General features: G+C 58.7%; 5 protein-coding genes and 1 long non-coding RNA gene across 16 annotated transcripts; 4 read left to right on the forward strand and 2 right to left on the reverse strand.

Annotated features, from left to right (window-relative positions):
* Window positions 1-3,057: 3,057 nt before the first annotated feature.
* On the reverse strand, window positions 3,058-32,695 carry COL11A2 (collagen type XI alpha 2 chain). 9 transcript variants are annotated; one of them, XM_061397871.1, is made up of 66 exons: window positions 32,390-32,695; window positions 29,510-29,659; window positions 29,182-29,392; window positions 28,238-28,400; window positions 26,608-26,799; window positions 24,991-25,242; window positions 24,688-24,750; window positions 23,848-24,027; window positions 21,694-21,753; window positions 21,553-21,594; window positions 21,259-21,321; window positions 20,871-20,945; window positions 20,364-20,450; window positions 20,044-20,100; window positions 19,828-19,881; window positions 19,664-19,717; window positions 19,521-19,574; window positions 19,338-19,391; window positions 19,082-19,135; window positions 18,947-18,991; window positions 18,781-18,834; window positions 18,401-18,445; window positions 18,151-18,204; window positions 17,912-17,956; window positions 17,757-17,810; window positions 17,474-17,518; window positions 17,202-17,255; window positions 17,034-17,078; window positions 16,645-16,698; window positions 16,192-16,299; window positions 15,173-15,226; window positions 14,823-14,876; window positions 14,691-14,735; window positions 14,550-14,603; window positions 14,384-14,428; window positions 14,201-14,254; window positions 14,053-14,106; window positions 13,789-13,842; window positions 13,276-13,383; window positions 13,042-13,131; window positions 12,812-12,865; window positions 12,496-12,603; window positions 12,274-12,381; window positions 12,090-12,143; window positions 11,934-11,987; window positions 11,679-11,786; window positions 11,425-11,478; window positions 11,173-11,226; window positions 10,951-11,004; window positions 10,642-10,695; window positions 10,221-10,328; window positions 9,808-9,861; window positions 9,577-9,630; window positions 9,429-9,482; window positions 8,692-8,745; window positions 8,342-8,449; window positions 8,197-8,250; window positions 8,025-8,078; window positions 7,695-7,802; window positions 7,508-7,561; window positions 7,172-7,207; window positions 6,936-6,989; window positions 6,574-6,841; window positions 5,338-5,450; window positions 4,838-5,044; window positions 3,058-4,159 (listed from the first exon to the last, which is right to left on the reverse strand). In XM_061397871.1, exons 1-66 carry the CDS (start codon window positions 32,469-32,471, stop codon window positions 4,019-4,021), a joined length of 5,385 nt encoding a protein of 1,794 aa, XP_061253855.1. In that variant the 5' UTR covers window positions 32,472-32,695; the 3' UTR covers window positions 3,058-4,018. The 9 variants fall into 9 exon arrangements, with proteins under 9 accessions (XP_061253855.1, XP_061253856.1, XP_061253859.1 ...); XM_061397872.1 differs by lacking the exon at window positions 24,991-25,242 and adding an exon at window positions 25,399-25,476 and having other exon boundaries at window positions 32,390-32,694; XM_061397875.1 differs by lacking the exon at window positions 24,991-25,242 and having other exon boundaries at window positions 32,390-32,694.
* Window positions 25,867-27,415, forward strand: LOC133236085 (uncharacterized). Its single transcript, XR_009732725.1, has 2 exons — window positions 25,867-26,409; window positions 26,731-27,415. It is a non-coding gene; the product is annotated as an uncharacterized LOC133236085 (long non-coding RNA).
* A 1,139-nt stretch (window positions 32,696-33,834) lies between the features above and the next one.
* On the reverse strand, window positions 33,835-40,387 carry RXRB (retinoid X receptor beta). 2 transcript variants are annotated; one of them, XM_061397881.1, is made up of 10 exons: window positions 40,153-40,387; window positions 39,255-39,502; window positions 38,599-38,755; window positions 38,076-38,255; window positions 36,783-36,955; window positions 36,108-36,237; window positions 35,763-35,895; window positions 35,556-35,647; window positions 35,133-35,238; window positions 33,835-35,022 (listed from the first exon to the last, which is right to left on the reverse strand). In XM_061397881.1, exons 1-10 carry the CDS (start codon window positions 40,385-40,387, stop codon window positions 34,875-34,877), a joined length of 1,602 nt encoding a protein of 533 aa, XP_061253865.1. In that variant the 3' UTR covers window positions 33,835-34,874. The 2 variants fall into 2 exon arrangements, with proteins under 2 accessions (XP_061253865.1, XP_061253864.1); XM_061397880.1 differs by having other exon boundaries at window positions 35,556-35,659.
* A 367-nt stretch (window positions 40,388-40,754) lies between these two features.
* On the forward strand, window positions 40,755-45,332 carry SLC39A7 (solute carrier family 39 member 7). The gene is made up of 8 exons (XM_061397882.1): window positions 40,755-40,850; window positions 41,159-41,573; window positions 41,663-41,831; window positions 41,989-42,042; window positions 42,176-42,340; window positions 42,489-42,629; window positions 42,836-43,032; window positions 44,471-45,332. The coding sequence occupies exons 2-8, from the start codon at window positions 41,163-41,165 to the stop codon at window positions 44,741-44,743; spliced, it is 1,410 nt and encodes a 469-aa protein (XP_061253866.1). The 5' UTR covers window positions 40,755-40,850; window positions 41,159-41,162; the 3' UTR covers window positions 44,744-45,332.
* A 96-nt stretch (window positions 45,333-45,428) lies between these two features.
* On the forward strand, window positions 45,429-47,664 carry HSD17B8 (hydroxysteroid 17-beta dehydrogenase 8). 2 transcript variants are annotated; one of them, XM_061397884.1, is made up of 9 exons: window positions 45,429-45,591; window positions 45,748-45,965; window positions 46,073-46,189; window positions 46,305-46,418; window positions 46,500-46,585; window positions 46,678-46,762; window positions 46,977-47,019; window positions 47,174-47,248; window positions 47,472-47,664. In XM_061397884.1, exons 1-9 carry the CDS (start codon window positions 45,546-45,548, stop codon window positions 47,486-47,488), a joined length of 801 nt encoding a protein of 266 aa, XP_061253868.1. In that variant the 5' UTR covers window positions 45,429-45,545; the 3' UTR covers window positions 47,489-47,664. The 2 variants fall into 2 exon arrangements, with proteins under 2 accessions (XP_061253868.1, XP_061253869.1); XM_061397885.1 differs by having other exon boundaries at window positions 46,305-46,397.
* A 1,740-nt stretch (window positions 47,665-49,404) lies between these two features.
* Window positions 49,405-53,298, forward strand: RING1 (ring finger protein 1). Its single transcript, XM_061397883.1, has 7 exons — window positions 49,405-49,561; window positions 49,656-49,778; window positions 50,483-50,643; window positions 50,743-50,958; window positions 51,805-52,194; window positions 52,371-52,647; window positions 52,881-53,298. The coding sequence occupies exons 2-7, from the start codon at window positions 49,701-49,703 to the stop codon at window positions 52,980-52,982; spliced, it is 1,224 nt and encodes a 407-aa protein (XP_061253867.1). The 5' UTR covers window positions 49,405-49,561; window positions 49,656-49,700; the 3' UTR covers window positions 52,983-53,298.
* Window positions 53,299-60,948: the final 7,650 nt, after the last annotated feature.

Below are 60,948 nucleotides of genomic sequence, written 5' to 3' on the forward strand. Positions count from 1 at the left end.
AGTTGTGGGGCATGGGCTTAGCTGCTCCACAGCATGTGGGATCTTCCTGGGGCAGAGATCCAACTGGTGTCCCTTGCATTGGAAGGCAGATTCTTAACTCTGGACCACCAGGGAAGCGCTAATGCAGCTTTTCTTTTTTGCCCAATGTCATGTTTGACGGTGATATTAACAAAAGCACGACAGCTATAACCAAAACATATGTTATACTCTAGCCAAAGAAATTCACCCAGTGATGCCATCTCTCGCTGACTTGATGACCAAGCAGAAGCAGAGTTAGGGAGTCCACAACCTTCTGGGATATGTAGTGCTCCCAATACAGTTATCTAAGTGGTCCAAATTTTACAGATTGTTCTTTGACCATAAGCCCCTGGTAGCTCAGTTAGTAAAGAATCTGCCTGCAATGCAGGAGACCCCAGTTCAATTCCTGGCTCGGGAAGATCCCCTAGAGAAGGGATAGGCTACCCACTCCAGTGTTCTTGGGCTTCCCTGTGGATCAGCTGGTAGTAAAGAATCTGCCTGCAATGTGTGACACCTGGGTTCGATCCCTGGGTTGGGAAGATCCCCTGGAGAAGGGAAAGGCTGCCCACTCCAGTATTCTGGCCTGGAGAATTCCATGGACTGTATAGTCCATGGGGTCACAGAGTTGGACACAACTGAGCGACTTTCACTTTCACAGATGCCACAAATATCAGCTTAAGGCTAAGAAGCAGTCCAAAGTGTGGCAGACTAGAGGACCCATCCCCAGCATTCATACTATATAGTCTTACTGACTTCCCTACTCCAAGTCCCCCCTTCCTAAGCCTGCCAACCTGCTGTTGGCTGTGTGCCTGTGTCTGGAACCCTCACACCCTCCTCCAACCTGGGGGATGAGGGGAGTTGCCTGCAGACAACTCCATCAAAGCACGTACAGTTCCAAATGCCATCAGTAACTCCCTCTTCCTTATTAGGTTCAAGTTAAACCCTTTTGAGAGGCAGCCAAGACATTTCAGAACCCAGGCCCTCCTACAAGAATTTAGGTTCTGACTCAACCAAACCCAAATTCACTCCCCAGGTTTCTGTTTCCCCGTATATATCTCCTCATCACCCCATCTAGAAGCCTCCACTGCCCACAAGCCACTGAAGGTGCCGCCAGCACCCACGTGTCCAGATGCCGGAACACTTGCCCCACCCATGCCCAGCCCCACCCCGAAACTTCCACCTCTGAGCCCTGCCCTTGAACTCCCCTCATCCTTCCTTAGAGCCAGGCCCCAGCTTGCTGCAGGGGAACGAGAATCCCCACCGCAGGCAGAGAACTGTGGTCCTGGCGTCCTCGCCTGCAGCTTGGCACGGAATCGCTCATAAAACTGTTATACGGGGTTGCTTGGCATACTAGTTAAAATAGGCTTTTGTGGATTGGCCTGGGGACCTAACCGCCGTGTATAAATGTTATTGGAGTAAATACATGGCTTTGTTTCCTCGGAGAAAAGCCCTCTGAGCTCAGAGCATCTGACCAAAAGTGACCTTTGGGGACACTCCCCTTTGTGCTCCGAGGGCGACCTCTGCGGTTTGGCTCCAGCTGCAGAGAAAGCTCTGGAGAAACCTCGGCTCTGGCCCCGGCTTGGCTGGGAGTGGGTGCGGGCGGGCAGCGTGGGGAGTGTCTATTTAGGTCTAATCGTCTCTTCAGCCGAGGCCTGGGGTTCGGGGGGGCGGGGAGAGAAGGACGTCTGAAGCCGTTGAGATGGAGACGAGAGCGTGGGTGATCCCAGAAACCACATCCATCGCCTGACCCCAAACAGACGGCGTTCAAGGGCTTCCGCCCTTGTGCTGTGGGAGTGAGAGCTCTGCTGGTGACTCCGGAGGGGCGGCGGGCAGGGGTGTTTTGGGGGCTCGGAATCGCTGCGCTTGCGCGCGGGGGCGCCCTGGGCGCTGGCACCAGGGGGCAGCAGAAGCAGAGACGCGCGCCTCCCGGGCGCCCGCGCCGAAAGGGGTCTACACCTGAGCCCGGTTTTCCCGCGCGCCCGCCGCCGCGGCGAGGCTGGGCTTCTGCATGGCGGGGCGCCCTGGGGCTGAGACCGAGCCAGCTCCGGCACTGCAGGGTTTCAGGGATCCGGGCTCTGTCCTCGGGGGCGGGGACGCGGTCCAGGCGGCGTCGTCGGGGATCCCCGGGAGGAGGAGCGAGGGCGCTGCCTCCCGGAGCTCCGGCTCGGGGGTGCAAGGCAGCCCCTCTCCCGCCGGCTCCCTGGGGTCTGCGGACTGGAAGCCAAGACGCGCACACACGTGCAGAGGCTCGTACACGCGTGCCCCTCCCGCGCCTGCAGCCGGACATCGGGCGAGGAAAGTGGCCTCGCGACCCGGAGGTCCCGGAAGAAGCGTTCGTCTCCTGCCCAGACGGGCGGGAGGCGGGATGCGCAGCCCGGGAGCCTCCAGGGATGCCCAGCGATGCGGCCAGCCCTGAGCAGAGGGGACACCTGGCCCGGAAGGCTCGGAGGTGCTGAACAAGCCCCGGGATGGTGGGGGTAGGGCGCCGGCGCTGGGGGGCGGCCCGGAGTCGGAGGAGACTCCAGCCGAGCCCTGTGCGTCTTGCCATGGCAGGAAGCCTGGAGGAACGTGAACGCTGATACCCACGAGCCTGGGGAGCCCCGGCCGCAGCCCTGGCTATTAATGACGGGGCAGGCAAGCCTGCACCAAAGGCAGGGGCAGTAAACGCCATCGTGAAAGTCAGCCTCGGTCTCCTCATTCGCAAGGAGCTCAGACCAGGCATCTAAGGCCCCTTCCAGCCTCGAGGGCCCTAAAGGTCTGGAAGGGGTGTCAGTTAAAATCAGGGAGGGTCAGGCGCCCTCACTCTGAACCGCTCAGGCGCCAGGGTCACACAGAACCCTGGGCTCCCACCTGATGTCGCTGGGTGGTCTGTTATCAACTCTCTCTGCATCCTAGCACCTCAACAGGACAAGTCCTCCAGGAAACGGATTAAGCCATCCATTTCTGATAACAGCTCAGCCAGGAGTAAGGGGCGTGGTGGGAGAGGGGGTCCGGTGAGGATTGAAATAACAACACAAGCAGCAGGCACATACACCCCAGGAGGAGACAATCACATTTTTTAACCACCAGTCAGAGTGGACGCAGATCATAGTGCTGGACGAGGTCCTGGGAGTCCCTTCCATCCAGATCGCATGATAACTGAAGGATCAGGGAGGGTGGGGGTATCCAGGGCAAGGATGGGGCTGGCCAGGATGTTGGTGGGATGCTCAAGGGACTCAGGGCCACCGTGGTTTCCCAACTAATGTGGAAGAATCTCAGTATTTCAAGCATCTGCTGACCACTGGCCCTGCACACACCCCTCACTATTCCACGTCTCCCCTGGGGGAGTAGCCGGGTCCCCAAGTAACAGGCGTTCCTGCAAGACCCCAGACTGAGAGAAAGACAGCAGGCAGGCAGGTCAGGGAGCCAGACACCCAGTAGGTAGAGATGAGCGAGCCCCAGCTGGGCAGAGAGAGGCAGAGCCCTGAGACAAAGGAGACCGTGTATTCCAGCGTTCACAGTGGGTGCTGCAGGTGGGTGTGAGGGAGGCGGGGGTCAGCCCCCAGCCCCCCACAGTCACTGAGGAAAGCCCTGAGGCAAGGAGGAGGGTGCTGGGGCTCGCCCCTGGAGAGCCCCATCTCCAAAGTCCGCTGATTTTTGTTGGCATTTCTCTCTTTATCTTTTTTGTCATTTTGTTTTCCACGCTTTAAATAATTAATATAATTACTTTTAAATACAAAATACACAGTGTCCTTTCTCTTCTCTTCCACGTGTTTGGGGTGACTGGGAGGTAAATTTTAAATAAGGGTCTCGGCTGTCGAGCAGGGCCCAGGCTCCAGGGGGGAGGGCCGCGAGGCCCGGGGCGCCCCTCCCCTGCTTTGCCCCTGATGGGGGACTCTCAGTGCCCTGGCTGGAGGCCCCCAGATGGCGAGAAGCCCTCCTGCGAGGTGGCACAGTCCCACGCTGTGGGACTCCAGGTGGGCCTGGTGTCGGCGGACAGGGTCAGATGGAGGAGAAGGTCCTAGCCCATGAAGCAGACAGGCCCCAGCAGCACCCCGCCCCGCCTCGGAGGGGCCCCCAGTTCTGAGAAGGAGGCGTCCAGCACCGGCAGCTGCTCCAGTACAGGCGTGCGAACCTCCAGCACCGTCCGGCCTTGCTGGGTCTTGAGGAGGGGGAGAGACACAAGAGCAAGAGGAGTGAGCGTGGGAAAGGCAAGCGGGAGCCTGGGCCACCCAACCGCAGTCCCAGGCCCCTGCTCCTTTGAGCGCCGTGATCCCCTCATCTGCATCACGAGTTCAAACTGTGCTACATTTCCTTTCTAAAGTTTCTTCCAGAGAGTCAGGACTGGGAAAGCTGGGAAAGTTGGGTGTGTGTGTGTGTGTGTGTGTGTGTGTGTGTACACACATGTGCGTGCACTCTTGAGCCAATCTGGACAGCTGTGGGTTTGTTTTTGAGATTATCCGTCTGTAGTGGTTGTGCGAGCTCGTGTGACTCCACAGGGATGTGTGTACCTGTGTTTGCCGCTGTGTGTGATGACAGCCAACATGATTCCGCACGTGTGTGTACCTGTGTGACCCTCTCCAGGCAACTCTGGAGACGCGTGTACAGATTGGGGGTGTCCTCCCTGGGGAGTGAGCAGTGTTAACAGCCCCATGTGTGCAAAGGGGAAAACATGTAAATATGCTTAGGAGCCTGCATGCTGGGCTTTGAGTGAACCCGTCCTCCACTGCCCAGCCTTCCTGCCCTTCCCGACACCAGAAGCAGGCTTCCTCCTGCTCAGCCCAGCGCCCCTGCCCCTCCAGCCTGAGTCCGGGCCCACCCCCACCCAGCTGGTGCCCACCTGGCAGCCGTCCCGGATCTCCTTGATGTAGGGGCTGGTCTCCGGGCTCAGCTCGTCCTCGTTGGCCCCCCGGAGCTTCAGGGGGCTGTCCTGGGCCTCCCCAGAGCACGGGTAGGAGATGTTCTGGCGGGCTGAGACGCTGAGCAGGCGCAGGAAGGTGAGCTGCACCACGCCTACCGGGGCGCCCTCGGAGTCCACGTAGGAGAACTGGGGGAGAGGGGGGCTGCGGTCACAGGCAGGGCCGGGGCCGGGGTCACGAGAGCGGAGTGAACGGGGAAGGGCCGGGGGAGAAATAGGGGGCAGGGGTCAAACAGAGGGCAAAGTTTTGCTGCAGGTGGTCAGGGGCAGGAGACGAAGTTAGCAGCAGGAGACTGCCGAGAAGGAACAGAAGCCTCAGCCGGCTCCACGGGGTCAAAGGCCAGGGGACATCAGAAATCCGGGAGCCTCTAGGCCCAGAGGGGGACTGCACAGGGTCAGGGTGGCCAGGGGCCAGCTCTCACCTGAGTGACATCGTCCCTGGGCGTCACACAGGTTTCCCCTCCAGCCGTAAAGTTGCAGAAAACCCGGAAGGCATCCCGAGCACATCCCTGGTTGGGGTCGACCCAGTACTCTCCTGTCAAGTGGGGGGGGGTGGTCAGGGCGCCTGGGCCTTGTACCCAAGAGGCTCTCTGCCCCACACGTCCATCTGCGGCTCCCACCGGCCGCCCCCACCCGCCCTGTCCCCCAGGCATAGCCCGCCTCACTTCAGTCTCCCTCGTCACTTTATGCCCCTTCCCGCAGCTGCCACCCCTCCCCCGGGCAGCACCCCAGGCTGGCGGCTGGAGTTGGTAGGAGCGCTGACACCCGCACCCTGGTACAATGTGTGGTCACAGGCTTGCACATGTGTCTGTGTGTGTGAATGCCAGCATGTTGTCCACGGGTGTATGTTTATCTGTTCCTGTAGACACTGGGCAGACGGTGAGCTGACGACCCTGGGAGGACCGTGTGTGTGCGTGTGTGTGTGCGCGTGTGCGTGCGCGTGTGTGTATGTGTGCGTGTGTGTGCGCGCACACGTGCGCACTCAGTCGTGTCTGACTCTGTGCGACCCCGTGGACTGTAGCCTACCAGGTTCCTCTGTCTGTGGAATTTTCCAGGCGAGAATACTGGAGTGGGCTACCATTTCCCACTACAAGGGATCCTCCCAACCCAGGAACTGAACCTGCATCTGTTGCGTCTCCTGAATTGGCAGGCAGATTCTCTATCACTACCGCCTGGGCAGCTCTTTAAAAACCCTTTCTAACAGTAGCCCACGACCGAATGAGCTATTTTGTGTGTCTGTGATCACTCAGTCCTGTCCTGCTCTTTCCCTTCCTTGGACTGCAGCCTGCCAGGCTCCTCTGTCCGTGGGATTCTTCAGGCAAGAATACTGGAGTGGGCTGCCATTTCTTCCTCCAGGGGATCTTCCTGACCCAGGGATCAAACCTGTGTCTCCTGTATCTCCTGCCTTGCAGGCAGATTCTTTACCCACTGAGCCATCACACCAGTTGCTAAATATTGAAATGCTTCTTATCTGGTTGGTAAGAGCTGCCGCCCCAAGCTGGCCCCCCACCTCATCTCCACCCCGACAGCTTCCCCAGGCCTACCCAACAGCTTCCCCAGGCCTCCCCGACAGCTTCCCCAGGCCTCCCCGACATCCATGCTCCTTGTTCACATTGGTGCTGTGGTTCACAAGCCAAGCTCCTGAGGCTGGCACTGACCGTCAGGCAGCTCTGGGTGGCAGAGCTTCAGGTCCTGGCAGGTGCGAGCAGGGCTGTCCTGGGTCCCCATGGGCCGCCTCATTTGCTCGATCTCCTCCCGCAGGGAGTCCAGGGAGCCAAAGATCTCCTCCAGGCCCCCAGGACTACCCGGGGCACCCCCAGTCGGCACAGCTTCATCTTCCTGCATCAGGCGGCTTCCGTCCACCGAGCGCCGCGTCTTCTTGGGCATCTGGATGGGCAGGGGCTGGATCACCTCTCCCGGGGGGCCCTGGGTGAGAGATGAGGTCAAGGTGAGGGAGACGCGGAGAAACACCCAGACAGAGAGGGGCCAACAGAAACGCGGGCCCTGCCTCGTGACTCACCGGGTGTCCCGGAGGGCCCTGGACTCCCTTCTCTCCCTTAGGTCCGGCCGGGCCCTGCCAAAGGAGGCAATGAGGTCATGGAGGGGTCAAGAGGTCAAGTAGGCGATTAATGTTACAGAGGATGAAATCGGTCAAGGGCTAGGGATGAGGGGATGGGTGGGATGTTTGTCCTGGAGAGACAGTGTCAAGTTCAGCTGTGTCGGGGGGGGCGGTCAGAGCTGCTGGGGGTCACTCACTGTGGCTCCTTTGGCTCCTTTGGGGCCAGCAGGTCCCTGTGAAATGAGGCACGAGAAAGAGGCGGTCACCTCAGGGGAGGGTCAGGACATGGAGAACTGCAGAGGCGAGGTCACGAGTCCACAGGACCCTGAGGCCACCCAGGAGGGGCAGGCGGGGGAGACAAGGGGACACCCGGGAGGTGCTGGAAGGACAGGTTGGAAACTCTGCAGGTGCAGGAACATATGGGGGACACGGGGGCCTCTGCGTGTTAGGCTGGCGGTTGCCGTGGAAACCAGGGGGATTATGGGGGCCTCGGGGTTTAGAGGATTGAGGGGAGGAACAGATGGGATACTCACAGGGAGGCCGGGGGGCCCTCCAGGACCAATGGGGCCAGATGCTCCCGGAATGCCCTAGAAGGGGGGGCCTGGTTCAAGTGCGTCCTCCTCCCCGCCCCGCTGCCCACCCCCACCCCGCCTGCAGCACGCCCCCTGAATCCCCACCCTTCATCTGCCCAGACCTCCCAGCACCACGCCCTGCACTCACCGTCTCTCCCTTTTGCCCGGTGGAGCCCTGAGGACCAGGAAGCCCGCGATCACCCTTCTCCCCCTGCTCCCCAGGGGGGCCGATGAGTCCGATGAGACCTGGGTGACCCTGGAAAAGCGGACAGGTGGTAAGGGGGAGGCACAGAAGACCCATGATGGGGAGAAGGAGGACCACAGGGGTTGGAGTCCAGAGGGCAGGAGGGACTCAGGTGGGGCTGCAGGAAGCCTGGGGCTGCCACAGCCCTGACTGAGGAGGGGCCCCCCGAGAACATGGGGTCCCCGGAGGCTTCAGGGAGGAGGCTGAGACCCCTGGCTGCACATGGTCACTCACCTTCTCGCCCTTGGCCCCAGTGTCGCCCCGGAGGCCAGGCAGCCCTGGGGGTCCCTGTGAGGAGACAGGAAGTCACTCTCTCCTGTGGGGACCACCACTCCAACTTCCTCCAAGGCTTGGACGTCCAGCCCCGGGGGCCCCACCCCATCCCACCCCATCCACAGTCACTCACCACAGGGCCTGGAGGCCCAGCCTGGCCTGTGGCCCCGGGACGGCCTTGCTGACCCTGCAGATTTGAAGGGACCGCAGGCATCAGGAGACGTGTCCCCAGCACCACACCCCTCCCAGCCCGGCCAAACCTCTGCATCATGACATACCACTGAGCCAGGGAGACCTCTCAGGCCGTCAGGACCAGGCTTTCCTGCTGGGCCTGCAGGACCCACAGGGCCTGTCTTCCCTGGGGCGCCCACAGCACCAGGATCCCCCTGAAACACACCAAAGGGTGAGGATGAAAGGCAGAGGATGGTATGGTAGGGGCAGCAGATCCAAGGTGGGTGGGGAGAGACAGAGGGGAGGGGCCTAGCCCCCGAGACCCCTGGGGTAGGGAGGACAGGGAACCCCGCCTGGAGGATGGGGCATGGGAGAGGCGTCTGGGGGCTGGAGGGTGAGGACTGGGAGGCGCGGGGCGGTGCAGTGGGCGTCCCAGCATCCAGGAGGCTCTCCCCACCTTGGCGCCCTTCTCTCCTTGTCGCCCTTCAGGACCAGGCGTCCCTGCAGGCCCCTGCAGGTGGAGGAGGGGAGGGGGTGCAGGCGGCCGTGAGCAGCCAGGCTCACCTCCCACCCGAGCATCCTCCTGGTACACACACACACCCCTGTGCGCACACACACCTGCACGCACACACACACACAATCACAGAGGCTGACTCATCTCCCTCCCCAAAGCAGTCCTCCTGGTACACACACAGACACCTGCGCACACACAGACACAATCACAGAGGCTCACTCACAGGTGTGAGAGCTGCTACAACGGTACCAGCTATCAAAATACTGAGAAGTCCTGTGCACTGGGAGAAGAGCCTCCTGCCCACATACCACCAGTAAACAAAGGGTTCATCCCCTGCCAGCCCTTTTCCTCCTAGCCCCCAGACCAAGGATTAAATTTGTGCCCACTGCCCCCCCCGCAGTGGGATCAAAGAGCCGCAACCACTGGACCACCAGGAAATCTGCCCCCACGTCTATTCTGATTGGTTGGCACACACACCACCACCCCTGGCAAGATCAGACAGGACATACAGGAGCAAAGATACCCAAATCTGCACGGCACACTCGCAAACACATGTGATCACACACACACACCTCCCCCAAGGACGGCTGGGACACCAGGCCTCTCCCCATCCTGCCCCCCCTCGCCCCAGTGGCCATCCAGCCTCCCCCAGGACTGCCCGCAAGGTCTGCCTCGCTTACCCTCTTTCCAAGCGGTCCAGGAGGTCCATTCTCCCCCGTAGGACCGGGGGACCCCTGTGGAGGGAGGGAGAGTGGTGGTGAGGGAGCCCTCAGGTGTGGGCACAGCAGAGGGGATTGGGCCCGCGGGTGGGGGGTCACGGGTACTCACAGGCTGTCCTGGCTCCCCGTCCTCTCCACGGTCACCCTTGGCACCATCCTGGCCCTGCAGAGACACAGCACTGTCAGAGGGAGCCCCAGGCCTGGCTGACCTCACCCCCAAACCTGCCGAGCTTCCCATTCTTCCGTCTGCCCCCCACATCCCCAGTTCCCACCCGCCACACAGAGTGCCTCCAAAGCAGACCACCCTCTTCACCCATCCCTCCCCCTGGGTAAGACTCACCCGAGGGCCAACTTCTCCAGGAGGGCCAGGGTCACCAGGAAAACCAACAGGACCCTGATCCGGAGGGAATCCAAGGGTCAGGGTCACAGCTCCTCCTAAGCCCACCCAGCGCCAACACGACCCCCATGGGTACAGGGCTCACGCTCCCTCTCTACAGGCAGTGCCCACCCGCACCGCCCTAGGAAGAGGGCCTCCAGTAGCCCTTCTCCCCACCTCATGCACGGCCTGCCCTCCAAGGCTTTCAGGTCATATTTCATTTTCTCTCTGGATCCTAAACTCCATAATCCCTCCCAGGAGACCCCGTCCCCCCCCCCAAGTCTCCCACAGTCTTGCCCCCCGACTCCAAGATCCTCACACACATTCCCAGGTCTCCATGCACAGGGCCCTCCTCCAAGCCCCCTTCCCAAACTCACAGGGTTCCCTTTGGGACCGTCGTCGCCAGTGGGGCCCTTAGGCCCCGGTGGTCCTGCCTCTCCCGCCTGCCCAGTCTCTCCTTTCTCCCCGCGCTCCCCACGTGGACCCTGAAGGATGGGCGGAGGTTACAGATGGTCCCAAAGGAGGAGGATGCAGCCCCCACTTCCAAGACACCTTCAGCCTCGCCCTCATCCCCTTCCGCCAGCTAACATCAGGGTGCACACAGAAGTCGAACCCATGGGGGGAGTCTGGGCCCCTCTTTCTTTTGAGGAAAGAGGGGTGGAGCCCACTCAGATCCAGGGACCAGGCCCCCTGAGAACGGCTGGGAGCTGCAGCTCCAGGAGGTCACAGAAAAGGTGGGGGTGGGAATGAGGGGGTGGAGGGGGGCTTGGGGAGCCAGGCCCCAGAGCAACCACTCACCTTGACCCCTGGCTCGCCCTGGACTCCCGGAGATCCTGACTCTCCTGGCTCCCCCTGCAAGGAGATGGGGGTCAAGAATCTTCATTCCCCAGCCCCCCCAAAATCCTGATATTCCCAGTCTTTCTCTCTCTTTTTTCAGTCACACTGCACAGTTCCTCAGACGACTGAGCACAGGCCACGGCAGTGAAAGCACTGACTCCAAGCACGGGACCACCGGGGTCCCCCGCCTTATCACTCTCCTTTGAGGCCCCCACCGAAACTGGCGGAAACTCACCCCCCAAGACCATCCATGTACCCTTTTCCCAGTACCTTCTCTCCAGGGGGACCCAAGTTCCCAACACCTCCTGGGGGGCCTTGTGGACCCTGAAAGAGAACCAGAAATAAAGGGGAGGGGGTGCCCCGTGGGCGCAGAGCCTGGACCGCCGTGAGACGGCAGGCCCAGCGGCGTCTCGGCATCTGTGATGAGGCCAGAGGTTACAGTCTAGGGGAAGGGAGGCAGGGCACTTGCCACACCGGGGCCAGAGGACTCACATCTGCTCCGTTGGGTCCAGCTGGGCCTCGAGGTCCTGGGGGGCCAGGTGGTCCCTGGAGAGAAGCAGACGCCCAGAGACGGGCCAGGAGGTGAGAGAAGGTGAGCCAAGGATGCCCGGAGTGGCGGGGCCAGGGGAGCGGGCGGGGAGGGAGGCAGTTAGGCCAGGGCGGGGTGGGCACTGGAAGCAGGGGGGACTAGCAGGTGAGGCTGGAGTCAGGAGGGGTTCACCCCGTCAAGGGGGCCGCACTCACCATCGGGCCCACGTCTCCTGTCTCTCCCTTCTCCCCCGAGGGGCCTGGCAAGCCCTGCGCAGGTGTACACGACACGGACCCAGGTGACCAACACACCTGGAGCACACCCTTTCCCGGCCCCTCTCCCCAGATCCCAGCCCCTGCCCCCACCCCCCTGCCCTCCTTCCTGAGCAGGGGCTGGCGAGGGTCCGGGGCAGACACCAGCCCCGCTGTGACCCCCACCTCGCAGCCCCTGCCTCCTCTCTCCAGCTCACCTGCAGACCAATGGGTCCCGGGGGCCCATTGAATCCTCTTGTTCCTTCGTCACCTTTGGCTCCGAAGTGTCCCTGGGGACCCCGAGCTCCAGGCTCCCCATCTGCCCCCTGAGGTCGGGGAGGGCAGGGACGAGGACTCAGAGATGGTCCTGGGTCTGGGGTTTTCTAGTCCCGCCCAGAACCGGGCAGCAGGCCTGGAGCCCCCTACCCCCACCCCCCAACTCCGAGGGCAGAATCGGGGCACTGGTCACTCACCGCAGCACCAGGCTGCCCCACAGGCCCGATGGGTCCGGGGGGCCCAGGGGGGCCCTGGGGGAGAAAGAAGAGTCAGAGACACCAAGACAAGGGGTGGGGCCAGGAGGGGCTGAGGTTCAGGGGCAGCGGGGAGAAGTCAGAGGGATGAACACTCACGTGCTCCCCCTTGTTGCCTTTGGCGCCCTTCTGGCCAGGGTCTCCCACCTCGCCCTAGGGGAATGTGGGGGGACGTTAGAGGACGCAGCGGGCAGGAGGGCAGAAGGAGCCACGGGCCCTGGGGCTGCCCAGCCCAGCGAGCTCACGTGCAGAAAGCTCATTCCGGGGCCTGGGGTTCTCTCACCTTGTCTCCATCCTCTCCCGCCACGCCCGGGGGCCCGGCAGGGCCAGGAAGCCCCACGGGACCCTGCACCCCATCGCGGCCAGTCGGACCAATGGGGCCCTTCTCGCCCTGTGGGAGAGGAAGGCAGGCGTCGTGACCCACAGATGCTGTCACCCTGGAGGCCCCTTGAGACCCAGCAGCTTCCAGACCGCCTACAGCGCCTCCCAAGGACCCCGCACTCACCGGGACCCCTTTCTCTCCCGCTGCTCCAGGCGGACCCTGCGGTCCCGGGCGCCCTGGGGGGCCAATGGGTCCCCCAGATCCTGCCGAACCTCGCTCACCAGGGGATCCCTGCAACAGAGGCAAGCGTCAGACCCGCTAAAGGGGAGACCACAGCCCCCGACACCAGAGCATGCCCAGCCACAGTTCCCAGGAGAAAGGCCCAGCATCAGAGGCCTTATTCCCCCAGCCTCCCTCTGCCAGGTCCCGCAGCCCTACCTGAACCCAGATGCTGCCCCGCACCCTTCCTCCCACCGCCCCCCAGGGGCCCCAGACTCACCGCAGGGCCTGGGGGACCAGCCGGGCCTTCATTCCCCTTCAGACCAGGACCGCCCTGTGAGCCAGAGATTGGGGATAACAGACGTGAGACGGAAGAGGGGGACCTCACAGGCCCGGAGCTTAGGAGACACGCGGGGAAGGGTGGGGGCTGGGATGTGGGCGCAGGGTGACGCTGGGGAGCCAGGAGGTGCGGGGCCTCTTCACAGGCATCTGGGTCGGGGTCACACTCACAGCAGTGCCAGGGAGGCCTCTCTCTCCCGGAAAGCCCCTCAGACCAGCGGGACCATCCTTCCCCGGGGCCCCAGGGGGTCCGGGATCGCCCTAAAAGGAAACCAAGGTGATGAACCACTGCCAGCCTCCCCAGTTGAGCAGAGCGACCTCTGCCCCCTCAAACCCCCAACGGGCTGTCCCTTTAGGCACCGAACCCCGTTCTCCCAAGTGCCCCCTCCCGGGCCCTCTGCTGACCTTCGTGCCTTCTTTTCCAGCTGTTCCAGTCAGTCCCTGCTCTCCAGGGGGGCCGGGGGGGCCTGGGTGACCTCTCTCCCCCATGGGCCCGGTTTCCCCTGCGGCTCCCTGGGAAAGAGGCAAACAGACTCCAGTCTCACCCCCGCCCCCGTCTCACTCTGGTCACCTCACGGTACCCCCCAGGACCCCTTCTTGTCTGCCCCAGGACTCTCCTAGGCCTCCACGCTGATCTCCCTTCCCCTGTGTGGGGTAGCCACACCACCCAGTGTCCCTGTCGGGGACCTTCCTCCGCTCCAAGACGCAAGAAGAAGAGAACTGGTCCAGGAAACAGATGGAAATCTGAGATCTCTGCTCCAAACCCAGCCCCTACCATGCACCCCAGTCCCGGGGCCCCACAGGCAAAGGAGGGTTGGGGGCCCCGGATCAGGAGAAGAGAGAAGAAAGGCAGACATTCCAACCCCCAGGGTCTAGGATGCTTTGTCTCTGTGGGGAGGGGTGGAGGGGCAAGCATACCTGGGGTCCCACCACTCCTGGGGGGCCAGGGGGGCCGGTCTTCCCTTGGAAGCCCTGAGAGAGAAAGAGAGGAGAGGGGGGTCGGAACACACAGTCTGGCATGGACACGGCATGGACCTCAGGCTCCCGGGTCACCACCGAGTCCTTGGCTGCGGTATGAGCAGCGTTGGGATAGGGGCCACTCCGAGGAGACCCTTCCTTGGGGGCCTTCCAGACAGGACGGGGGGCGGGGATGGGGTCTGCAGGCACCAGAGCACCACTCACCACTTCTCCTCTCTGGCCTGGGTGTCCTGGCAGCCCGTCCTTCCCGGGGGGACCCTGGAAGGGGTGCAGAGGTCAGGTGAGCTCTAGACCGGGCAGGGGGTGAGGAGGAGGGACACTCAGAGCCAAGGCAAGTCAGAGGGCAGCTTACCGGAGGTCCTTTGGGGCCAGGAAATCCGTTGGGGCCCTGAGGCCCAGGGAGACCCTAGAGACAGATCTGGTTGAGCCAGGAGAATGGGGAGCGGGCTGGGCAGGGGACCCGCCCCGTGGAGAGGGAGCCGGCGCCACTGGCCCCTGGACAGCGCCGGGGTGCAGGGGACTCGACCACACTCACCCTCTCTCCAGGAGGCCCATGGGGGCCGTCTCCACCTGAGGTTCCCTGTGGGGGAGATGGTCAGAGAGGAAGAGAGGTTGACTTCTAGCCAACCCCAAGGTCAGAGGAGGGGACGCAGCTGGGCGCCGGAGCAGAGGGGAGATGGAGCCCTGCTGAGACCACCAACCTTGGCTCCAGACTTCCCGGTGGCACCTCGAGGTCCCCGCTGACCACGCGGACCCTAGAGAGAGGACAAGGGAGTTGTCAGAAAGACCCCCAAAGCACCCCCTTGGGCTCCTGAGCCGCACGCCTCTTCCGCTGCACTCACCGTGGGGCCGCGCTCTCCTCGAGGCCCTGATTTCCCTGACAGGCCCTGGTGGTGGCAAAGTGAAGACAAGGCATCAGCTCTGAGGCCCCCAGAGCCACCCCTCCCCCCACAGCCCCCCATTCCCCGGCTTACCCGGGCTCCCTTCTCTCCACTGGCTCCAGGAAAACCCGGAAATCCCAGCGACCCCTGGTGAGGATGGAAAAGGGGGAAAACCGAGAAGTCGAGAAGAGGGTGGGCTGGGGAAAGGCCAAGGGGGGTCAGGAGAGGTGATGGAGGCAGGGGATGGGAGACCCAGGCTCTGCCAATAGCTTGGTGGCCTTAGACAAGCCCTGGTGCTTTCTGAGCCTCTGTTTCCCCATCTGTAGAATGGGCGTGAACTAAATTCTGTCTAGGGTCCCCCCACTGTTCTGTCCTTCTGTGCTTCCTGCAATTAGAGCTCAGGGAAGGAAAAGGAGGAGGGGCGCAGTGGGGCATCGAGTCACCTTGGGGCCCTGGCGTCCGGGGTAGCCAGGCAGACCAGGAACACCCAGCTTGCCCTGTGGACAGACAGAGGGCCATCAGGAACAAGTGGGGCCACGGATCCCACTCCATCCTGGAGACCCAGCCCCCAAACAGCAAACATCTAGCGTGCCCCCAACCCCCACCGCCCTCATCCCCCACCAACCCCACCCCAGGCTGCCTGGCTTTTGTAATCTCTCCTTCCTGAGAGTGGATTTTCCCCAAACTCCAGGGCTGGAATCTCGTCTCCCCTGTATCTTAAAATCAGCAGCTCACGCCCTGCGGGCACTGGGATCCCCTGCCTGCCCAGCACCTCTGCTCCCTCCTCCCCAGCACACACAACCGCTCCTCCAAGACCAGCCCCTTTGCAGCCCCCGCCCCGCCTTGCTGCAGGCTCAGCTTTGCAGCCCCCACCTCCAGCGCCCCACGCCCTGCCCCCTGAGGCCTCAGGACCTGTCTTGCCAAGGAGTGGATGTGGGGAGCAGGGATCCGGCCGCCTGACTCCTGGGGCTCCAACCCTGGTTCTACCCTGCACTGGCTGTGACGAACAAGCCCCCAAACCTCCTGGTGCTTCAGGACCGTAGAAGTCCCCACCCCGCGGGGCTGACAGGACACCGTCAGCCAGGTTAACCGTGAAGATGTCAGAGCTCACCGCCTCTCCAACTCTTTTCCTTCTTGGAGTACCTACTGGTCTGAGTCTGCACACACTTTCCCTCTGCCTGGCACCCCCAGGAACCCTGTGACAGCCTCTCTGCATGTCCCCACGAATGTGTTGTGAACTCTTTATAACGGGGACTTTCCTAGGCTTCTTGTGTAGCCCCTCTCAACCTGTCAGTGTCTAGGGGGTGCCAGACACAGAGAGGAGCATAATTAATGCACAGTCATCTTTGACTTTCTGACTTCAGCCATTGGCATCCCTGCACCCACTCTGACCCCAGCACCCCAAGCCTCACCCCCTCCACGTCCTAGAGCACATAGACATTGGCCCCCTCTCCCCCGTCACCTTCTCGCCCATGAGCCCCGGGGGCCCAGGGTCCCCCGTGGGTCCAGTGCGCCCCTTCGGCCCCTCAGGACCATCCTCGCCCCTGGAACCAGGGACTCCGACCTCGCCCTGGAGGAGAGGGTTAGAGAGTGAGAGATCGGGACTCGGGGTGGGAGCGGAGCCCCGAGATGGGGGGCAGGCCCTGGTGAGGCTGGTGGGGTCAGTGGGGGTCCCTGAAGTTCCTGCAAGACGAGGAGCCCCGAGGGGCAGGGAGAGGGCGGTGACCAGCCAGCCGGTGGGTCACAGAGCACAGGGCTGGGTCCTGCTTGGATCGGGCTCCAAAGGGAGGTCAGATCCTCGAGGGAGCCTGGAGATGGGCCATCCAGGGGTGTCAGGGGGAGGCTGGTAATTGGGGCTCAAAGGGGAGGGTCACCAGCGCTCGGAGTTGGGGGCAATGAGGAGGTCTCTACTCACCCTGTCGCCTTTCACACCCATGTCCCCTTTGAAGCCGGGAAAGCCATCCTCGCCCTGAAAAATATGGGGCGAGAGGACATCACGGATGATGGAAGGAGGGGTACACAGAGGTGGGCAGAAGGGGCGGAGGGTGGTGAGGGCGAGAGGACACCACGGATGATGGAAGGAGGGGTAGACAGAGGTGGGCAGGAGAAGGGGCGGAGGGTGGTGAGGGCGAGAGGACATCACGGATGATGGAAGGAGGGGTAGACAGAGGTGGGCGGCAGAAGGGGTGGAGGGTGGTGAGGGCGAGAGGACATCACGGATGATGGAAGGAGGGGTAGACAGAGGTGGGCAGGAGAAGGGGCGGAGGGTGGTGAGGGCAGCTGGGGCTGAGGGCCATTGCTCACCTTTTCACCCTTGTGACCCTTCAGACCCCGAATTCCATCCACGCCCTGGAATTGGAAGGGGAGAGACGGAGTGGTCAGGAGGGGTGGCGAGGCTGGCAGGACCAAGCTCCGGGGCCCAGCTGGCCGCCCTGACCTCAGCCTTCCTCTCCCAGCTGGCTGGTCTCTTACCTTGATGCCCCGAGGTCCTGGGTACCCCAGAGGACCCTGAGGTCCAGATGGACCCTGCAAGAGGACAGAGAGTTGTCAATAAAGGGTCTCAGGGGGTCACTGAGGACGCCCAGGGGCGGGAGAAAAGGAAGTGACCAATTGGAGTCCGGAGAGGGTTGCAGGGGGTGGACTGTTAGAGCCACGTGAAGATACAAGGAGATCCCAAGGACTTGGGTGCCCAGGTCTGGGTGGCGACCCTGCCAGGGGATGTGAGGGGCCATGGAAGAGCTTACCTGGTTTCCTTTGGTTCCGGGAGGGCCTTCCTTGCCCGGGTGACCCTGGGGGTAGGGGAAGGAGAGCGTGACCACTGGTCCCTGTCACTTCCTGCATCCCTCTCTACACTTCTTGGACCCAAATGCCCCCAGGTCCTAATGAAGCTGACTGACCATTGGCGGCATCACCAGTGACTTCCCAGGACAAGGGACACTCTGTAAGGATACTCACTGAGGTGCCTGCAAGTCACTCCCTGGGGTGGAAGGTCAAGGGGGATTTGCATGACGAGGTGGGGGCACTCACCGGGGGTCCATCTGAGCCGGGCATGCCAGGCAGGCCTGGTTTCCCTCGAGGACCCTGCAGGGAGATGAGGACACTCAGTCACAGCCAGACATTTGGGGGCTCCCTGCAACCCGCCTCAGCACACCCACCATCCCCCAGATCCCTTAGTCACTTACCTTCTCTCCATGAGGGCCAATGGCACCCTGGGGCCCGGGGAGACCCTAGACACCGGAGAGAGACATTACAGGGGCCCCCAGGGGTGGGTCCCGCTTTCTCCCCCAGCCAGCACCCCCAGTTCACAGCACAAGCAGCAAAAACTTGAGACCCTTCATTTTCAGTCCCCATGCAGGGTCTGACCCACTGTGGGAGCCCAGGGTGGGGCCCTCAGGTTGGGGGGGCAGACAGGACCACTCACCTGGGTCCCGGGGGTGCCCTGCTGTCCCGGAGGTCCTGGTTCTCCCTGGGGTCCCTGGAAACAGGCAGCCAGGCAGGGGTCAGAAGGAAATGGTGACAGAACAAACCGGGCAGGGGAGCTGAGTCCCAGGAGGGACAGACGAGGGGGCAAGTGCCAGAAGCAGGAGGGGGTCAGAGGGGCAAAGGGAGGAGACCTTGGCAGAGACACGAGGGGCGGAGGGGCGGGCAGGGTCTCCACACCCATCACTTACCAAGCTGCCTTTGGGACCGTGGGGGCCATCCATGCCTCGGACTCCCTGAAACATGAGAGGGGCGTGAGTCCGGACGGACCTGTGGTTTCCCACGCCAGGCCATCCCCGCCGGATAGGGCAGGCGCGTGGCAGCCGCCCTCTGAACCTAAGCAAACATGGCTGCCCGGATCCACAGGGCATGGGGCTCTGGTCTGTGGGTTTGTTTTGTTTTGTTTCTCTTGAGGACCTTTTTTTTGCTATGCCCAAAGTGTTTGATGCATTAGAGGATATGGCCCCGCGTGGGCACCTGCGGGTGCGGCTCAAGGGGCAGTGGGGGCGGGGCGGGGAGGCATTCAGGGAAGGTGGAGAGGGCGGGGTCAGAGTCAGGGACAGTCACTCACCGGGGGTCCAGGAATCCCAGGAGGGCCTTTGGGGCCAAGGAGACCTCGAGGTCCCTGCATTCAGGTGAGGGGAAGACAGGACCACGTAGGTGAGAGAGCGCATCCCTTTCACGCCCACGCCCCTCCTCTGGGGTCCGAGCCACACTTCCTGCCCCCCGACACTCACCGACTCCCCAGGCAGCCCCCGAGGCCCGATCTCTCCGTCGTCTCCCTGGAGGAGGACATGTGAAGCAGCCTCGCCTTCCAGAACCCCCCGCCCCCAGCCCCCACCCCACCCGCCCACGCAGGCTGCAACACTTACCCTCTCTCCATCCTCACCAGGGGGCCCAGGAAGGCCCTGGGCACCAGTATCACCCTGAAAAATGGGCCACCAGGTAAGAGGGGTACAGAGCCCCCAACACAGACAGACGCAGACCGTCTTCAGTGTCCAAGGAAGCTCCTCCTCTCAGCTCCTGCTGGGGCCGCCAGCCTCCTGCCCTGACCTCGCGATCCCTCCCTCCCTTCCCCTCCAGGGAAGATCCACCCCCATCACAGCACCCTGCGGCCCCCATACTCACTCTGTGTCCCTTCTCCCCAGGCAGCCCCGGGAGGCCATCAAATCCTCGGTCACCCTAAGGAGGAGAGGGGCAGCCCAGGTGAGGTGCCCGCCCCTTTCCCATCATGTCATGAGCGGGGCGGGGCTATCCCCAGGAAACAGATGAGTTCCGGGTGGGCACCAGAAAGGGGCCCAAGCCTGTTACCTTCACTCCAGGTTCCCCAGGCATCCCTCGGGCTCCGTCAGCACCCGCTCGGCCCTGGGGATGCAGGGGAGGTGTCAGAGCAAGCAGGGGCCCAGCCCTCCACCCCCTGCACCCTGTTTCCATCTCCCACCCCAGTCACTCACCCTTCGCCCCGCCTTGCCAGGAGGGCCCATGAGGCCCTGAGGTCCTCTGGGGCCCTAGGAGGGAGAAAGGGGCAGGGTTAGTGAGCACAGGTCGGGGGGGGGGGGGGGTTGGGGGTGGGGGGGGGCAGCACTGAGCTGGGGACCAGATCGGGGGAGGCTGCCACCTGAGGTCCCAGGTCTCCAGACTCTCCTTTCATGCCAGGGCTCCCGGGTTGTCCCTGTGAGGAGAGAGGGGGGCTTGCTGAAGGACACGCCCATCGGTGGCCACAGAGCCTTCCCCCAATGCAGCAAAATATCTCTCAAATTTGTCCTTTTCCAGGACTGTCCATACCCCCACACATGGATAAAGGATCCCCTATCACAACACCCTACGCACTCACCAGGGGGCCAGGGCGGCCTGTGTATCCCATGGGGCCAGGGGGTCCTCGGAGGGCCATCTAGGGAGGGCAGAGGAGACGGCAGAGCTGAGCACAGGCAGCAGGAGCACCCCAGACTCCGGGTCACCTCCCAGATTTACCCTTCTTCCCTGACCTTCATTCCGCTGCCCTGATCGTCCTCAACCTCCATGTCAGCCCCCAATCCAACCCAGACCTCTCCCTGCCCTACAGTCACACTGACCTACCTTTCCAACCCCTCCTAGTGCCTTCCTCCACCTACCACACCCCTCCCATGCCCCCCCAAGACCCCTAGCCCTACTTACCCGTGCCTGCTGCAGAATCGCCTGGGCCTGGGCCTCCTGGGCTGCCACCACGGGGCCCTTGTCACCCCCACCACTGCCGAACCGGAACTGTGGGGCAAGGAGAAGAAGAAAGTCTAGATTCTTCCAGGAAATCCATGAGACCCCCAAAACCAGACGGATCATCCAGCACTTGGGCCCCCATGTCCCAGGTTCCAGATACCCTAAGCCCTCCTCCAGTGTCTCCCCCGGGCTCTGGCTTATCACTCAGAGGTTTTCAGAAATTCAGCTCCTGTCTCCCTCCCTCCCTCTCAGCCTCTTCCTCCTAGATTCCCTGAAATCTAGGATTTTCTGCCCGATTCTAGATGCTCCATGTTTGGTTCTAGATCATTAATGAGGCCTTAGACCCTCCACCCCGATGATCACATTCTTTGGGTGGATCGTCCCGAGAGACTCCTCCTAGGTTTTCCTCCCCTTCTGGTTCCCTGCCCTCCCCTCAGCCTGTTCCACAAAGCCCAGAAGACCACTCACGGGGAGCATGAGGGATGTTCCGGGAGGGCCAGGGGCGCCGTCTGATCCAGGGAGCCCTGCTCGGCCCGGGGGGCCCTGGAGAAAGACGGAGTGACAGCGTGTTGTTAGGCCCCTGGCATCATCTTGAAGCCCTCCTCAATGGAACAGATGCAGACTTTCCTAGATCTCCCCACACCCAGTGGAGAAACATGTCATGGAGAAAATCGACAGTGAGACACCAGACTGCTCCCCTCTCCAACCACACGCTGCCTTCTTTTCTGGGTGCTGAGGGCAAGCAGCCCCTCCATCAGTAATCAACCAGCTGATGAGAAGTCACCGAGAATGGTACCCCCCTGGATACTAGCGGCTCCTTTGTAGTCCTCCCCGCCCCCACAGGATGCTCTCATACCCTCTCGCCTGGGTCTCCAACTGGGCCTGGGTTGCCTTGGATACCAGGGGGACCAGGAAATCCCTGAAGAACACAAGAAGAGGGGGGTCAGATGTGGGCGGTCAGATGGAAGAGGGGTATGTGGCTGGGGGTGGTCTCCGCAGAAGAAATCTGGGGTTCTGGGAAGCTCTGATTGGAAGGATGCTCCAAGTTCTAAGAAGGAGGCCTGGGCCAATGCTGGGAAGGCACAAGTGAGCAGGTAGGAAGCATTTCTGCAAAAAGAATGGAGGCTGGGGGGTCACAGCTAGAACTCACCGCAGGGCCTTCTGGACCAGGGGGCCCCTCCACTAGCATGCCCTGCGGAGCCAAAGGTTAAAAGTCAGAGGCTATAGGGCTAGCACCCTGCCTCCTTCCCTTCTTCCCACTGCCCTCTGCTCAGTGACCAGAGTGACTTACAGGTTCCAGCACAGCAGGCTCCCCCTTCTCTCCCTTCAGCCCCCGGGGGCCACGGGCAGCCTGAGGGAGACACACATGTAACCCCCAGTGGGGCCTGTGAGCAGCCCCCACTGGGACTGCCCCCACCCTGGTGCAGTCACAGGTCCTCCAGAGATCTCCCTGACCTAACCCCTTGAACTCCCTGGTCCTCCTCCAACACTCCCTCTTCACAGACCTCCCAGGTCTGCCGAGGGATATCTCGGGGTTCCCCACCCCCCAATTCCCTGCCCCACCTCAGCAAACACACCCTCCGCATCTCCCTGAGAACCTCTCTCAGGAAGGTTCCCAGACAGTTCCTGGGACACCAGTCCCCCAGTCTTCCCAGACCCTCTCCTGGAGGACTGCACCTTGTCCCCCACATTTCCTTAGGACCTTAAGAAACCATCAACTTCCTCACCTTTAACCCAACTCGCCAAGTAAGATTCTAAGATTTTGGATAGATTTTTACTTGGGTTTGGGAGAGGTCATGCATCCATATGAGAATCTGACGTAATCTATAGTGTCTTTCTCCAGAAAAGAAAAAGGGTATGCCCTTATGCACAGATTTTACTTAGAGTTTCAAGGGGTTCACAAGTTTAAAACTCCCCAGAGATTAGACATTCATACTCTAAGTGTATTTGGAGAGCAGTCCCCACTGATACCTCCAACTTAGAGCTTATAACTGGATTTTGAAAAAATACAATTCGGGCTCAGTTACTCAAGCCCCGGCACAGAGCCCCTCAGCTCCTTCCAGCGCCGCTCCCAGCATGGAAGCTACACCCTTCCTCTAACCCTCATTTAAACTTCAAGCCTACCAGTAGCCTCTCTTCCACACTTCCAGTCAAATGCCCACCCCCAGCTCTGGGGCCACAACCAAGATAGGGACAGGGAGATTGGGGGATATTTATTCACCACGTCCCCTGACTCTCTCAACAAAGATCTTCAAAATGCCCCCCTCTACCTCCATCCTGACCGAACAGTAACGATCATTCTCCAAACTCTCCCATGTCCCAGATCAATCCTAAGTTTCCGGCATAAGGGAAAGGCAGCAGAGGGTCAAGGGTGGCAATATTAGAGCACGGAGGGTGGAATGAGGCAGCAGGGTTGGGGAGAGAGCTCTGACCGCAAGGCAGGCAAAAGATGAAGTGAGCACAGGAAATACCCCACTGACAGGGAGTGGCTGAAGACACAGGGCACAATTAAGGGAGACAGAACAAAGGGACAAACTCTTGGAAGCAAGAATGATACCAGGGCCAAGAAAAATCAAACACGGCCAAGATGGTTAGAAAATGAACCAGATAAACAGGAAGTGGTGGGACAGACAGGAAGCAGCCAAGGAAAGAGGATCCAGGAAGTGGACCTTCAAAACAATATGGCTGCCACAACCAAGAAAGAAAAGAAATTCACAAAACAGACAGAAAGTGACTCTGGGAAATGGATTATGACAAAGAAAGACAATTCTTCCAGCAAACACACATCTTCCAGAAAACATACACACAGCAAGTGGCCATGATAAATATCTAGACCCACAATGGAAACTTTATGATTTGGATGATCGGAGACACATACGAAGTGGCTTATTATCAAAGGATAAAACAGCATGAAAAACTAGAACAGAAACACAAAGAATAAGTCCCCTCCAGTCCAATCTGACACAGTCACCCAAACGTATGTCATGACTGGGAGCAGAGGGGACAGACAGGAAGTGGCCTGTAGCTTAGAAAATGTGACAGAGAAAGTTAGATTGGCAGCAACATGGATAAGAAATGGTTTTGATCAAGAAGAAATGATGGAGACAGATTGAAAATGGACATACGACAGGGGCTTATGACCAAAGGCCTATGAAATCCAGCTTGATGGAGATAGGAAGGGACCAAGAAAGACAGGAAGTGGCCACAGGATTGGAAAAAAAAAACAAATGCTTCAGACAGAAGGAACCATAAGGAGTCACAGAGTAAGACATTTGACAAGGGAAGGCAGGGAGTAATCTTTTCAAGCAACAGATACAATCCACGTGAACAAAAAATGGTAAATCACCGGTGGGAAGTAGCTCTCAGAAGACAGACAACAACCAAAGACAACAGGAAGCGATTCCCGCTGGAGGTCAAGCGTGAAAGAGGAGCTTCTCGGACTTACGGCTTCCGAGCGGGCTGTCTCGGCAGACAGGGCAGGGCCAAGCTCCGTCTCCTCGTGGTAATCGTCCCCATAGGCATAGGTGTAATCGTAGGGCCCTGCTGGGGGCTCTGTGCCACCCTCCCCATACTCCTCTGTCAGGAACCTGTCAGCTGTGGGGGGGACCTGGAGATCTGTCTGCTCCTTCCCGGGGGTGGGGAGGGAGAGGGGTAGACGGGGGCGTTAGGGCTAAGAGGAGGTCTCCCCTGGACCCCAGGGTGTGATGACTTCCAGCCCAAGGGGTACTGAGGGTGATGGGGGCCATTTTCCTCCCAAGAAGAGCAAGGGGAGCCATTGTAGAGAAGGGGGATGGCCATCAAAGGCCCCCAACAAGGAGAGAGGTCCAGAAAGTGGGTGTGGTTGGAAGAAATGAGGGGTAACGAGAAGGGTGGCCGGAGGGCTGGACACAGAGTGGACAGTCCATGGACATAACGATGGAAGAAGGGGCCCAAGGAATGACCAAAGAAATTGGTGGAAAGACAAAAAGTGACAGGGTTGGACAAAAAATGGCTCCTGGGAACAGAAATGTGACAGAAGTACAACCATTAACGTCAACACGGAAGGGGATGACCCTAGAGCCAAAGAATCATGGCAGGAGACATGGACACTGGAGAAAAATGGCTGTCCTGAGAGACAAGCAGACTCAAAGATCTGGAGTAACCAGGAGACAGAGCATCGTGAACAAGGTGACAAAGAGCCCTCCGGCCAGAAGAGGGGCTGGTTCATCAAGACGACCTAGGGCAAGGGGAGCAGGTCACAGACGCCCACCACCCCTAGCTGGGGCGAGGGTGGGGATGGAGTTACCTCCTCAGGGGGTGGCAAAGGGCTTGACTCCAGGATTCCTTCCTCTTCACCCGGGGTGGGGTCCTACCCCCAAGGGGAAGGGAGGGGAGAGGAGCAGAGGGCGGGAAGGAGGAAAGAGGTTAGCGGCAATGGAGGCCAAGCAGCAGCCCGTCCTGGCCCGTCCTGAGGGCAGCGTCTGTCTGTGCTGGGGGGTGGGGGCAATCTCAGATCTTGCAGCCCCTTTGGAGGGGGTACAGTTTAGGGAGAGTGAATCTCTGAGGTCAGAGAGGTTCGGGGGCAGAGATCTGGATGCCCCGGCTCTACCTGCCGGTAACCGCTGCCTCTGGTCCTGGGGGGGCCCCGGGCAGTGGGGGGAGCTGCCTGCTGAGCTGGGTGCCGGGAGAGGGGAGGCTGGCCCCGGGCTGGGCTGGAACCTCCACTTCGAGAAGGCCTCTGGCCTGGTGAGGGGGACGCCTGCCGGGCTGCTGACCTCTTGGCAGGAGGGGCAGGCTTTCGGGGAGGGGTCCGACGCCCCCTGGGGGGAGGGGGAGCCCTGTGGTTGGGGCTTGGAGGTCGCTGCAGTGGAGAGACACGGGAGGGCCAGTGAGCACACGCCCTTAATCTAGATACAAGGTGGCTCTCCCCAAAGTGGGAAGGGGAGGACCGTGTCTTAGATGTTTGCAAGGGGTTGGTGGGGAGAACAGGGCAAGGGAAGGGGTCCCTCAAGTTTACCTGATAATCAGGGGTGGTGCCCGTAGTCATCACATCATAATAGGGGGGCTCGTAGTCATAGTAGAGAGACTCAGTGGACTGGGGTTGGGGGAGGGGCGGTGGGAACAGGTGGGGGGGGAGAGGAGGTGGATGGGAGTTGGGGATGATGGAGGGATAGGAGTCAGGAGAGAGATGGGGGTGAGGAGGGGGGTGGGGAGGCAGATGGGAAGGGGGGTGGGGAGGAGGATGGGAAGGGGGTGGGGAGGAGGATGGGAAGGGGGTGGGGAGGAGGATGGGAAGGGGGTGGGGAGGAGGATGGGAAGGGGGGTGGGAAGCGGGGTGGGGAGGGGGATGGGAAGGGGGGTGGGGAGGAGGATGGGAAGGGGGTGGGGAGGAGGATGGGAAGGGGTGGGGAGGGGGGTGGGAAGCGGGGTGGGGAGGAGGATGGGAAGGGGGTGGGGAGGAGGATGGGAAGGGGGGTGGGGAGGAGGATGGGAAGGGGGGTGGGGAAGCGGGGTGGGAAGGGGGGTGAGTCCCGAATGTGGGACAGAAGCAGACATGATTAAGAGATTGAGCCTCCAACCTTCAGACCACTGACCCCAGATCACACTTGTCACTCTAGCTGTCAGGACTCCACCCCACTCAGAGCCTCCCTGCCCTTCCCTCCACCCCCACCAACAGCCCCCGATCCTGCCCCTCCTGGGGCAAGCAGGGGCCAGAGACAGGGCCCTGCCCGCTAGCTTGCACAGGCCTCTACCTCCTACTCCTTCTCCACATCTCTTCCTGGGTCTCCTCAGTTCAACTTCTCCTGTCTCTGTCTCTCCCTCCTCAGCTCTCCCAACCTCTGCCCACATCCCCCAATTCTCACCCCCACCCTCCATGGCCTCCCAATCTCTTAATTCAAGGAAGAGATGGAAAACCCAAGGACACAGTTCCAGGAAGACTAGCAGAGGAGGAGACACAAGCAGGGGACACAGTGCCCAGCCACGAATTCTTCATAACGACTTTTTATTTTTAAATGAAAATAAAAAGGTTGATGAATGAGGACTGGGAGGAGGGCAGGGTGATGGCAATAGAGGGGATGGTTGGGGAGGGGGTACTGGGGGGGAGAACAGGAGCCCAACATTGGACGGGGGCTCTGGGCCATTGGGGGAATTCCCCTGGGGCACTGTGGTGGCGGCTTCCCTCCCCGGGGCGTGCTGCAGTTTGGGGTGCACCCAGCTCCCTCACCTGTGCCTGGGGTTCCTGGTTTTGTGGCCTGTGAAGTCTTGGTGGTTGCTGCTTCGGAGATCTCTGCGTTCTGTGAGATGGCTCTCTCTGAGGTCTCTCCCTCCAACCCCCCTCGCACTCCAGCTCCTTCTGGTCACAGGATTCGTAGGCAGCTTGCACTCCCGGGATGATGGAAAGCTCCTGAATATCACCCTGCAAAGAGGAAGGGACAGGAATGGAGGCAGGTGGAGAGGGCTTCAGAGAGATGCAGCGTAGAGCCTGGGACATGGGTCAGAGTTAGACTACATGATGGAGACAGCCAGCACCAGCCCGCCCACATGCATGGTTTCTTTCCAGGTCTCAAAAGACCTTCTCTCATAATCCCATTGAACCTTCACAACAACTAGACAGCTGGACAAGGATCAGAGTCAGCAGGACAAGGATCTTCATGCTCATTTTCCAAGCACAGTGAATTCATAAAAGTTCCAAGGGATGATGACTGGCCCAAGGTCACGCCAAGTGGTAGAATCAGGACTAGACTTCAAGCCTTCCACCCTAAGTTCAGCTCTTGGCCTACACCCTGCTCATGTGATCATGCATGAGCCTGTTTACAGGGGCTTCTGGAGACCTAAGGTTGGAGACCCAACCTTAGTTGCTTTGACCTTCCAGTGCAGTGATGATAAGAATTCTCTGGACCTCTAGAAACGGGAAGAAGCCAATTCTGATTTCCAATGGCATATACTTGTGCCCACATGTGGTACTGAGCAAACCCTGTTCGGGGGTGGGTTATAGCTTGGGAATACTGTCTCAACTCCAGAGCAGAACTTGGGATGATAGAGATCTGATGATATTCTTCGGCGTTCCCCTTGGCTCTGACCCAGCAGGTATTCAGAAAACATTGACTGGCTGGGTGGGTGCATGGACGGATGGATGGGTAGATGGATAGATGGCTGGGTGGGTAAATGGGGGCTCAGACACTTGACTGAATGAGAGGGTGGATGGATGATGAGTGAGTGAATGTATGTATGGGTGGACTGATACAGAGGAAAATGAGAGGCACAGAGTAGATAGAAATGGAAGTAGATGGAAGAAGTGAAGAAATGGCTGGATGGAGAGTCGGGGGTTGAAGAGATGGGTGGGTAAACGGGATGCCTGCATGTATCCTTCCATGCACATGCAGATAGGGTGGATGAGCAGATGGATGAATGAGTAGATGGATGCATGACTTCGGATGGATGGATGGACGGAAGGACAGATGAATAGATGGGTGGTTTCGAGGAAGGAGTGGCTAAGCAGGGGAAGAATAGGCAGGTGGGAGAATACAAGCCCAAATGCTTGAGTAGGTGGGTGAGTATGTAAATGAACAGATGGGTGGATGGATGGGTGGATGGATCAGTTGAGGGAGTGGATGGATGGGTAGACTAATGAAAACTGCCTGACGGAATAAATGATTATGGACAATCCTGCCATATAAACGGGCACTTAATTCTTCTACAAAAAAAAAAAAGTAGTCCTAAAGAGAGGAAGTAGAAAAAGACATTTATGAAAGGAAAAGTGAAGGGTCAAGACACAGGAAGATGGAGTACTGAGGTCAGGAGGGGAGTGAACGCAGATACAGGACCAGCGTCCTCTCTCTAGTTGCTGTGGTTACCTCAAAGACTTCCTCATCCAGGATCCGAGCACCGAAGATGATCACGCCCCGGGTGTCCAGTACTGGACGGGCGCTCCGGGGGAGGGGTCGAGTGACTCGCTTCTTACAGTCAATTATGAGGGTGACAGACTGGCCCTTCACAGCCACAGCCACACGGTGCCACCTGGTCATGGGAGCGGGGAGAGGTTCCAGTGACTGACTGACGGGAGGAAAGTCACGAGAGCTGGGGAGCTGCTGATGAAAAGGCTGACAAGCCAATGGTAACACAGTAGCAGTCACAGTAGCTACCATTTACTGGGTGCTTACAACACCCCAGGCACCATGCAATCACTTTCTCATTTGATTTTCATAATTCTACTATCCCTATTTTTCAGACATAGAAACCAAGTCTCAAAAAAGTCAAGCAGATATGTATGGCTAAGTCCCTTTGCTATCTACCTGAAACTATCACAACATTGTTAATTGGCTATACTCCAATATAAAATCAAAAGTTTTTTTTTAATAAAAATGAATAAAAGAAAAAAAAACACTCGAGTAACTTGCCCAAGGTACAAGGTAGTCCTACGCACCAGGATTTAATCTCTGAAGCCCAAACTCTGGGCTAGAAGAGACTTGACTAAAGTTTGGGCAGTGGGTAAGCGAGTGGTGGCCCAAAGGGATTTCCTAGATTAGGGGGCGGAAATTGAAGGCAGGAGGAGAAGTGGGTGACAGAGGATGAGATGGTTGGATGGCATCACCGACTCAATGGACATGAGTTTGAGCAAGCTCCAGGAGATGGTGAAGGACAGGGAAGCCTGGCATGCTGCAGTCAAGGGGTCACAAAGAGTCAGACACGACTTAGCTACTGAACAACAAGGATTAGGGAGTGGGCGTTCTGGGAGCAGGAACCAGAGGGGAGCTCCTAAGAGACAGTCCTGACAGGCCAGAGGAGTGCACTGACTTACTTGCCATCCGCCAGGCTGAGGCCTCGGAAGACAGGCTGAGCCGGCGGTTGCGGCCGCCCAGTCTGGTCCTCGTACAGGAAGCGGACAGGTCGGCCGAGCTCCAGGCCCAGCTGCCGGACGCCCTGAGCACTGTAGAGGGTCAGGAGGGGCGCCTGGAGGCCCGGGCGGGCCCGGACCGCAGTCAGCAGAGAGAAATCTTTGGGAAAGCCTCCTGGGACACAGACACACAGCGGGAGGGAGAGGCAAGGTGAGCCATCAACCCCTTCCCCTCTGATCCCACCCCCCGGCCTCGCCCGCAGTTATCCCTGCTTCGGTAGGTCACCCATACCTGGAAAGAGCTGACGGGTGGGTGCACTGAGCTGGGCGGGTCGGGACACTCGGTAGGCCACATCAGCTGGACAGATACCTCTTGCCCTCCGGACACCGTCAGGGAGGGCGGGGAACCTCAGGGCCCGAAGCACGTCCACGGGGGCTGTGCCTGGGAGAGTTTGTGAGGGTCAGGGCAAGGCGCGCACTCCCAGGGGGGCACGCACAGGGGACTTTGGGGGTCTAGAGATCAGGTTCCTGGGGCTCAAACTCCCTGCAGGATGTAAGTCAACCTCGCCCTTCCACGCTTCTGAACAGAGCATGCATGGATGGGAAACCAAGTCACCTGTACAAAGGCAGCGCTGGGCCTGCACTCAGCTCCATGCCCACCACCACCCCTCCTCCCAGCCTCGGCCTTCCTCACGCTCTCCCTGTCTCCATCTCTCAGCCTATGAATCTCTATTCTTTCTTTTTTTTTTAAAGAAAGCCCGAGTAACTATTTTAATCAGTTTATTATTTACTTTCTGGCTGTGCCGCTTGGCATGTAGTACCCTATTTGCCCAGCGGGGATCAAACCCGTGCCCCCTTAACCACGGGGCCACCAGGGAAGTCTCTCTATTCATCTCTCTCCTCCAACTCTCCACCTGCCTCCCCTTCACGTGCTCTGTCGGTCTCCGTATCTGTTGGTCTCTCTCTCTGGTTCTTCCATCTTCCTCTGCTTCCCTCGCCCTCTACCCATCTTTTCCTTTCTCTGGCTCTTCCTTCCTCTCGGTCTCTGGGTCTCTGGCCTCTGTCCAGTGTCTCCAGCATAAACAACATCTGGGCAAGCCATCATCCTGGGCACGGGAGGGGCTGGGGGCCACCAGGGAGGGGGTAGACAGGCAGCTCTACGGAGAGGGGGCGTCAAGCTGCTGCAGGCCCCGTGTTTGGGGGAGGCGGGGGCCACTCCGACCACACAGAGAAAGGAGATACAAGAAGGAGCCAGCCCCGGAGCCCGTGCCCCTGGCTGGGGAGATGGGCTGGGGTGGGGGGGCACACGGGGAGCCTGAAGCTGCCACGCAGAGCCGGAGCAGATCCAGGGCCCAGAGCCACACATCTGCAGATCCCATCAGAGTCCTCTGCCCAAAACCCGGGCAAGCTCCCCACACCTGGATCTTCGACCCTGCCCCACCACCCCCGCCACCCGTGGCCCAAAGATTCTAGAGCCAGGCCACCAGCCCTGTCCACCTAGAACTCGGCTTCCGAGGGCTCAAACTCCCCAGAAGACAGAGGTCACCTCTTTCTCCCTCACTCCCCCAAACACACGCTGCTCACACCATCAGTTCCAGATTGGAAGAAAACCAAAGAAAGTTCCAGCAAAACTTTCAGAGAAGTGTGGGGCAGGGCAGGGGCCAGAGAGATCAGGAGCGCAGAGCTGGGTGGGGTGGGTGAGGTGGGGCGGGCAGGCAGAGAAAAGGCCCTTTGAGTCCAGAAGCCGGGAAACCACGGCCTTGCCCCCTCCCACCTCCCTGCCCTAGCCTGGCCCCCGCGTGTGGCAGCTCCGCAAACATCAACACACAAGGGCCGCTTTGAGAGACGAAGGGTAAGTAAGACAGAGACACAGAGACTCACAGAGACCCCAGGCCAAGGAGACCTCAGGGGCCCCCACCCTCTACCAAACCCCAGGAGAGTCCAGCTCAACCCTATAGACGGCCTAGCCACAGGTCTGCCCACCCGGCTTCCTACTTCATGTCACATAGGGGCCCCCCTGGCTCTGGCCTCAGTCTGCCCCAGTCTCCCCACTGGTGACCCCATCACCCCCACCACTCTGCCCAGTTCTGATGAATTCCACACTAACCCACTTCCCTCCAGAGTCCCACCTCTACCCACTCAGCCCCCAAATAAGAGAGAGTCATCTCAGCCACCTCCCTGCCTCCACGTTAAAGGATCCCTTTTCTCTCTAAAAAAAACTCCTAGGGTCTACAGACATCCCGTACTTCAATTTTCTGTCCCTGAGCTCCTCCTGTCTTGAAAGTTCTTCCTTCCGAAATCTAATCTAAATCCTTGATGCTGCTTTTCTGACCAGAAGAAATAAATAGTCAAGTTATATGCCAATCAGTCTCCAGGGTTTGCGGTGGGGGGGCTTACTCCAGCCTGCCTAGTACCCAGGTACTCTCAGCCTCCTCCTCTCCGACGTCAAACCCCCTTTCCCCAGAGCCAGGACTTCTGGATCCCGGGGAAAAGAAGGAAAAGGTTGGGATTGTGGAGGCCAGAGTCCCAGGGGAGCCCGGCTGGGCAGAGGGGGAGGGGCAGGGCAGGAATGCAGAGCGTTGGCTCCCGCCTCAGACACCTGATCCTGGCCTGTCCAGCGGCCGTCCTGTTGGCAGTCAGCCCCACAGCTCCCCAGAGCCAGCCGCGTGGCAGGATCGAGGGCACGGAGGGGGAAGGGGATCCTGTCGGGGGAACCAGTGAGACAACAGTCCAGGTACCCCTTCTTTCTCTACCTACCGGGCTCTGCTCCTATCCAAGGATGCTCGCCCTCACACCCCACAGATGTGGGCAGGAAGAAGACAGACATGCACCTCCCATCCATCAACACTCGCATCTGCCCCTGACTCCAGCACCTGGCTGGACCACACTGGCCCTGCTGGAGGACCCCAGCATCCAGCCCCACTCAGTGACCCTCCACCATTCAGCCTTACCTGCCCTCCCCTGGTCACTTCAGAGAGGAAAACAAATCTCCATTCTGGCTCCAAGGGACCCAGGTGTCCTGCCCTCCAGCCTGGACCCTTGACCGCCCCAAATCCCATTCTCAGACCCAGAAGCGTCCCCCCTCGTCCCTACATATCCTCTGTCCCCTGTCCCGAGGACATGCGGACCTCCAGCCTGATTCCGACGACCCAGGCGTTGGGACTCCGCTTACCTGCCCAGGCGGGGGCGGCGCTCAGCCCCAGCAATAGCAGCACCAGCAGCAGGAGGTGATGGCAGCGGCTGCACCGCTCCATGGCTGGCACCCGGAACGCCCGGTCCCGGGGACCAGGGGACGCCGGTGGCGCTGGGTACCCCGAGGCTGCAAGAGAGCGAGCACGCCGGGCTCCTGGGGAAGTCGGAGGCTGCCGGGTGGCCACGGCTCTCAGGGACCCAGCTCCATTAAGTGGGGCGCCGTCGGGGCTCCGGCGCTGTTCCCTCCTCGGTGGCCGCCGCTCCTGTGTGTCCCCGGCCACCCTAGCGGCCCAGAGCCCCCAGCTCGCTCCCGCCCCCGGCCCAGCCCCTGCCTCCAACCGCCCGCCCACAGCCACCGAGGGAAACCCCACCCCCTATCTCCACCTGGTTGGGGGGGGGCGCGAACGGGAACCCTCCCTCGCAGCCCTCGGGCTGCTCTCCTCTGCTTCTCGCAGGGACTCAGTGGCCTGTACTTTAGGATGCTCTTTTCGGGGAACCCCAATATCTCTTCCCTAGTCTACTTTGGGGGGACCCAGAGGTCCAGTCACAAGACCCCTCCCCCAATCCTCCCCCTTGGAGACCCAGAGCCCCTTTTCAGCAGAGTCCGGGGCGGGATGTAGTGGGAGGGGAGAGACGGGCCCAGGGGTCGCTACCTCCCCTCACCCCATCTGGTCTCCATAATTATTTCCCCTCTGCCCGGCCCGCCCGCTGTAATTACAGAGCCCGGCCCGGAGCTGGGTATTTATAGACACCGCTATAGATAGCGACTGGGGACCTGCAACCCGACGGCCGCGGGCAGCGTGGGGGGCGGGGGCGTCAAGGCTGGGCGGGGGTGCGCTAGAGGGGAGGCCCGAGACTGAACAGACACACATACAGGCTGATCGGGTCCCAGGGGATGGAGGGGAGGGCACCACGTAAGGGCGTCCTGGAGCCCAGGTGGAGAGGCATCCAGTCGGGGAGGGGGGCGGCCACACGGGTTGGCAGAGTCCGGGAATCGGGGTCACTCGGGGACGAGGCCGCCTCCAGGCGGGCAACGCCGGAGGAGGCCTCGGCGCTCTACGCCCAGGGCGCCCCCACGGGCGGGCACGGCGCCGGGTCTGCCCGGAGCCCGTGGCGTGGCCGGAGGGCCGCCCGGAGCGAGCCGAGGCGCCGCCGCCCGCTGGCGCTGGGAGGGCGCCGGGGAACAAGGAGCCTTTGAGAGCCGGCCGCCCTCCTCCACGGCCGCCCCGCCCCGGCCGGCGCACCCTCGGCCCCCTCCCTCGCCACAAAGCGCGCCTTGTGTCCCCCCACCCCCGCGCCCGCCTCCCAGCCCCAGGGAACTACGGCGGCGGCCGCAGCGGCGTCCAGGGAGCACGCCCCACCGGATACCCTCCCACCCGCGGCCAGGGGCGGCGTTCCTCCCCACCCCCAAGACAGTCACCTCGGTCCAGAAAACAGCGATTTTAATTTGAAAGCGATTTTATGTGAGTGAAAGACAGGGGAAGAGAACCCCGGAGAGAAGAGCCGCCGGGCAGAAGTCATGCAGCCCCAGCACCCCACCTCCGCAGGCCGGCCATCTCCCCTCAATCAGGCCCTGACACTCAGTGTCCCAGGCTCTGCGGGGTGAGCCCGGGGCTGCAGGGGGAGCTGAAACGGGAAAGGCCTGAGGACAACTCACCACCCCGGCCCTGCCCTCAGCCCAGGCCCCTTCCCCAAGACAGACATAAGAGCCGCAGAGAACCCAGAGCACCCTGGCCCCTGCCTTTCCCAGACACCACCTCCACCACTGGCATCTCTTAGTCAACCTGGGGAAGTACAGTACTTCTTTGAGTCTAACTGCAAGTCTCTGTCCTCGAGGAAATTAAAAATAGCAGATGGGTTCCCACCACCCCTTCACCACCACCACCTTTTTCAGTCTGACTGCTGGAGGTGGGGAAGTGTGAGACAGGACTCTGGCCAGGAGACAGTGACAGGGTCCCTTCCTTCCAGAGAAGCCCCCATCTGCCAGGCTGGGTTAGAGGAAGGCCTGTCAGAGCTTGCCTCCCATGTCCATCAGTTTGGGGGGCCTGCCCCCCAACGTCCATCTCTGCGGGAGTTCTCTTTCCATTCTTCGGATGGGGATGCCGAGTCAGGCAAGACGACAAGAAGCAAGGACCTGGGAGCAAGGCCAGGGCTTTGTGCTGGGGGAGGAGAAGCCACTCCAGGCTGGAGTTCTGAAAGCCCCCCAGACCATGGCAGAGCCAAACTCGGAGACTCGAGGCCGCCGCAGGGAGAGGCCCACCAGGTCTGGGTCCCTCTGACTTGGGACCTCAAGCAAACCCTTGCAGGGTTTAGGGACACCCCCTGGAGGCCTCAGTTCTGCCCTGTGCTCCTCCTTCCCATCAAGATTCTAGGAACACAGTCCCTCCCCACCCAGCCCGAAGGCCCAGAATCCCTCGCCGCTGTGCCCTCCCCCAGCATGAGGAACAGCACGTCTGTGAGTGGGCTCAGGCCAGTTGGTGGGGAGCCTCAAGCATCTCCATGAGGAAGGTGTCGATGGGGGTGTCGCCGATGAGCTTGAAGAAAAACAGATGCTCTAGACACTTAAGGCCTATGGACCTGAGAGCAGGAAGACGCAGCAGCAGCTTGGCAAACCTGAGGGCATGGGAGATGCTGAGTAAGAGCTGGGGCCACGCGGGCTCTGAACACGCCCCGGTGGCACCCCCACCCCAGCGCGGGCCCGGGGCCCCTCAGCGCTATCTCACCGGCCCTGTTGCTCAGGGTACTTCTGTTTGCAGTAGGTCTCCAGGGATGCATATACTTTCTCTCGCAGGACCTCAACCTCGCTGGGGTTGGAGAGGCCCTTGGCATCTGGGATGGCAGAAGAGAGGAGGAAGAGGAAGGAGGACTAATCAAACCAGGACAAATGCGGAGACATGGCCCACACGAAGTTCCTTCTGGGCCCCACCTACACACCCTTCACCAAATGCCTGGCCAGGGAAGCGGGGCACAAAGGGTCTGGGGGATGGGACTGGAAAGGGGATGTTTTTCAACGAATGTGGGTTCCTCTTGGTCAGCTGGGAGATTTCTAGGTTGAGGGGGGCAGCTGGGTAACTGAGGAGTCTCCGAAGAAGAGGCGGCTGCAAGGCTGCCTGGGTCTTGAGGAACAGGGGCAGCCCTCCTCTTACCTGGATTGAACAGAATGATTGCCCGCAGGCAGCCAAGTTCTGTCTTGTCCATCCTCATGTCCCGCATTTTGGACACTAGCTCTGTCAGCACCCTGGAGAGGGACCTGCAGGTCACTCAAAGGTCACAGCTCAGCCAGCCTTGGACACGGACCAGCCTATAGCCCCGCCCCCTCGACCACCAGGCCAGCCCAGCTGAGGGCCACTGACCTATCGAAGATGGCTCCCACGCCTGCGGAATGGGCCGAGTTGCGGTGCACGTGGAGACCTGTGGCGAGGAGGATGCCGTCTCGGACATCGATGGATCGGTGAGAGAAGGAGGCGATGAGCAGCTCGTTCCACCCTGGGGGGGCGGGCGGGGGGGTGCCACAAGGGTCAGGGGCCAGGGACAAGGCCACGGGATGGAGAGCACATTGAGGGAAGGGGAGAAGAGGGGGTGAGGTCAACGAGACTGGCTCCCTGAAAATGCAAGGTAAGGTCTCTGGGGTCCCTGAAGGTCAGGAGGTCCAAGAGGGGTCCAAAGACAAGAGGTCTGAGGGGTCCAAGGTCACTGACCTGCCCGTAGCAATATGACCTGGTCATCCAGAGGCAAGGAGGAAAAGTGGGGGATCCTCTTTGCCCACTCAACAAGCGTGAAGAGCTGTTTGTCAGCTGCCTGGCAGATGTTGGTCACAGGGTCATTTGGCTGCAGGGATGAGGGCTCAGAGTTACAGGAGGTTTGAAGCACACTAGGAAACCCCCCACCATAAACCCTTTGGACAGTTCCCTGGTGGCTCAGTTGATAAAGAATCCACCTGCAAAGCAGGAGACCCAGGTTCAGTGCCTGGGTGGGGAAGATCCTCTGGAGAAGGAAATGACAACCCACTCCAGTACTCTTGCTTGGAAAATCCCATGGACAGAGGAGCCCGGGGGGCTACAGTCCATGGGGTCGCAAAGTCGGACACAACTTAGCGACTAAACCAGCACCTTATCTCTTCAAGCCCCTTCTGAACCCACTCCTGCTCTTCTGGCATTCAGGAAGACAACTGTTAATTTGGGACTTGCCTGTGGCTGTTTTGGGAGTGAGGACAGAGGATGCTACCATGCCCACCTCAGATGTGAGAGACCATGTCTGGGGGCACTTCCAGCCCCCGGCAGTGTGAAGTGGTGGTGAGGGGAAGGGACGGGAGCAGGAGATAGCACAGACCTAGCCCGCGGCCCCCCACCCCCAGCAGGAAGGAGCGCACTCACGCTGCTGCCGCTGCCCCCGGTCCCCCCGGGACCCTCCACGCCCTGGTCGCTCTTCTGCTCCACAGCAAGCTCTGCCTCCAGGATCCTGTCCACAGGCATCTCCTCGGGGGCTCCCCCAGCACCCTCCCCATCCCCGTCTTTGTCTTTCCCCCGTTGACGCTCCTCCTGTACAGCTAAGGGGGAGGGGGAAGGAGGAGAGAAAAATGGAGAGTCAGTAGTCAGCCGTGAGGAGATTCCAAAGTGTCCTTAGGGCCATATCGGGGTCTCCTGGCCTAACTCAGAAGATATTTATAGAAATTGGGGAAGTCACTTGAAACCACGGCATATTTGTGGCAGTCTAGACACAAGAGTTATGAAAGAACAGATGACTACTCCAAGAAGTAAAAGAGGTGGACAGAGAAATTAGCAGAAAACTAACATTTAAACAGAAGGCCTTCTACATACTAAAAAACATGCCAAGCGTGCTTTAACATTCACTCCAGTATTTATAACCACCCTGTGAGCTCTTGACCCCATTTTTAAAGATACCGATTTTGAGGCAGTTCATTAAAACAGTTTGTCCAAGTTCACACAATACATGGCACATCATACATGTAAACCTAAGTGTTCCTAACTGCAAATCTGGTGTTCTTCCGACTCAACCAAGTGGCAGGAGAAGGCGCACTGGGCCTGGGTCTTCAGGGACATGGATTCTGATCCCAGACCTGTCACTCTTTTGTTGCATGACCTTGGGAAAGCCAGGCTTCAAGCTCATCTTCTCTAAAATGAGGCAGGTGACCAACATAAACTCCCTAAAGCATCTCTCTCAGGATTTCAGAATCAGACTAAGATAAAACAGAGAGAAAAAAGAGGAAAGATGTTTTGGGAGTCTTTTAGTAAAGCCTGCAGTTTAAGAGAGCACAATCCCAGAGTTTGGAGAAGCCAACACAGATACCACGGAGACAGAGACCAGAGTGGAAGGCGGGTTCAAAGAGAAGAAAAGCTAATCCGGTTAGAGAGGGGGAGCTAGAGAAACCATCCTGGAGAAGGAAAAGTGATCCTAGCACCAGCCTGGGGTGAGGGGGTGGGTGGTGGTCAGAGGTTCAGGCCAGAGTGGCAGAACCATTAAGAAGGAAACTCAAGGGACCAGATCAGGGTACCAGGGAGGAGAGCGAATGTGCATGGGAGAGATGAATGAAACAGCGCCCTCTGGAGGAGAGAGAGGGGCCCCGCCTTCCAGAGAGGGCGGACCCGGAAGTGCTCCCTCCCCCTCCTCCCACAGGGCACAAGGGGAGGCCTGGGGCAGGCCCTTACCCTCCCTCTTCATGCCAGTAGCCAGGCACTTCTGGTAGCGGCAGTACTGACAGCGGTTCCGCTGGCGCTTGTCCACCGTGCAGTCCTTGTTGTCCCGGCACGAGTAGGTCAGGTCCTTACGGATGGTGCGCTTGAAGAAGCCTTTGCAGCCCTCGCAGCTGTAAACCCCGTAGTGTTTGCCTGTGAGACGAGAGGAGGGACAGTGAGACTGCACGCACACCCTGGGCCACTAGGGCTCCTGTCCACCTCCTCCTGCCCACCCTACCCCCAGCAAACTTAGTGAACCAGGATGTGAGGGATGATACAGTTCCATTCTTCTCAGGGTTCAAAAACCCTAGCCCAGTCCCCTTCCCCCTCTGACCAACCCCCACCCCAAATCTAAGCTGGAGGTTCCTCAATTCTCATCACGCCTCTCCCAGTTCACTAGCTCAAACAAAACCTCACGAGCCCCTGGGAATCCCCCAGATGATGGTATGTGGTACACACACTCTCTTCCTCCCTGCTAGTCCTCTGAGCCCCATACCTGAGCTTCGGTCCCCGCAGATTGCACATAGCCGTTTGCCAGCCCCAGGGCCACCTGGAGGGGGTGGACAGTGCAGGCCCCGGACCCCTAAGACTGGTGGCTTCACATCTTCAGGGGGGCCAGACCCACCCCCAGGGAGCGACACTGTTGAGTTAATCTGGGATGGGGGAAATAGGGAAGTCACAGGGAGACTCATTGGGAAGGATAATCTCTCAGAGGGGACGGGCATCATTCTCTACCACCTAGGCAGGGCCCTGCACCGCACGTTACAAAGAACACTACACTGCCGTGCCTGGGAAGGGCCACCCCTGGAGCACAACCCCGAAGAGATAAGACATAACGGTCCCCTGAAACTGTGCAACACAATGGCCCCAAAGGGCTTTTATCTCAGAAGGGCAGATGGGACCAAAAAGGCAAAAAAATCACTGATAGACAAAAGGGACATCAAGAATAGCAGGTTCTTTTATAGCACTGGCGAGGAGGCGTGCACTGAAAGCTCAGTGGCACCTCAGGAAGGGCCAGGGGTTTCACAAGGACCACAAGCCTGCCAAGACTAGAAGCTCAGTGCACCAGGGAAGTTCATACAAGGATCTAGGGTCAGGAAGAAAACAAGGAAACGAAAGTGGAGAGGCAGTTAAGTGGTCACGACCTCTCACCTGGGGACTGCTGACAGGCCCGGAGAATCCTGGGGGAGCTGGAGGGGGCAGGCCGGGGGACCCCATGGAAGAGCTGATAACTGGGAAGGGGGAGCCCAGTGGTGGGGGTGGCATCGAGGGTGGTGGTGGAGCCCCAGAACCTCCAAGGGACGCAGCTGCTGAAGGGGGCAAGGGTGGTCCTGGAGGAGAAGGGGGAGCGGCCCCCTGGGGAAGGGGATTTGGGGAGGAACTGTCTGGGCTCCGGGAGTCTGGGGGGCGAGGGAGGGTACACACAGGCACAGACACACAGAGACAGGAGAGACAAAAAGAGAAAATGAGTCTTGGATCACCCAACGGGAGACTTCATTCTCTCTCTCTGATTTCCCCACCGCGCCCCCATCTCACCCCTTCCCAAGTCCAGACAGCCTACTGCCAAACAAGGGCTGAACCCCTAATCGTGGTGGGAGGAGGGGGCTGACAAACGAGAGGAGAGCTGACGGGAGGCAAGCTCCAAGTAGTGAATTTGGCCACCCCAGGCCGGACGCGTCTCGTGTGGGTGGGGCAGCACGTGGGGGGAACCCGCCAGCCTCTGCACTCCCAGCTCGCCGCCCGAACGTGCAGGGGAGAGACCCCGCCGAGGGCGCGGAACTCGCCTCCCAACGTCCAGGGTCCTCAGGCTCGAGGACTGGGGCCCTGCGCCGGGGACCGCGGGGGAGCCGGGCCTCCGGCGGCCGCCACTGGGAGAGCGGAAGCGCCCCCTGGCCGCCCCGCCCCGGGGGCAGGGCACTGCGGCCCCCGGGAGGAGGGGACGCGTGTTTACAAACAAGGGGGCGGGGGCGCCCGGGAGAGCGCCCGGGAGGGGGAAGGGGCCGCCGGCGTCGGGGTCTCGGCGCCCGGGCCCGTCTGCGGGCTCACTCACCCCGCCCGCTGTCGCCCATCCCGTCCCGTCCAGCCTCCCCCGGCTCCGGCTCCGGGGCCTGCTGTCCTCCGGCCGCCGCCGCCGCCGCCGCCGCCGCCGCGGGATCCAGCCAGGGCCGCCGCCGCCGCCACCGGGACGCGACCCCACAATGCATTTCTTTTCGCACCCCCACCGGCCCACACTGCCCTGCGGCATGCCGCTGGGGGAGGAAGGGCGGGCGCGCAGCCCAAGACATGACTCCCGGCAGAGTGTAAGGACGCCGAGCGGCACCAGGGATTCCCGAGGACCGCTCGGGGGGACGAGCCGAGCACGAGGAAGCCCCAGAGAAAACGACTCTGGCTTCAACCAGGTCAAACTAAGCGCTTCGCCCGGCCCTGTACCAAAATGACAGCGCCAATGTGGCAGCCATCTTGGTATAGACGGGAAGTCTTCGCGCTAGTTCCCGCCCCCTCGTCCAGTTGGAAACGGAGGAGGCGGTCTTCTCCCGCCTGTTGCCAGTCTCGCCCGGCATCCCCTCAAATAACCTCCACGTCCGCGCATGCGCGCCAGGGCTGGCCCGCATCCCCGCAGCCCGGAGTGCGGCCATATTGGTAAAGGTACTGGGACCGAGGTAGAACGGGACTTCCCAGTTCTCGCGGGAGCTAGGGGCGGGACTGCCACGTCCGAGCAAACCGGGAGAGGAGAGGATCCCGGAGCCGGTGAGAATTCTCTGCTTTTCTCTACTGTCCTTTCCAGGCCCTTTTCCTCACCTTGCGGGTCATAGAGACGAGAGCCCAGAGAGTCCATAAAGTGGAGGATCAAAGCCTAGAGCGGAGCCCCGGGGGCCCTGTATCAGGGAAGGGGTTCGGGGATAAAGAGAGTCTCGGGAACAATGTGGGTGGGGACAGAACGGAATGGGGGAGCGGCCCATAGAAGTGGACGGTGGGCGCGGACGGAGTAAAGCGGACCCCGCATGGGTGTAGAAGTGAGGGCCAAGTGGAGTCACTCTCTCTGTCCCTCTGGTCAGCGTGATGGCCAGAGGCCTGGGGGCCCCCCGCTGGGTGGCCGTGGGACTGCTGACCTGGGCGGCCTTGGGGCTGCTAGTGGCCGGACACGGGGGTCATGGAGACCTGTACGAAGACCTGCACGAGGACTTCCACGGCCACAGCCACAGGCACTCACATGAGGATTTCCACCACGGACACAGCCATGCCCATGGCCACGGCCACACTCACGAGAGCATCTGGCATGGGCATACCCACGGTCACGACCACGGACATTTACACGAGGATTTGCACCATGGACATAGTCACGGCCACTCCCATGAGAGCCTCCACCACCGGGGACACGGACATGACCATGAGCACAGCCATGGAGGCTCTGGGGAGTCTGGGGCTCCAGGCGTCAAGCAGGACCTGGACACTGTCACTCTCTGGGCCTATGTGAGTCCCCTGGGGATGGGGCAGAGGGAGGCTAATGCTGTATTGTTGGGAAACCCCACACCTCTTAACCCCTGACTCTCCCTCACCAGGCACTGGGGGCCACGGTGCTGATCTCTGCAGCTCCATTTTTTGTCCTCTTTCTTATTCCTGTGGAGTCAAATTCCCCTCGCCACCGCTCTCTGCTCCAGATCTTGCTGAGTTTTGCTTCTGGTGGGCTCTTGGGAGATGCTTTCCTGCACCTCATCCCTCATGCTTTGGGTAAGTGATCTTTCGCTTCTACCTTAAATCTTAATGAATTTTAGTCTTTGGGCAAGACTGTTCTTTCCCCTTTGTGACCCCTGACCTTCCATTGTACCTGCAAATACACACCCCTTGCTTGGTTCCCTCACCTGGCCTTTTCTCCCTTTTCTTCCAGAACCTCATTCTCACCACCCTCCAGAGCAGCCAGGACATGGACATTCCCACAGTGGTGAGGAAGGGGCGGGTAGGGACATGGGTTGGGGTGCTGGAGAAGGTCTATCTCTCCTGTTCTTCTCCTATGCTTGGGGAGGAAGAGTTTGGCATCCACGTCTCCCTTAATGTCTCAATGCATCTATTCCCAGGCCAGGGCCCCATTCTCTCTGTGGGACTGTGGGTCCTCAGTGGAATTGTCGCCTTTCTTGTGGTGGAGAAATTTGTGAGACATGTAAAAGGAGGACATGGACACAGTCACGGACATGGACATGCTCATGGTCACACACATGGAAGTCATGAACATGGAAGACAGGGTGAGCCCAGGAACAGTCTTTCTGAAAGCCATATTGCCTACCTTTGGATCTCCTCATTTTAAGGTTCTGAAGTGGGAGACTACCCTCGTGAGGATACATTGGCAGATCTTTGTTCTCCGCTTACACCAATTCCTTTCTTCACGTACAGAGCGTTCTTCGAAGGAGAAACAGAGCTCAGAGGAAGAAGAAAAGGAGGCAGGGGCGTTGAGGAAGAGGAGAGGGGGGAGTACAAGGCCCAAAGATGGGCCAGTGAGACCTCAGAATGCTGAAGAGGAGAAAGCAGGGTCAGGTGAGAGCCAGGGTTCCATAGGCTTGGGCAAGAGACATAGTTGTGGATTGCTGGAAATAGTGCTGTGGGTGATGGCAGGTATCTGGGAAATACTGGAGCTGGATATGAAGTGGTTTCTTGGGGAGATGTGATAATGGCTGATCATGGCTGGGACTAGGGGTGATGAATGCCTCTAACTGTTTCATCTTCCATTTCTCCTGTAAAAGACCTGCGTGTATCAGGGTACCTGAACTTGGCTGCAGACCTGGCACACAACTTCACGGATGGTCTAGCCATTGGTGCTTCATTTCGAGGGGGCCGGGGGCTGGGGATCCTGACCACAATGACTGTTCTGCTCCATGAGGTGCCCCATGAAGTCGGAGACTTTGCCATCTTGGTCCAGTCTGGCTGCAGCAAAAAGCAGGTTGGTGATGGCGTACACCAAACATGGTTGCCTCAAGTCCTTTACCCTCTCTCACCTAGCCCCAACCCAGACTGCCACTCATGAGTTCCAAAGAAATTGTACTACAGGCATACTTTGTTTTATTGTGTTTCTGTATTGCACTTAGCAGATACTGCATTTTTTACAGATTTGTAGCAACCCTCTGTTGAGCGAGCCTTTTGATACCTTTCTTCCAACACTCCGAGCCTTTTGATACCTTTCTTCCAACACTGTTTGTTTACTTCACATCTGTGTCACAGTTTGGTAGTTCTTGCAACATTTCAAGCATTTTCATTATTGTTTGTTACGTTGATCTGTGATCTTTGATGTTGCTGCTGCTGCCGCTACTAAGTCACTTCACTGGTGTCAGACTCTGTGCGACCCCATGGATGGCAGCCCACCAGGCTCCCCCGTCCTTGGGATTCTCCAGGCAAGAATACTGGAGTGGGTTGCCATTTCTTTCTCCAATGCATGAAAGTGAAAAGTGAAAGTAAAAAGTGAAAATGAAGTCGCTCAGTCGTGTCCGACTCTTTGCGACCCCATGGACTGCAGCCCATCAGGCTCCTCCGTCCATGGGATTTCCAGGCAAGAGTACTGGAGTGGGGTGCCATTGCCTTGTTCCAACTTGCTGAAGGCTTAGGTGATGGAGAAGGCAATGGCACCCCACTCCAGTACTCTTGCCTGGAAAATCCCATGGACGGAGGAGCCTGGTGGGCTTCAGTCCATGGGGTGGCTAAGAGTCGGACACGACTGAGCGACTTCACTTTCATTTTTCACTTTCATGCATTGGAGAAGGAAATGGCAGCCCACTCCAGTGTTCTTGCCTGGAGAATCCCAGGGACGGGGAGCCTGGTGGGCTGCCGTCTGTGGGGTCGCACAGAGTCAGACACGACTGAAGCGACTTAGCAGCAGCAGCAGCCTTTTTTAATCAGTAGAGTATTTTTTAATTAGCTCTTACATTGTAGGTATAATGCTATGCACACTTACAGGATAGTATAAATATATGCACTGGGAAACTAAAAAATTCATGTGACTTGCTTTATTGTGATGGTCTCACAGTATCTCTGAGGTATGCCTGTATTGGTGACAGTGGATTCTCTAGTAGTGAAAAGAAGTTACGTTTGTCTTGCAGTTCAGTAGTTCTTGAACTGTGATGCAGAAACCATTTGAATAGTATAAGGGTCTTTCACACCGTGCCCCCTACCCTGACCTGTTGAGTCAGAAGGTCTGTGGAAAAGGAACTCTTTGTTATAAGATCTTTCAGAAAGTGTCTATTCTAGCCCCCCCTCTTTTTGCTTTACTCTTTAGTTTCCAAGGACATGCACCCAATTCATGTACACCTAGACCATTCCAGCCATGTCTAAACCACTGATAACCTTTAGACGTTGATGAGTGCCTCTCTCTCTTTTCTGCCCACCAGGCGATGCGTCTGCAACTACTGACGGCAGTAGGGGCACTGGCAGGCACAGCCTGTGCCCTTCTAACTGAAGGAGGGGCAGTGGGCAGTGAAGTTGCAGGTGGCGCAGGTCCTGGCTGGATTCTGCCATTCACTGCTGGTGGCTTTATCTATGTAGCAACGGTGTCGGTGTTGCCTGAGCTGTTGAGGGAGGCATCACCATTGCAGTCACTTCTGGAGGTGCTGGGGCTGCTGGGGGGAGTTGTCATGATGGTGTTGATTGCCCACCTCGAGTGAGAGATGGGGTAAACCAGCCACAAACCTCTAGCCTCTAAGCCCTCCAGGTCAGGGGTCTGTGGAAGCTGGGGGTCCTGGCCTGGGACATCTACCAAAGGAGAGAGTTGTATCCTAGGGAAATGGTGACTTTGGCTTGAGGGCTGTCAAGATCTGGCATACAGGGGCTGCAGGGGTGAGGATGACGCCCAGAGGGACCATAGTGTTGGGCACGTGCTGACCATGTTGTTGGGTTTGAGGACTAAAGCCAGAAGGCTGAGAGAGGAGTCATGGCAGCCTGCCCCACGTCCCCCACCCCACCTGTTCACAGAGGACCAAGCTGCCACACACAGGCTTCTCCAGGGCCCACCTCCCTCTCTCCCGCCTGTTGGTGGAGGCTCCAGGGAAGACCAGAGCCCTCGACAAAGGGAGTAGCAGAAGTCGGGGATAAACGTCAATCGTGTGACCTGATTTGGGAGTGATTGGGGGGTGGGGCGGGGACGGCTAGTTGCTAATCTCACGGCCTAATTTTTTTTTGTTTCTATTCTTTTATATTACTTTGAATAGAGGAGTGGTGGGGACCGGAAATAAAGCCCTCGGACCTTTCGTTCCACGCGCAGTCTTTGTCTTTTTCGGGGGATTGGGGGCTCCCTTCCCTCGGCTCCCTAGGTCCCCCAAGCAGCGGCGCCTGGCCACGCCCCCGCGGCGGGGTCCGGCCCCGCCCGTGGCCGCCGGCGGGGATTCGATTGGCTCGGCTTCGCGCTAGCCGCGCCCCCTCTGTGCTCGGAGTGGCCCAGCGTGGAGCCCCGCCTGGCCGCCGGCCGTCATGGCGTCTCCGCTCCGATTGCGCTCCGCGCTGGCCCTGGTTACAGGTGAGGGGCTCCTCTACCGGGCGGGTTGGGGCGCCACAGTGACGTCCGGGGCTCGCCATCCGGCCGCGCAGTCGCCCTGATCTCCGGCCCGGGTCTTACTACCTCTGCGCCCCACTGACCTCTGACCCCGCGCCCGCTTGTCCTCTCCCGTCCCAGGTGCGGGCGGCGGCATTGGCCGCGCCATCAGCGTGCGCCTCGCCGCCGAGGGGGCCGCCGTAGCCGCTTGCGACCTGGACGGGGCAGCAGCGCGTGAGACGGTGCAGCTGCTGGGAGGGCCGGGGACCGAGGAGGGGGCGCCCCGCGGAGCCCACGCCGCCTTCCAGGCTGATGTGTCTGAGGCAGGGGCCGCTAGGCGCCTGCTGGAGCAAGTGCAGGTGAAAGCAAGACGCCCTCGCCCTTTTAAAGCCCTATAGCGTTGCCTCCACGGCCCTCGGCTCTACACGGTTTCTCGGTGTGTAACCCCCGACCCCCTCCTCCACAGGCCTGCTTTTCTCGCCCGCCGTCTGTCGTTGTGTCCTGTGCGGGCATCACCAGAGATGAATTTCTACTCCACATGTCTGAGGACAACTGGGACAAAGTCATAGCTGTCAACCTCAAGGTGGTGGTGACCTCTGAACCGGTGACTTCTGGGTCCTCTAGCCTGGGGAAAGAGTTGGAGGACCGTCACCCCAACTGATCCTTCCTGCCTTGTGACTTCCCCTCTCCACCACCAGGGCATCTTTCTAGTCACTCAGGCTGCAGCCCAAGCCCTCGTGTCCAGCGGCTGTCCTGGCTCCATCATCAACATCAGTAGCATCATAGGCAAGGTCAGGCTGAGCTGGGAGGAGGTGAGCCAGTCAAGTGGGCACAGAGAGGAGAGCCCCTCCTTGTGACCCCTGACTCATCCCACATCTCCGGCGCACCCATAGGTGGGGAACATGGGACAGACAAACTATGCAGCATCCAAGGCTGGAGTGATTGGGCTGACCCAGTCTGCAGCCCGGGAACTTGGACGGTTGGTCAGACGCCTGGGGGCATGTGAAAAGTCAGAGGAAGGGGTCAGTGTTCAGTCCTTTCTGGAGTCAGCAGACACTCTCCTTTCCACAGACACGGGATCCGCTGTAACAGTGTCCTCCCAGGATTCATTAGAACACCCATGACCCAGAAAGTGCCACAGAAAGTGCTGGACAAGGTAGGAGACTGTGGGTGGAGGGCAGAACCATTCAGAGACCAGCCTCTCTGGGCTTCAGAGAGAGGATGCTGGGCCCAGTGCAAGGCAAACAGCAGATAGTCAACAACTGCACAGGGAATGAAGACCGCCCCCCGCCCCCCCCCAAAAATCACACCTTTTCCTACAGAAAACCCACAAAAGAAACTTTCACTCACATATGAGTGTTTCCTTACAGGTTACTGGAATGATCCCAATGGCACATATGGGGAACCCTGAGGGTGAGCACTGAATGAAGATACCAAAGTCTGTGGTATCTGAGGGGGGGGTCTCACCAAGATTGGTAGTGGGGGGTTAGGGAGGATTCTGGTGGGAGGTGACAGCTACTTTGGGTCTGTGAGTGAGGATTCTGCCCACTCCCCTCCACTCCCATAGATGTGGCAGATGTCGTCGCATTCTTGGCATCTGAAGACAGTGGATACATCACAGGGGCATCAGTGGAAGTCACTGGTATGAGGCCATCGTGGGGAGAAAGAGGGCAGAGAAGTCGAACCCAGACGATAGGAGAAAGCTAACGAGAGGAGTCTGGCGCCACCGAGAGGAGTCTGGCGCCACCGAGGGAAGGGAAGGGCAGGGCAGGAGTTCCCAGAGGCCAGGGACAGAAGTGGGCGCCTCCCCTGCTGCCGGCTTGTCTCCACCTACACATCTGTCCAAATGTTTCTGCCCCTCCCAGGAGGTCTTTTCATGTAACTGCCTCAAGGACCCTGGACTCTGCTCACCCCCCCACTGCTCTGCTGGCCTCCTGCTGATGAGGACTCGGAGTTCCCAGGCTACAAAAGGGGTGGCTGTGTATGGCTCAGGAATGCTGAATATGGGAGGCAGGGGTGCTTGTGACCCTAATAAATTCCAAAACCTCTTCCCTGCCACCTCCGGTTCTTCTTGTGTCCAAGTCCTCAGACCCTTCCCCACCTCCCCCTCCTTTCCCTTTTGCGAAGGATTGTTCCCTTTCACTGCCTGGTCTCCCAGGGCAACCCCCGCCGCCGGGTGTGAGAGGCGAGAGTGTGTGTCCCTGTGTGTGCCTGTGTGTGCGTGACACTCTGGGTCTTTTGGAGGGAGGGGTCTCTGCCCCACCCCTGCCACTGATCCTGTAGCCCTAGTCCCTTCCCCCCAATTCCCTGGGTCCTTACAGTCCCCAAGGGTGATTTGTTCACGGTCCCATCCTGGTGTCCAGTCTAGCCTTGAGAGGGGGTCTTGGAACAGGTGGCCCTCCCCCACCCCTCTCCTTTCTCTGAGTTCCCCCTCCCCTTTCTCTCCACCTTACAATAGCTGCAGCCGGCCAGGGGTCGGATGGGGGGATTAGGGGAGGGGGCCAGGATTAGGGGAGTGGGCCAGCCGATGAAAGGGGCTGGAGGAGAGCAGAAGGAAGGGAGGGGGCTGGGAGGAGGAGGAGGAAGGGGAGGGGGTCCGCGCTAATCGACTCTGGAGCCCACATAAGGACTGGCCACGGACTGAAGGAGAGGACAGGGAAGTAGGGGGAACCGGGGGAGGGGGTGAGGGGACCCACTGCGGCCTTGCCCCAGACACAGGCCACCCCCTGGCAGTTGCAGCCCAAGTCCTGGAACCCCAGTTCAGGCTGGAGGAGACGGGACGCCCATCACGATCTTTTCCCCCCACCCCGCCCCCCGTACCCCTCTCATCCCCTGCCCTCAATGGGGACCGGTCTGCCCCTACCTCTTCTCTTCCTTCCCCGACCCTTCCTTTACTGCGAAGTCCTGGAGGAGGCTTATGCCCGCTTCCCGCTCCAGACATTCGGCCCCTGGCGGGCCCCCCGCCCCCGCCACGACACGCGCACACCGGTCCCCGAGAGGGGCCCCACCTCGTGCGGGTGCGTGTGTGTCCCTGCTTCCGCGTGGTGCCTCCATCCCCCCGTACCTCCCGGGCGCCTCCCTCCCCCGCCCCGGGCCGCGGCTCCTGATTGTCCAAACGCAATTCTCGAGTCTCTAGCTCTGGCCGAGAGTTGAGTCTGGACGTCCCGAGCCGTCGCCCCCAAACCTCGAGGGGGAGAGCGGGTCGGAGGGTGTAGGGAGAGCCAAGGCGGAGGGCGGCGCAGGTCCCCCGGGTGGGGAGGGGATCCTGGGCAAGTCGGGACTCGGCAGTGTTCACGGGGCCGGAGGACGGCAGCGGCAGAGACTCCTCTGCGGCTTTCCCCGCCTCCGCCCGGGGATCCCGGGCTGGGACTGCGGAGAAGCCGTGCGGGGGAAGCGGGCACGCAGGCCCCCAGAGCCGCCGGGGGGAGGCGGCCCCTCTCCCCACGCCCGCCGTCCCCTCCCAGGGGTTCAGCGACACCGGGCCCCGCCCTGCGGAGCGGAGGCCTCCACGGGGGCTTCGGGGAGGGGACGGCGCCAGCCCGGGGACAGGAGCGCGGTCCCCGCGCGGCGCGGGCCCCGGGGGCGGGGAACCGGCGTCCACGGCGCTGCCACCCGCGCGCGCCTCCGGGTGACGTCCCCGCCGCCGGGCGGGGGGGTGCGGGCGGGCGGAAGTGACGCAGGGCCCAGCGCCCGGACCATGGCGGCGGCGGTGGCGGGGGACCGGCGTCCACGGCGCTGCCACCCGCGCGCGCCTCCGGGTGACGTCCCCGCCGCCGGGCGGGGGGGCGCGGGCGGGCGGAAGTGACGCAGGGCCCAGCGCCCGGGCCATGGCGGCGGCGGCGGCGGCGGCGCCAGCTGCTGTCTGAGTGGCGGTTGGGGACCGGACGGCCTCGGCCGGGGAGCCCGGCCCCGGGAGCGGCGCTGCGGCAGCTGGGGCGCCGACGGCGGGACCTGGGTGAGGGGCCGCGCGGGGGCGCGGTGCGGGGAGCCCTCGAGGGCGGGGTCCGCGCGAGGGCCGGGCCCCCTGACACCCTTCCCCCATCCGCCAGCCCACCTCTCCGGCGCGGCGGCGGGGCAGCCCTGGTGCGGTCACCATGACGACGCCGGCGAACGCCCAGAACGCCAGCAAAACGTGGGAACTGAGCCTGTATGAGCTCCACCGGACCCCGCAGGTGACAGGGGTTCTCCAACTGCAACTTACTGCCTTTCACTAGACCGCTCCATCCGCAGACCTCCTTCTCACAGCCTCTTTCCCACTTTTGGCCCCTTTCTGCCCAGCTTCTCACTCCCTGCCCTGCTTTGGAATCACTTTTCACATTTAGCTCGTTTAATCCTCAAAACTGACGTGCCAGAGAGGTAGAGCCAAGTATTATTGTCTTCGCTTGAAAGATAGTAAACAGGCTGAAATTAACTTACCTAGTCTTCAGTTCCGCATAAGTCAGTGCATTTACTACTCCCCTTGGGAGTTCGTTGAAAATGGAATTCTGGGCCGGATCTCACACACACACCGCCCCCCCTCCCCTCGCCACTAACAGTAATGGGATGGGACCCCAGACTCTGCGTTTTTAGCATGCACCATAGGGGATTCTGATATAGGCAGTACCAGGACCGAACTGGAAGAGATTCTGTTGACTTAAGTCTTTCCTAGAAGGAAAATCTGTGCCGTGCCCATCTCCAGGCCTATCGCCAAACCTCAGATGATCCTATTTCAAAGCATCTACTCTTAGGATTTCTCTCTTCCTCAAGTAGCCAAATGGGATACCCAGATTCTGCCATCTCACTGTATTTCTCAAGACAACAGTTTCATGAACCAGTTGTTTCTAAGATCCTTTTTACCTCTTTACACCACCACCTTTCCACTCATTGCCGTCTCCAGGAAGCCATCATGGATGGCACCGAGATTGCGGTTTCCCCCCGGTCACTGCACTCAGAGCTCATGTGCCCCATCTGCCTGGACATGCTGAAGAATACCATGACAACCAAGGAGTGCCTCCACCGGTTCTGCTCTGACTGCATCGTCACGGCACTGCGTAGCGGGTAACAGGAGGGACGTGTTTGAGGTTGGGGGCAGAGGGAGAGAGTGGGGCCTCTGTCCCCTGTGACTAAAGGCTCAGGGCCGCCTTTCTCCCACCCCAGGAATAAGGAGTGCCCTACCTGCCGAAAGAAGCTGGTATCCAAGCGGTCTCTGCGGCCAGACCCCAACTTCGATGCTCTGATCTCTAAGATCTACCCCAGCCGGGAGGAGTACGAGGCCCACCAAGACCGGGTGCTCATCCGCCTCAGCCGCCTGCACAACCAGCAGGCGCTGAGCTCCAGCATCGAGGAGGGGCTGCGCATGCAGGCCATGCACAGGTTTGGGGGCCACAGGGAGGTGGACGCGGGGCGATGGGATGGAGCCACGGGTCAGACACCTGGGGGTCTCTGCTTCTAGGCCTCAGCATCGTGAGCGCCGACCACCATCTAACTGTCATGCCTGGAGGTCGTGGATGTGAACCATAGCTTTTTCGTTGGCAACTAGCACTATTGTTTTTTTCTTAATACTTCCTTATCTGGCTGCAGAGGGTCTTAGTGATAGCATGTGGAATCTAGTTCCTTGACTAGGGATCAGCCCAGGTCCCCTGCAGTGGGAGTGCAGAGTCTTAGCCGCTGGACCACCAGAGAAGTCCCTGGCACTGTTCTTAATTCCTCACCTTCTAACTTGCTAGAAGTTAGAGCAGTAGAGTGATTTTTGAGCATAAGCTTTGGGTTCACACTGCCGGGAATTAAATCACCTCCTAGGGCAGCATCACTCAGTCTTTAATGTGTATTTGAATTACCTGAGAGTTTTGTTTAAAATGTAAATTCTAATTCGGTAGGTCAGGAGTTGGGCCTGGATTCTGTTTCTCCAAGCCTGTGCTCCTGGGCCTCGAACCACACTTTGAGCGGCAAAGGGACTATGATCTCAGACTAATTATTTAACCTCTCTAAGCCTCAGTTTCATCAGCCATTAAAAAAATGGTATAACTATCTGTGTCTGTAGGATTTGTATAATTTGGGGCAATCAGTGCAAACACTTGGCAACGTGCTTGGCACATAATTAGTATGGAATAAATATTAGGGATCATCGTTAAGATTGCCCTGGTTTCTTAACTCTCTGAAGTTTAAAGTCTAAAGCCCTTATCCTTGGTGCTTTCTAATTTCGACCACTTGCTCCCACAGGGCCCAGCGTGTGAGGCGGCCGATGCCCGGCTCAGATCAGACCACTACGATGAGTGGGGGCGAAGGAGAGCCCGGGGAGGGAGAGGGGGATGGAGAGGACGTGAGCTCAGACTCGGCCCCGGACTCTGCCCCAGGCCCTGCTCCCAAGCGACCCCGCGGAGGGGGTGCAGGGGGCAGCAGTGTAGGGACAGGGGGGGGTGGCACTGGTGGGGTGGGTGGGGGCGCCGGCTCTGAAGACTCGGGTGACCGGGGAGGAACCCTGGGAGGGGGGACCCTGGGCCCCCCAAGCCCTCCCGGGGCTCCCAGCCCCCCAGAGCCAGGCGGAGAAATCGAGCTCGTGTTCCGGCCGCACCCCCTGCTCGTGGAGAAGGGAGAATACTGCCAGACTAGGTGAGAGCCTCGTCCTCCCCAGACCACTGAGAGACCAAGGGTCATGGTCTCCATCACGAGTGGGCCTCGCCCAGACCCAGAAAGAGTCCCCAGCCCAGAGGCCCTGTGCGCATCTCCCGCTTTGCTGCTCCATTTGAGGCGTCTGTGCCCTCAGTCTGCCCCCTTTCCTACCGCAGGTATGTGAAGACCACTGGGAATGCCACAGTGGACCATCTCTCCAAGTACTTGGCCCTGCGCATTGCTCTCGAGCGGAGGCAGCAGCAAGAGGCGGGGGAACCGGGGGGGCCTGGAGGGGGCACCTCTGACCCCACCGCGGGACCTGACGGGGGCGGTGGGGAGGGTGGGGGTGCCGGAGGAGCCGACGGCCCTGAGGAGCCTGCCTTGCCCAGTCTGGAGGGCGTCAGCGAAAAGCAGTACACCATCTACATCGCTCCTGGGGGCGGGGCGTTCACGGTGAGCGCCCCTGAGTGTCGGGGGGCGGGGAGGGGGGCGGGGTGCGCAGCCGCAGACCCGACCCCCTCACCCATCTGCCCTCTTCTCTGCATCCCTGTCTCCTTTCTGTGTCCCTCCTTCCCCATCATCCGGGTCCTCGTTTTACCCCGTTTATTGTTTCTTTGTCTTTCCTCTCCCTTTGGTCCTTTTCGTCTCATCTCACTTTTCTGCTCCCCCTTCCGCCGCCTCTGTAGACACTGAATGGCTCACTGACCCTGGAGCTGGTAAATGAGAAGTTCTGGAAGGTGTCCCGACCACTGGAGCTCTGCTACGCCCCTACCAAGGATCCAAAGTGACCCCACAAGGGACGGCCAGAGAATGGGGGCCAGGGGGTGTCCCAGAGTCCTGGCCCACCCCTTGCCTGGCTTCTTTGTTCCCCAGAGCCCCCCAGCCTGACCAGCCAGCAAGACGACACAAACAGGACAAGTGGCTTTTATACAAAGTATCTATATCAGATTCTTCTATATTGTACAGAGTGGGGCTTGGCCCCCGTCTGCTGCCTTTTCTATTGCCCTCAACCTCCCGTCCACAAGATGCTGGGGAGAGTGAAAAGCCCTCCCCTCTGTGCCCTCCTACCAACAACAACAAATTTGCTTTTTTTCCTCTTTGAAACCTGCGGTTCTGTGTCTCTTTATCAGGGGTGTACTAGAAGGAGATGGAAACAACGATTGGGGAGAGAACCCTAGAAATCATGTAGTCTTGGAAATGGGGAGGAGATGTCAAAGGCTATTCATGGTGTGTAGGGCCCATTTTCCTGAATCTTCAAATCAGCAAATACGTAGGAAAATAGAAACAATCTGTGAAGCTGGAAGAGTGGAGAGGTGTGAAGTCAGTTCCCAAGCTTGCCCCTGTGACCTGAATGCCCAGGCTGGGATCAGGGGTGTCAGTACCACAGGAAAAGTAACTTAAGAGAGGAAGGTATGTCTGTAGACATGGCGGGCCTTGATGTTTGGAAGGGGGATGATTCCTTGACCCTGCCAGAGAAGCTGGTTCTAAATCTGGAGAGAAAATGTGCGGAGGTGGGGAGGGCTGCGACCCCGCCTCCCTACCCAGGATTGTAGTTCCACACCGTCTCAGAGGTGGCTGAGAGCAGAGGGCTGGGGGTGTTCGGTGAAGCGCTCGCTGCCCGCTCACCTCGAGAGCGGGGCTGCATCTGGGCAGTGTGGCACCGGGCTGCGGAGGGGTCCCTCTCCAGGAGGGACCAAAGCTGCCCCCGGCCGCGCTTCGGCCTCTCTGACCCTCACACTTCCTGTTTCTGTCGCCATATGCGCCCCCAGCTCCTGCGGCTGGCTCAGCCTCGGCCCTCCTAGCGGAGGGGTCAGCCTGGGGGTCTGACCTGCTGACCCAAAGGGCACCCCACTGCACGCTTAGCATTTCTCGCTGGCGCCCTCTCGTGCCCACCACCCTCTGTGCGGCGGACACGGGGAGTCCTCTGCAGCCCTGGTGGCCGGGCGCCCACCCCTGAAACCACTCACCCTGCAGAAATGGACAACACCGGCTTCCTCCTCCCGGGAGGAGCCCCGTCTCCCCTTTCCTGGAGCCTCCATCCTGGCTCCCTTTCTCTCCTACTTCAGGCATCCTGGGGGGAGACGCCCCCGGGATGTGAAGGCGACAGGAAGGTAGGCATCTCTCCCGGGGTTTCGAAGGAGAGAAACCGATGGGGAGGAGTCAAGGGAGTACCGAGTTGGGAGCCGAAGAAGAAGAATCTGGAATGAAGCCGGCTTGTTTTTGCTTCCAGGGGCTGCCTGCAGCGACCGCCCCCCCGCCCCCCCAGCCAGCCCGCCCGCCAGCCTGCTCCCCGCCCTCTTGCTTCGCCCTGGAGCTGCAGCGGCCGCCCGGTCCCTTCCCTCCTCGGGCCCCAGGCCCCACCGCCCCACCCTCGCCCTCTGCCTCTCCGGATCCGCTCGCCCGCCCTGCCCTCCTCCGCCCCCGAGCCGCTCAACTTCACAGGCCTGCTTTCTCTGTGATGACTCCATGTGAGTGCCGGGCAGAGCTGTCGCCCCAGGGACATCTTCCTTGCCCACAACAAAGAAAAAGTGACTCCCAGCCCTGATCCCACGCCTCTCTTCCCCAGTGTGGGTGGAAGAGGGTGCAGAAGGTGCCAGTTCTGTCCCTTCCACCCCCTGGGTTAGTGCCCCAAGTCCTTCGGCCTCTGCCAGTTTGACCCGCACCTGTGGGTGAGGCGGAGTGAGCACCAAGTATACAAAAGGAAGCTTGACTTTTGTTAAACGAGAAGATACAGAGGAAAGGAGGCGAATAACAGATTGTGGTGCAGATCCCTGACGGCTGCTTACAAACCATGCAGCCTTGCTTCAGAAAGGGCCTTGTGAGGCGGGACCCGCATGTGTACAAGGCGGGACCCTCCTTGTCCAGTCTGATGTGCACGGGGTGTGTGTTGGGGGATGCAGAACCCCTGTGGTAGATTGCTCTGGTCCTTAGAGGATGAATGACAAGTGGTCCCTGCAGGAGGGGTCCCAGACGTGGTGCAGAGTGATTAAGAAGAGCTGGAAACTTCAGGGTGGTTAAGGAGAGCTTCACAGAGAAGGTGCCTCCAGGGAGGGGACCTGGGGGGAACGGAGGAGCGAGGGGAGCCTCTCTCTCCCCTCTTCTTCCTCTCATTTTATCGTTTCCAGGCTTCTTGGTCCCCAGACCATAGCAGATTATGTATCTACGTGCAGAAGCTGAGCCCCCGAGCCCAGGGCTGCAGGAGACCCCTGCCCAGCTGAGGCCTAACCCTGAGGCCTCTGTTGTTGCCTGGCTGCCGCCCAAACCCTGGCAAACTCCTCACAGGAACCCGGGGCTCCTCGGGACAAGGCAGAAGTCACTGAGGCCCTCGGCCACCCACTTGGTGGGGGGCGGGGCTCAGCCTGCCTGTACCACCTCTGTCCCTCTGCCCACCCCCACAAGCAGCTGCTCTCACCTTCACCCCCCTCCTGGGGGCCCAGGCAGAGGAGGAGGAGGCAGGACAGACACCCGGCCCCCCATCTGCTGTCACCCCCCAGCTAACCCTGCCCCACCACGAGGCCCTGTCCAGCCTGGCCTGCGGACCTCCTCTTCGCTTGCCCCAGCCCTCCCAGCACTGCCTGACGCATGTGAGTGAGCGGCCCTTTCTCTGCCCCCTCCCACAGGAGACAGGCCCTACCGCTCGCTCGGCCTCCACGCCTCCACGGCTGTGGCTTCGCTCCAAATACCCTTCTGCCTTGGCGACCATCCACGCCCAGTGGGAGGGACAGAGGAGGGCCCTGGGGACAGACCCCCCCAACAGAGTGAGAGCGACTGCCTCCTCGTGGGGAGCATGATGCAGCACGCTCCCCACTGCACCCCATTCTGGCCAGAGCCGCCATATCAGGCAACTGACTTGGAACTGCAGCGGCCCGGTCCACCTCACTTCTAGTTCACAATCTAATCCCCTGGGAAAAGTTTTTCTTAGGAAGGAATCTGTACTTTCAATCTCTTGTCCTCCATCTGAGAAGTTTAACCAGGCTGCCTGGGACCTGCTGTCATCTCGGATGGATTCGATTCCCTGTGATTTTTTTTCAAAGCATAACTTTATAGAGACAACTGAATCCCCAGAGATCTCCATGACAACACCCACCATCAAAATCCTTGTCGCCAAAAAAATCCCAACCAGCCCCATCACTCCCCTCAGAGGCTGCTAGGTGCTTCTTGCCCCCAGAGCTAAAGCTCCACCCAGCACCCCATCGGACGAGGCCATCTTCCTGTGCCCGCTCCTGGCCCCACAGGCCATGTCAGGGTTTTTTCTATGAGCTTCACCACACTTCTTGCTAAGAATAAAGCCCGGACAAAGGCTGCTCTTTCCAGCAGCACCAGGGGCTCAGGCACTTATCCAGGGAGGCAGCAGGGAAATGGAGGAGATGGAGACCAGAGGAGGAAGGAGCCAAGGGAGGTTGGAGGACAAAGTGGGAGGTTCTGGATGTGGAAAAAGTAGAACAGGGCTGTGTAGAAGACAGGCAAGAGACCCCTGGCCAACGCAAGCACTTCCTGGCGTTTGTACTTCTTCCACAAGACTACTCGCTTACTGTCTTGTTCATGTGCTAGGAAACTGGTTTTGAACAAGAATCAGCAGGGAGTCCCAGGAGCATCCCTCAAGATGGGCACCCTTGGGCCCAGCCTAGCCCTGCGAAGGGCACCATCATCACTAACTTTTTTTTTTTTTTAAGATTTATTTATTTATGTTTGGCTGCGCTGGGTCTTCGTTGCTGCGCTTGGGTTTTCTCTAGTTGCGGCGATCTAGGGCTACTCCAGCGGCAGTGCACACTGAGCTGACTTCTCGTTTCCAGGCACAGGCTCTAGGCTCCAGGGCGTCAGTAGCTGTGGCTTCAGTAGTCGAGGCTCTAAAGCACTGGATCAGTAGTTGTGGCACATGGGCTTAGTTACTCCGAGGCATGTGGGATCTTCTTGGACCAGGGATTGAACCTGTGTCCCCTGAATTAGCAGGTGGACTCTTAACCACTCGACCACCCGGGAAGCTGTGTCATCACTGACCCTTGTAAAAGTTTCTGCTGGGGGAGTTACCCCTTGGGCAGCACCTTCAATAAATGTATTCTTACTGTTCATGTTCTAGGATAAGGTAGACCTTCATTCTTGTATTAACTTCCTCTTTACAAAGAATACTCTTTAGAACTTGGCAGATTTCTCCCAGTGATGTATCAGAGAAGCTGGTTATTGCCACACATAAGAAGGGATTACAGCTTCCTGGTGGTCTAGTGGCTAGGATTCCGCGCTTTCACCGCCGTGGCCCGGGTTCGATTCCTGGTCAGGGAAAACTTTCTTGGAGAAGGAAATGGCAACCCACTCCAGTACTTTTGCCTGGAAAATCCCATGGACGGAGGAGCCTGGTATGCTACAGTCTTTGGGGTCACAAAGAGTCAGACACGACTGAGCGACTTCACGTCACTTCAAGAAGAGATTAAAAAACCTTAGCAGTGAAAGGATCACTTGAGAGGCTGCTGGTCAGTTTCACCATTTCAGGAATTATGTGTTGAGTCCACCACATGTCACAACCTGGGTACCACAGACAGGTGTGTGATGTGGCCCCTGCCTTCAAAGAATTTGATCTCAGGGGTTCATACTGTCTCAGTATTGAATCTAGGATCAAGTCCTATCGGGGGTAGCCATTATAATATCTCTCAAGTCTGTTCACTCTTCTCCATCCCTCCACCTCCCTGATCCATCCGCCACCTGGACAGTCTGGCTCTTCTTTGAATCACGGAGATCGCTGGAGAGGCTGGGAAAGGCCTTCAATAAACAAGCAGAGGGCTGTGTGAGACAGACCTTTCTGAAATGCAAATCTGATGGTTTGGGGCACCTTGCTGAAGCACAGTCAATGGTTTCCCACTGACCTTAGGTTAAAGACCCAAGTCGTTAACCTGGCCGCTAAGGCTCTGGGAGGTCTGCCCCGCAGGCCTCCGCTCAACCCGCCTTCACTCAGCGCTTCACTCTGCCGCGTCCTCCTTTCTCCCGCTGCCTGGACCCTCTGCCTGAAAGTCTCCTTCCATTTCTCTTCTAAGTTAGCTCCTGTTCATTCTTAAGTCTCCGCTCCTTTATCTTTACCATAACCTCAGGGAAGGTACCCAGACCCTCCTTTCGGGTTAAATTCCCCTCTTCAGAGCGCCCAAGCCGAGGCGCGCTCCTCCTCCAAGGCGCTGGGCGAGGTCGCAGGTCTACATTTTGGGGGGATTATTTGACTGGAGTCTGGCTCCCCTGGAACGTAAGCTCCCTGAGGGCAGGAGCCGTGACTGCGCCTGCTCCTTCTCAGCATTCCTGGGACCCGGAACTGGACACTGTGAATACTGAGTTGAAATGCCGGTTGGAAGGGTGCATGCGCGCCTGAATCTGGGGCAGGGGCTTGCGTATTTCAGGATCTTAGAATGGACTGAGGCAGTGATTGTCCAGCAGCTGCAGCCCAGAAGTCTCATTTCCCCAACACCGTTCCTTCCTGCATGTTTCCTGGCATCATCCATCTCCACTCTAGGGTCCCCGTTCCAGCCTTCTCCACCTTGCCCGTGAGATCCCTTCCTCCTTTAACTTAAAAAAAAAAAAAAAAAAAATTATTATTGGAGTATGATTGCTTTAGCGTTGTGTTAGTTTCTGCTGTGCAACAAAGTGAATCAGCTGTGTTTGTGTGTGTGTATGCTTACTCAGTCGTAGCCGCTCTGCAATCCCATGGGCTGTATGTATACATATATCCACGCCCTCTTCAGCCTCTCTCCCACCCCACCACCGCTTTGACTTTCTAACGCTCCTTCCTGGTTTTGCCTGGTTGGCTTCAGTATAATGTGGCAACAGGAGAGGATTCAGAACCAGAAATCTGGGTTCAATAACTGGGTAAAAGTATTAGTGATGTGACCTTCAGCTGACTTTTAAACCACTTTGAACCCTAGCTTTCTTATCTGTAAAATGGGAACATCAGAATCAAGGAAGATGGAGAAACTGGAAAATCTGAAAGCACCATCACCTAGAAATACTAGATTAAAAGTAAAAAAAAAAAAAAAATTAAATGTATGACTGAGTTCTCAAAGGGAAAGTAAAATCCTTGGTCCAAAAACAAAGAGGAAACTCAAAACCAGTGAGCTGCCTGTAGCTACAGTTCCAAGGAGGGGGCAGGGAAGGAACTGGTTCTGTTAACTAAGGGCTGTTTATCAGCCCCCCAGGGACAGATGAGATCTTGATCCTGAAGAGGTAGGCAAATTAGATAAAAGGCAGCCAAAGTTGACCCAAGAAGAAATAGAAAGCCTAACAGATCTATAAATCCTAATAAATTGAATGGGAAATTTTATGTATGCGTACACACACACACACACACACACTACCCAAATGGTTTGTGTAAGTATTATTCTGCTAACTCTTGAAGGAACTGTGTATTTATTTACATAGACTGTCTTAGATAATGGAAAAAGAGGACCAACTGAACTTATAGGAGTGAAAATCCTATAAAATAAATAAAATATTAGCACACCGAGTCCAGCGGAGTTTATGCAAGTACATGTATATATGCATGTGTGTCTATGTGACTAAGCAGTGTTTATTCCAGGAGTACAAGGATGGTCTGCTTAAAAATCTGTTAATGATATTTACAATATTGACTTATTAAAAGGAAAATATATGGTTATCTCAATAGGTACAGAGAATGTACGGGAAAATGTTTAATACTATTGATTTTAAAAACAAATCTAGCTAACTAGGAATAGAAAATAACTTCCAACATTAATACACAGATCCTAGTTTTTACTGTTCTTACTCAACTTGTGCTGGCGAGATGGGGGGTCTGAACTGACACAATAAGAAAAAAAAAGAAAGCCATCACTGTACACAGATGATTGCCTATTTACAAAGAAAACTTATGAGAACCCTCAAACAAAAACTAGCACATGGCTTTCTGGAGGCAAGATGAATAGTCAAACACCAATATGCCTATACAACAGCAATAAACAGAAGATTGTGTTTTAAGAAAATATCATTAGTAATAGCAATAAAATTTATGATACTTAGGAATAAATATAACAAGATATGTGCATGATCTTTATGAACAAAATTATAAAACTCTTTTGGAGAACATGAAAATAAGACCCCCCAGAAAAGAAAAGTACACCATGCTCATGAAGAGGAAACTTCAATATAAAATTGATCATTTTCCTCAGGTCTGTAAATCTAGTACAGTTCTATTTGTACTAGATAGATATTTTATTTAACAAGCTGTTCTTAAAATTTTTGTAGAAGGGTAAATGGCCAAAAAAGAGTCAAAACAAGTTTGAAGTGGAAGAATACTTGAGTGTTTGCCTCACCGTATATCACAGCTTTAAAACTAGAGTGATTTTTGTTAATATATTTGTTTATTTATTTGACTGCACTGGGTCTTAGCTGTGGGATGCAGGAACTTTTAGTTGTGGGATGTGGGATCTATTTCCTGACCAGGGATTGAACCTGGTTCGATCCTGTGTTGGGTGCATAGTGTCTGAGCCCCTGGATCACTAGGGAAGTCCCATAACTCTGGTGTGATTTAAAGTAGTGTCGTCCTGGCATATGGACAAATTAGACCTTCAAAGATATGAGGACTTAGTACAGACAAAACTGACGTGTGGAAAAGGACGGACTATTTCTTAACTTGTCTGGGGTTAATTGTCTATCCCAATAAAAAACAAAATAGGTTTCTGCATTACAACACATCCAAAAATAAATATCAGATAACTTAACAATATGTGAAAAATAAAACTTGAAATTCTTTGAAGAAAATACAAGAGA

This window comes from Bos javanicus, chromosome 23 (genome assembly GCF_032452875.1).
Source record: "Bos javanicus breed banteng chromosome 23, ARS-OSU_banteng_1.0, whole genome shotgun sequence".
NCBI lineage: Eukaryota > Metazoa > Chordata > Mammalia > Artiodactyla > Bovidae > Bos > Bos javanicus.

What these genes read in the sequence shown, in the direction of transcription:
- RXRB (XM_061397880.1), bottom strand. Translation starts at nt 40,387, where the DNA reads ATGTCTTGGGCTGCGCGCCCGCCCTTCCTCCCCCAGCGGCATGCCGCA. An exon ending in GATGGGCGACAGCGGGCGGG is followed by an intron (nt 39,503 to 40,152) that starts GTGAGTGAGCCC and finishes CTCGCCCCCCAG; the next exon opens with ACTCCCGGAGCCCAGACAGT. An exon ending in GTGGGAGCCATCTTCGATAG is followed by an intron (nt 35,660 to 35,762) that starts GTCAGTGGCCCT and finishes AGTGACCTGCAG; the next exon opens with GTCCCTCTCCAGGGTGCTGA.
- SLC39A7 (XM_061397882.1), top strand. Translation starts at nt 41,163, where the DNA reads ATGGCCAGAGGCCTGGGGGCCCCCCGCTGGGTGGCCGTGGGACTGCTG. An exon ending in CTGTCACTCTCTGGGCCTAT is followed by an intron (nt 41,574 to 41,662) that starts GTGAGTCCCCTG and finishes CTCCCTCACCAG; the next exon opens with GCACTGGGGGCCACGGTGCT. An exon ending in CTGGCTGCAGCAAAAAGCAG is followed by an intron (nt 43,033 to 44,470) that starts GTTGGTGATGGC and finishes TCTGCCCACCAG; the next exon opens with GCGATGCGTCTGCAACTACT.
- HSD17B8 (XM_061397884.1), top strand. Translation starts at nt 45,546, where the DNA reads ATGGCGTCTCCGCTCCGATTGCGCTCCGCGCTGGCCCTGGTTACAG. An exon ending in CGCGCTGGCCCTGGTTACAG is followed by an intron (nt 45,592 to 45,747) that starts GTGAGGGGCTCC and finishes CTCCCGTCCCAG; the next exon opens with GTGCGGGCGGCGGCATTGGC. An exon ending in GCAGCCCGGGAACTTGGACG is followed by an intron (nt 46,586 to 46,677) that starts GTTGGTCAGACG and finishes TCCTTTCCACAG; the next exon opens with ACACGGGATCCGCTGTAACA.
- COL11A2 (XM_061397871.1), bottom strand. Translation starts at nt 32,471, where the DNA reads ATGGAGCGGTGCAGCCGCTGCCATCACCTCCTGCTGCTGGTGCTGCTA. An exon ending in GAACATCCCTCATGCTCCCC is followed by an intron (nt 20,451 to 20,870) that starts GTGAGTGGTCTT and finishes CTTGCCCCACAG; the next exon opens with TTCCGGTTCGGCAGTGGTGG. An exon ending in TGGGTCCCCCTGGAGAGAAG is followed by an intron (nt 10,696 to 10,950) that starts GTACTGGGAAAA and finishes ATCTCCTTGCAG; the next exon opens with GGGGAGCCAGGAGAGTCAGG.
- RING1 (XM_061397883.1), top strand. Translation starts at nt 49,701, where the DNA reads ATGACGACGCCGGCGAACGCCCAGAACGCCAGCAAAACGTGGGAACTG. An exon ending in CGCATGCAGGCCATGCACAG is followed by an intron (nt 50,959 to 51,804) that starts GTTTGGGGGCCA and finishes TTGCTCCCACAG; the next exon opens with GGCCCAGCGTGTGAGGCGGC. An exon ending in GGAGAATACTGCCAGACTAG is followed by an intron (nt 52,195 to 52,370) that starts GTGAGAGCCTCG and finishes TTCCTACCGCAG; the next exon opens with GTATGTGAAGACCACTGGGA.